We start from the raw sequence: 71,142 nt of genomic DNA, 5'->3' as shown, positions 1-71,142 counted from the left end.
CACCTAAACTCTATCTACCAGCAAGCTCGGCTCATGGGGTGGCTCGTGCGCCCCCAGGGGACCCTCCTTCCACGCTCCACGGCACAGCTGCAACCCACCCACCGCCCACTTCCACAAACAAACTTCAGGTGGTTTTCAAAGCGAAGCGCCATATTTACGGCAGCACCTAAGTATTTCTCAGCCACGAGACATGTGTAAGCCTGTACAACTATCTCTCCCCCTGGGTTCTTATCTTGCATGTGTCACTTAGGAGGATTTTTGTCTCTCAGGCCCCAGCCCCATTTCCCCCACCATCCCTGTGGATTTTATCATGTGGTTTCACATGGCCGTGATTTTTAGGAATGTCACCTGAAGCATTCAGGCAGAACTGGCTATATTAGGAGCTCCATTTCACTGCTGAGAAAACGGAGACCAATAGATTCATGTAATGTGCCCATTCACTTAGCACAATGCCTGCATATTAGTAATTACTAGTTATTAGTAATTACAGTAATAACTAGCACTTATTAGATATCTACAATGAGCCAGGCAGTGGGTTCGGTACTTTGCAAGCCTCAATTCCTTTGTTCTGACACCCCTGGGATACAGTATGATCAGTAACCCCAACTGGACAGTTGAGGACCCAGGCACAGCAGGTGACCCAGCTTACAATTACACGGGGGCAGGACAGAAGGACAGGTGGATGTCATAGCCCTGGCCCGATCTGTTTGTGGTCCGGGGGCCAAGGCTCTTGGGATCCAGGGAAGAGAATTTATAAGGTACCCAAGTCCACAGGCATTAAAATAACCAAGAGGGAACAATGACGTTTGGCCAGGTCCTGCTGAGGGGTTCTGAACGTGCCCGGCAGCTGCAGACAGACAGCAATGGTCAGCGGCACCAGATGTCCCGTGTTTAGTATTTGGACACCAGGTTTGGAGGGAAGAGCTCACTGCCAGATCTGATTATTTCAGAAGAGACCAGAAATCTGGCTTTTTTTAACGTGAGATCTTCTGATTCTTAAAAGTTAGCACACATTTTTAAACACACAAACAGACCTGTGGGCAGGAGATGGCTCATAGGCCGCTTGGAGCCTCTGCCCATTTTCCTGGCTGAGAACCCTTGGTCTCCAGAGAGGAGGGCGTGTGCCAACGGGCTGGAGCAGGTGTCTCCCCCACCAGCATCCCCCCCCGACCCCCACACTCACTGTTTGATGCTGTTAATGGCATAAGCCTTCCCCACGCACTGGTTGTGTCCAGCTCCCCACGGCAGGCTATAACTTTTCAGTCGTTTCCCGTCCTTGTAAAAGTCTTTCTTCTCTGACCCATCAGAGTTCAGGAATCGGTTATATTTAAATACCTGAAACGGGAAGGAGGTCCATTTTCTGACTCCACGGCCAGAGCACGCATGCCCGAAGAAAACCGTGTCAGGATGTCCCTTGAAGTCTTGTTTATAACAGGGAGAAACTGAAAACATTGTAAAGGCCAATCGATAGGGGATTGGTTAAAAAATTATGACAGCCATTTAGAAGGTTGAGCTTGCTCTTCGTGTGCTCACACAGAATTTTTTAGACTGGCTGTTGAGTGAAAAATGCAAGTTTCGGAATAGCATGTGTTGTGTGATCCTCTCCGCACACCTATCTATTCATATGTGTGTGAGTCTGTTGCGTGTGTGTCTGTAAAGGCATAAACCTAAATTAAAGGCTACCCTCCAAACCATTGTTAGGGAAGTCTGTGGAACTGGAGAGGAAAAGGAATAAAGGAAGATTTTTACTTTTAAACATATGTGTCTGTATATTTCTACTTTATAAGGATATATTAGGCAGTTTAAAATATAAAAATTAAAATGATTTTTAGAGGTGGCTGGCTGGCTCTGTCAATATAGCATGCAACTCTTGATCTCGGGATCAGGAGTTCAAGCCCCATGTAGGGTATAGAGATTACTTTAAAAATTTATTTTTAAAAAAGAGGATGCCAATTTCCTTTGGCTACACTGTAGAATGGTAAGGGGGATTGTATCCGAGCACAGGGCTTGGCACAGAGGAGGAGGTGAATGAAAGATGGGTGGAAAGATAGGTGAATGGACCAGTAGATAGAGAGATGGAAGGGTGAGTTGATGGATGGATGGGTGGGTGGGTGGGTGGGTGGATGGATGGGTGGTGGGTGGATAGATGGATGGATGGGTGGTGGGTGGGTGGACAGATGGACGGATCGATGGATGGGGTGGATGGATGGATGGATGGGTGGGTGGATGGATAGGTAGGTGGGTGGAGGGGCCGATGGATGGGTGAGTGGATGGATGGATATACAGCATAGATCCTGGCACAGGGTAAGCACCCAAATCTGTTAGAAATTGTGAAAGTTTGACCCATCTCAAAGTCCAGGGAGAGAGAAAAGTGTTGAGAAGCTGACATTGTAACATTCCAAAAAAAGGAAAATTGCTCAGCTATCGCTTACAAAGCACTCCATGTGTGCCAGGCACTGTGAAGGCCTTTCTTACATATTCTCATTTAATCTTCCTGACAACCCTGTGAGGCAGGTGCTATTATGAGGTCCATCTCCATGGTGAGAAAACAGACACAGAGAGGTGAAGGAATCTGGGCATGGTCACACAGAAAACAAAGAGCGGAAGTGGGCTGCCACTCAGATTTGGCTAGTCCCAAAGCCTGATTTTTTTTCCCCATGGTCCCTAGTATGTAATTTACCTCTGGGTCTGTGTAGATATCCGGGTCTTTCTGGGGACTCAGGAAGGGAAAGAGGAGGAGGCGGTCTCCACGTCGCAGGCTGAATTCCCGCCCGTCTGCCATGGGCAGGGCCAGGTCCACCACAACCTCCCGGGTAATGAAGGGCGCAGCGGTGAGCCTGAGGCTCTCACTCAGCACGCTATCTGCACACGCAGGTACCAGGAAGGGTCAGCAGCTGTCCCCTCACACACTAAAATGCCACCCCCAACCCTCATTTTATAGAGGAAGGTGAGCAGGCTCAGAGAGGGTATGTAACTTGCCTACCATCACACAGTGAGGCCACAAAAGGCCAAGTGATGAGATGTGATTACTATGGTCCTCAGACCTTGGATGTGAGGGTTTGGGTCTGACTCTAGGAGAAGCTGTGAGGGACTATGGGAGCCAGGGAGATATCAGAGGAGACTAGAGGGGAGCAGGGCCATCGATATTGGTTGTTTCCGTCTGCCCAGCTTACATTTCCCATCTGGAAATAGTTCCCTGGTTTTCTTCTGGGGACCACCCCTCTCCCACTCTCAGAGGTTGGGCTGTTGACTTCACTCCCAATTCCATGGGCCGTGTGTGATTGGCCAATCCAAGCATCCTAACCTTTTGAACCTCATAATTGGTTCAAGGTGGACATATAACTCAAAGAAAACCAGTAAGACACATTCCTGGGACTTTGGGTAGGGATGTTGCAGAGAAGCGCACCCTTCCGGGGCTGACAGCATATCAGCCTGGACCCGCTGGTGGCCGTCCTGCAGGCCCAAAACTGGAGCCAACCCAGCAGAGCAGGGCTGAGAGTGCGAGCAGAGTCCTGATGATGTTGTTAAAGCACCTGGGTCCACCTGTGCCTGAAGCTAGATATCCTCTGAACTTTCTAGTTAATGCCCTCAAAAAAAGTCCTTTTTCTGCTTCAGCCAGCTTAAGTGAGGTTTCCTGCCGATGGCAACCACAAATCTACTGAGTCCACGAGTCCTGGGCAGCTGAGACAAGGGCATAGAGATGCCAAGTCTAAGAAGATAGGAGGTCTAGGGAGACCCTAGGTCAGAGGATGCCAAAGGACCCTGGACTTGTGGAAGCCCATGCTGGGAAGGCCTTAGGGTGCCCATGATGACTCAGTCTTCGGGGCTAATTTGAAGGGCCTGCCTCTCTCACCGAGCACAGGCATGGTGTCCAAAACCTTCTGGGGGAGGGTGGTCATCTGTGAAATGGGCTGCTCAGCTCTGGAGAGGAGCTGTTCGAGCTCTCCACGGACAGCCGCCAGGGCCTCAGGATTCTTGAGGAGGAAGAGCAGAAGCCAGAAGGCAGCAGGACCCATATTCCCCTGCAATGAGAAGGAGCCCCTGTTATACCACCAAGAAGGCAGGCCTGGGGCGAGAGCTGATCGGTCTGTGCCACGGACACAGCCCGGGCCAAGGCACAGAGGTTCCCACGCCTGCCAAATACCTAGGCATGACTCATGTTTATCTTCAGCTCAGGCCGTGGCCCAAATGTGCTCTGGGGATTTGGTGTAGCCCGATGCCCATTTCAGGGCTATTCTTGGCATCCCCGACCTTGAGCAAACTCATTGATCTGAGCTCGCACAGGTAATCTTCATAGCAAATGGGCAAAGAAGGGTCAGAAGTAGGAACAAGGTGTATCAGTTAAGATTGTGGTTAACATCTGAGGATAACTGCATCCTTAGCTCCAATTCTCCACCCTTCCCTGTATCCACGCCCCTCACCATGGACTTGGCACTCCCTCCCATCTCAGAGGTGGAGGGTACTTCCCCAGCCCCGTGAATGTCTTAAGAGACCTGTGTGTTTCCACCTGGCTGGCTGGCTTGCTGGTCCCACGAGGAGGACGCAAGACACACGGGGCAGAGCTGGCTGTCCATCTGAGCCTAGTCTAGAGCAGCTGACTCCCAGCAGACCCACAGACACGTGAGGTAAATAAATGCCCCTCACTGTGTGCCACTGCGTTTCTGTGGTTGGCTGGTACACAGCAATAAAAAAACTGATGTGACATCTGGACATCTACTTTCAAATATTTGAGTATTGTGTATGTATGAAACAAAGAAGCCATAATCAATGGGGACTGTGAGAGCTCAGAATTTCTTGAACAAAAATTACATAAAAATCCCCAATAGTTTAGTAATTAGGAAAACGGATAAAATTTCTTGCTCCCAGACTTCAGCCTTAGCTGAACTGTTTTAATATTCAGGTTTTTAGCATGTGGCTAAACTGTGTGTGGGGTTCCCTGAAACGAGCTCCAGGCATGGGTGGAATACCAACTCACCTCGACTGGGGGGGGGGAAGAGTTTTGTCCACCAGCCAATCTTGATAATGTTAACAGTCATTACATATCATATTTCCCCAATAACTCTATTACAGACATAACCGCATTTGCAGACATTTGCACAAGGATACTGATCGCAGGGCTGATGTAACAACAAAAGAATGGAAGCAATCTCAATGTCTATCAATAGATCAATGAGATAAAGGATGATCCATCCTCAGGATGATGATACAGGAAGTCGTTAAAAGGCAGGTGGCTGTGTGGCTGTGTGAGTGCTGACGGGACTGTAGCCAAGATGCAGGGAAGCACGACGTGGAACAGGGGTTCACTATGCTCCCACTTCTGTGTACTTTTCAAGAGGGATCATATGAAGAAGCACAGACCAGCTCTTGAAGGAGCCTCCGGGACAGAAGCTGGGAGGACAGGGGGTGGGTACTGATTTTCACTGCATATGTCTTTTTAAACTGTTTGACTTTTTTTTCATGGATACAGTACTTTTTTTAAAGATTTATTTATTTTTAGATAAAGGGAATGGGGAGGGGCAGAGGCCGAAGTACAGGGAGAATCCTCAAGCAATCTCCCCATTGAGCACAGATCCCGACACGGGGCTCAAGCTCACGACCCTGAGATCATGACCTGAGCCGAAATCAAGAGTCAGACACTTCACCGACTGAGCCACCCAGGTGGCCCTGGATTCAGTATTTTTAAGCAAAACAAAAACAAGTATCTTTATAGTGATCTGCAATGACCAGGAGAAAGGCTCATGACACCATATTAAGTAAAATTAAAACGTGGATTTTAAAAACTGCACGATCTTCATCACAGAAGAAAACATACAGAAAAGGTAGTAAACAAGAGCACCAGAGCATCGATGATGGTGACACAAATTTTGGTTTTTTTCTTTAGCTACTGAGAACTCGGCACTAAGGAGGTGCCACGCTTCCTCGCTCAATCCTCCCTTCAAGCAGGCACCGTTATCACCCTTTTCACTGAAAAGGAAAACTAAGTACTCCCTAGTCTCTGCTCATGGCCCAGCACATAGCAGGGGCTCAATGGCATTTGTCAAATAAACATCTATGTCCCAAGGCAGCCCGGGAGGTGGGCTGGCAGAACTCTGGATTGGACCAGGCAGAGCTGGGTTCAAATCCCAACTCCCCTCTTTCTGTGATTCTGGATAAGTCACTTCTCACTCTCGGTCTCAGAACTGCCCTCTTGAGGGGCACCTGGGTGGTGCAGTTGGTTAAGCAACCAGTTCTTGATTTTGGCTCAGGTCATGCTCAGGGTTGTGAGATCAAGCCCCACGTTGGGCTCTGCGCTCAGTGTGGAGTCTGCTTAAGACTCTCTCCCTCTCCCTCTGTCCCTCCCCCTACTCTCTCTCTCTAAAATAAACAAATAAATCTTAAAAAAAAAAAAGAACCTCCCTCTTGGTAAAATGGGGATAACATGCTCACTCCTGGGGTGTCCACGTGGGCCCCCTGAGACTGAGACTGGATACAAGCGACCTCCACATGTTGGGCACAGAGTAGATGCTCAGCGGTGGTTTCCCCCTCAGCACTCTTCCTCTCCCTCCCGCCCCCCGTTCGAGAACAAGGGGGAACTTGGACACTCTTGAGAGTTCCTCCAGCACCTCAGCTCCAGCAGAGACAAGCAAGGTCACTTGCTGTCCATCACTTAAATAGCCAGGGGAGTGTAGTGATAAATAATTCAGCCTTGCGTTAACTCAGTGCAAGGGCCATTTTATCTCAACCAGACAGTCTGATGGGGGTCACTACTGATTAATTACGAAGTGCGCGGGGAACTTGAGGCTGCTCAGTGATCTCTGCTTTCAGGAAAAAGCTGTGGCAAGTTAGGGAGGTGGCAAAGGCTGCCTTCCACCCAACCACCCAGACGTGTGAGTGTGCACGTGTGTATGTGATCACACCACTACAAGAGATCTTGAATTCACTATCCTGGAAGCTGAGCCTCCCGTAGGACCTTGCCTCAGTTTACCCGGGAGGACATGTCCCATCGAGCCTCATTCCCTGCCCCTGCAGCCAAAGTCCATTCACCCAGGAGCACCTGTTCTCTGCTCTACTTTTTCTGTGAATGGCGGTAGCTGGCCTCCAGGGGGCGCTCAAGGTGTGCGGGATGCAGGTCCCGGGGACTCCTGTGCGCCACTTTGTGGCCACCTCACCACACAGTCAGTAGGAGTGGGGGACACCTGCAGCCCTGCCTGCCCCGCATTCCCTCCCTTGCCTGTGGGTAACAGCACCCTTTTCCTTCGAAGAACTACCTCCACTTCACTCTGATCATCTGGGGCTGACCCACCCCTCGAGACCGCAGGTGTGGCCACGTGACCCAGGCTGGGCCACTCTGAGTGATGCCCTCAGGGGGGACGTGTGACCCTGGCTGGGCCAGTGAGCACCACACTTGGGATCTCTGCGAGAATCCCAGGGAAGGAGAAGCCCTCCTCCGCACGGACTGCCCAACAGCGGGAGCCGCTGGTGGCCTTCACCGCCACCATCTGGGGAAGCCCATCTGGGGCTGGAGCCTACGACGCAGAAGAAAGCAGAGCTGAAGGATGGGAGATGATAGATGATCTTTCTTTTCACTTTTTATGATTAAAAAAAATTTTTTTTAGGGTCAACGTGGTCACCCACTGCCTAAAGGCTCAGAGCTGGGAGGGGAGCCTGGCCTGTTGTGGGGCTGCCAGGCAGGCCTTCATGAACTCCTCTCTCTGCCCACCTGGTCCCCTCAGAGCCAGCCTCTTCCCTGGCCTGGACCTTGGATCTCAGCCCACCAGGTGGCCCTCTACGGCCCTGGATGCTGGAGCCTCCACTGACCCCTGCATTATCACTCCTGACTTCACTCTGACCGGACACTAGCAATCACAGCTACATCATTTGCCACCTTGTGGAATTCTTTCTGCACCTGGCCTCTGAGTGGCCTCCCTCCCGGTTCCCCTCCCAGCCCCCTGGCCACTCCTCCTCAGTCTCCTGGGCAGGCTCCTCCCCATCTTCCCGACCCCCACAGCTGCAGAGGCCCCGGGCTTGGTCCCTTCTCCATCCACCCAAGCCCCCACTGTCTCCAGTCCGGTGGCTGGCAACTCCCAAATGCACATCTCCCCCCCTGGGCCTTAACCCTGAACTCCAGATTCTTCTCTACTCCAGCTGTACCCCCCCACCTCCCACCTAGTTCTCCATTTCAAACTCAGCACGCCCAAAACCAACCCTCTGATTTTCTCCCCCCAGACTTGCCCCTTCCACCATCTTGCACATCTGTTAACATCTTCATCCTTCCTGTTGCTTAGACCAAAACCTGGAGGCGCCTCGTTGAAGCCCTCTCAGCATCCTGTCCAACAGCAAATCCTGTTGGTTAAACCTGGAAATGAGTCCAGAATGCACTCACTCACCCTCTGGGCCTCCGCGCTTACCCTGGGCCAGCACCATCCTCTCTTGCCTGGATCCTGCAGTGGCCTCATCTCTAGTCTCCCTGCCTCCACTTCTCTCACTACAGCCGAATCTCAGCAGTGTAGCCAGAATGATCTCCCTAAAGCAGATGGCAGGCCATGTTGTTCCTCTGCTCAGAGCCCTCAAAGAATTCCTTAGAGTAAAATTCAAAGTTCTCCCCAAAGCCCACAGGGCCCCGCCTGGTCTGGCACCTGCTATCTCTCTCATCAACCTCATCCCCGCGCCTCAGGGCCTTTGCACTTGCTGTGCCCCCTGCTCAGATACCCTCATCCTATGTATCTATATGGCTCCCCCACTCCCTCCCTTCGAGTTTCTGCTCAGATGTCATCTTCTTGGTGAGGTCTTCCTTGGCCACCCTATATAAAGCAGCCCCTCCTCATTCCCCTCTGCTTTTCCCTCCCCTGCTTTACCCTTTCTCTGCAGAACTTGACTGTATTTTAATATGCTTACTTGTTTATCAATTGCTCTCTCCCAGAGTATCAGCTCCATAAGAGCAGGGATCTTTGGTCTGCTCACTGCTCTGTCTCCAGCTTCTAGAATGGTGCCCAGCACACAGTGGGCCCTCACTAAATATCTGTTGAACATGTCTCCTGAGCTCTAGTTATCTCCGAGCACGGTTACAGGCTTTGCATCATTCCTTCCTCTCTTCCTCATCAAAGCGCCTTGAGGAAGGGACTGCCATTTTCGTCTTATAGTTGAGTAAACTGAGGCACCAAGAACTTAAGTGACTGGTTGGCCCGGGAGTGGCAAAGTCAGGATTCAAGTCCAGGCAGGTTGATCATAGGGCCTGCGCCCGAAACCACTGGGCTACTCAGCATCTTGGCGCTGTTCTCAAGACTCGAGCTCTTGAAGTGTCTTCCCACTTGCCTGAATTCTGCAGGCTGCCAACGACTCGGGGTCAGAGGATGTCCTGTCCCCAATTCCTGCTCCGTCCTCCTGGCCCCGCCAAAGGCTGTTCCCCAGACTTTCTGCCACTCAAGCCCCCAAGCCAGCGTCCAGTTCTGCTGACAGAGGTCATTCAGCAAGGGATTCTGGGGGCAGTTTGGAACGCCAAGTCTCTGCCCATCAATATGTTATTAGGCACTAATTGGGTCCCAACTGCTGATTAAACCCAGCCCTTGCCCCTTGTCAGCCTTCGCCTGCAAGGACAGTTACTGGCTCCGAGAGAAAACTAAAAATAAGCTGTAAGGGAATTACCCAGAAACGTCAGTCTATGCACCTGTCCCAGCTGAGGAGCGGCCAAGAGAAGGAGCGGGACTCTGGGGTCCAGGAGAGGACAGGAACCAGGTCTCGAGAGGCAGCATCCTGAGCCCCACTTTCTCTCTCCCCAGTATCTGGTCTATTACCACATCCATTGGCACTGTCTTCTCTGTTTCCAGAATCCATCCACTTCCTCATCACCTCCATGGCCACCACCTGGTCCTACCACCACTGTCTCCTTATTGGTGTCCCTGCTTCTGCCTTTGCTCCTCAGATCCCGTCCCGCCTCTGCTTAGAACGCTCCCAGGGCTCCCACCTCACCCAGAGAAAAATCCCAGGTCCTTACTTCCTGGGACCCACAGGTCCTCCATGATCTCTTCCCTCACTCCCAGCACCACCCCCTCCCCACTCTGCTTCAGCCACACTCAACTCCTTGCTGTTGCTCAAACACTGGGTATGATACAACCTCAGGGCCTTTGCACTTGTGGTTTTCCCCACTTGGAAGGTTCTATTCCCACATCCCTCCCAAGCTCCCAACTTCAGCTCTTTCTTATCAGCCAAACATCTCCTCAGAGAGGCCTCCCCGATCCCCTGTGCTACAGGAGACCCCCAGGATCTCTCTATTCGTGACTCCATTTTACATCCTGCATATCCACATCTAAAATCACCTTATACATGTGTTTCTTTGATTGTCTGCCCCACCCCCACAGCCAGCGAAAACACAAGCAATGAAAGCAGGTCTTTGAGGCCTATGGGAAGTACTCAAAGGAACTTTTATTTTATTTTATTTTTTTAAAGATTTTATTTATTTGACAGAGAGAGAGCGAGAGAGGGAACACAAGCAGGGGGAGTGGGAGAGGGAGAAGCAGGCTTCCCACCGAGCAGGGAGCCCAATGCGGGGCTCGATCCCAGGACCCTGAGATCATGACCTGAGCCGAAGGCAGACGCTTAACGACTGAGCCACCCGGGCGCCCCTCAAAGGAACTTTTAAATAATTCTTCAAAATGACTGTTCTGTATATTCCAAAAATGTCAAGGTCATGAAAAACAATGAAAGGCACAGACACTGTTCCATATTAAAGAAAACTCAAAAGACAGAATGACTAAATGCACCATGTGGTCCTGGATTGGCTGTCAGACCAAGATGAGCCAGTATCTGGTCTATTACCACATCCATTGGCACTGTCTTCTCTGTTTCCAGAATCCCTCCACTTCCTCATCACCTCCATGGCCACCACCTGGTCCTACCACCACTGTCTCCTTATTGGTGTCCCTGCTTCTGCCTTCTGTCCCTTACTGGGACAACTGGCCAAACTGGAATAGAGACTGCCTATTAATTAATGATCCTGTGTCGGGGTTAACTGTCCTGAGTGTGATCATTGTGCTGTGTCATGGAAGGGAAAATTCTTGCTCCAGGAATGTATGCTCAAGTAAATGAGGGGTAAAGAGCCATGATGTCTGCAACTTATTTGCAAATGGTTCAGTAAAATAATCAGGATGGAGGGAGGAGAAGGAGGGGAGAGGCAAAGGGAGAAAGTACATGCGATAAAATGTTCAAAATTGGGAAATCAAGGGGAAGTGTATATAAGTGTCTATTAAGCTATTCACACAGCTTTTCTCTCAGTTTGACATTTTTCCAAAGTAAAAAAACAACTGAATACTGAATGAACGCTCCTGTTCGAGCTAACGGCCTGACAGTCTGGAAAGCCAGGGAACTGACCGCTGGGTCTGTGTTCACCTACCCACGCCCACACTCGTGCGGACAAACACTCCCCAACGCACACACCCACGCACGCGCACTTGTATGCCGACGCCCAGGCGTGCGGGCGTGTGCCCGACAGCACCCATAGGCGCTGACATGTGCAGCCACACCTGCACGCCCCCCCCCCCCACCCCCGCACGGCCACGCCCACCTGTGTGGCCCAGAGCTGCAGCACCATGGCCCGGGCCTGCATGGCCTCCGCCACGCCTGTCTCCTCCAGGTGCAGCAGGTAACTCTCCAGCCAGCGGCTCCGGTGGGCCCGGGTAGCCAGCCGGGCCGGGGACAACAGCTTCCACAGGCGATGTTTGACTTGGCACGCGCGGTCCTTATCCCCTACAGGGCCAGAGCACAGAGGGTGGGGCTTACAGATCTCCCCCCCCAACCCCGCCCCAGACCGGGGCCACCCAGCCGGATGTCCCTTGAGGCCAAGGGTCTGCTGGTGAGTGTCACTCCTTGCAGGGGGGTGGGGGGTGGAGAAAGAGGCTCCAGGGAGGGCCTTTGAATGCTGACCTGTTATTGCCTGTCCCCCCCTGCCGCCAGGGGACAGGCATAAAGGGCCTCTTTGGTTTTATTCGTGTCTGTGTCTCCAGCACCTGGCCCACAGTCAGTGCCCCGTCAGTATGCCCTAAGTGAATGGTGCTTCTTATGCAGCAGGGGAAGGAACACAAAACACAGAGCGGCATTCTCCCTTCCCAGGGTCTGATCCCAAAGCAACGCCCCCCATGTGCCCTGGAGGACCCTACGAGCAGATTCAGCACAGTGGCATTCAGGAGACACCGGGAAATAACCTAACTGCCATCAAGTGGGGACAGATGCGCCTGGGGTCTCATACTCAACTACCTCCGGGGAAGGCAGGGAAGGTAAATGAGGGAGGAGGGCCAGGAAGGGGCCATGGAGAACAGGAGGGGTGGGGTGGCCTCGTCTCAGCACCACAGGCCTGACAGACCAACTTGGCCCAGCATGGCCAGGAGCCTGAGTTTTCAGAAGATGATGAAAATCCAGATGTTCATATGGAATCTCCCCGTTTTTTAAGGTTAGCATCTGAGCAAGAACTGTGCATCACTGCGCAGGCCACAAAAGCATCTCTGAAGGTCAGCTTTGGCCCTCGGATCGCCAGCTGAAATCACCATGAAATAAACATCGGCAGGTCATGCTCGGGAGCACCGCGCTGTGGTGGAAACTGTATACAGATCCAAATGGGCCCATGAGGGCAGACCGTTGAGGGTGTGAAGCCAGGTGCTTATTATTTATACAGTGTGTTAACGCTACAAGATGGTGCTGTCGTTACAAACGTATGTACAAATAAAAGATTTGGTTCTTCCAAAATCACCCCTTGGAAAAGCAGATGTTGCTTTGGATTGTTACAAAGTTCCCAAACACTAGAAACTTTCTCTTTGCCTGTTTGGAACCACAAAGCAGTGTTTCAGGAAGACCCATCCATCCAATGGTTCTAAACTGGGCTACATCTTACAGGGCATTTGAAAAGGTGGAAAATGTAGGCTAGGCTTATATTAAAATACACATATATTTTAAGCATCTTAGTTACATTTTCAAATTATATGCTCCATATGCTCTTCTTCAACCTCTAGACCCTTTGAGGTGATATCCTTCTCAATTTAAAGCAATGAGCCCAACTTTTCATCAACTACATTATCTTCCTGTGTTTCTTAATTCTGGGGGCACTGGAGAATCATCCAGAAGCTTTGAAATGTCTGGATGCCCAGGTCCCACCACAGAACAATCTTGCCAGAATCTCGGGGGGTGGGACCTGGGCAAGTGGAAGGTTTCAGCAGGTGACTGGAGAATATAGGAATTGTTGAAGTGCCCCCGGTTGATGCTCATTCTGGATGCTAATAAGAATTATCTGGTGAAATAGCTAAAGGAAACAGAGAAATTGAACATGGATTTGGAAATGACTGGCATTCTTTGAGGCCTGACAGCACAGCTACAAACCTTGAATATCCCTGTCAACACAGCTCTTAAGGATGACTTTAAAAAGCAATGCAGTAGGGGGGCACCTGGGGGGCTCAGTCGTTAAGCGTCTGCCTTCGGCTCAGGTCATGATCCCAGGGTCCTGGGGTCGAGCCCCGCATCGGGCTCCCTGCTCAGTGGGAAGCCTGCTTCTCCCTCTCCCACTCCCCCTGCTTGTGTTCCCTCTCTCGCTGTGCCTCTCTCTGTCAAATAAATAAATAAAATCTTTAAAAAAATAAAAAATAAATAAAAAGCAATACAGTATGAAAAGACAACCAGCAGAATGAGGGAAAATATTTGCATCACGCATCAGATAAGGGTCTAGTATCCAAAATATATAAAGAACTCCAACGATTCAACAACAACAAAAATCCACCCCATCTCTCAACTCCTCAGTTTTCAGGAGTTATGCAGGAATTGAATGTGTTAACCTATAGAGCAGAGAGAGCAATGCCAGGCATAGACAGGCCTAGTAAACAGTAGCTATATTATTAAATAAAGCTAATGAATGTTAGCAAATTGTTAGTCCCTGGAGAATATATTCACGTACTCTTTCTCTAATTAGGAACTAATAATTTGTGAAATAAGGAACACAGAGTTCGCAGCCAGGGAGACCCAGGTAGAAATCCTAGCTCTGTTCCTTCTTAGAAAGATGATCTTGTGCAAATAATTTGGATCTCCAAGCCTCAGTTTCCCCATCTGTAAAATGGAGGCAACCTAGCTTATGGGATCATGAGTGCTGTGATTCAGAACTGCCAGGCACTTGTTTCAAATCCCAGACCTCCCCTGCTGTGTGGCCTTGGCTGAGGTCCTGTCTACCTCTGGGCCTCAGTGTCCCCATCTGTAAAACGAGGGGCTCAGACTACAGTACCTCTCAAGTTTTTCCTCAGAAGCCCATCTGTTCCCTAGGAACCTGGGGGCACAGTCCAGAGAGGGACATATCTTTAAAGTCTTGTGTTTTCCCTTTGAGATGTATTAGATTTTTGCATTAGACTCTGTGCCTTTAAAATACGAGTACCTTTCCCCCAAAAAAATATTCAAGGAAAAGAGGCCCCTCCCAAATAATCCAGTAAAATGAATGTTCCAGCATATTTAGCTTGGGGCTCTAGTTAACTGCTCCCAATTCCCTCCTGCATGAGAAGCATCAGACTCAGTGACCTAAGGGTCCCCCAAACGGTCAATTTTCTTTTAAAATATGTTTGTATTTTTAACAGTGCAGGGAGGAATAATGCATGCACCTGGTAAAAAAAAAAATAAGAAAAAGAAAGCTAGCTGCTCTAAGAGTTCAAATGGGCATCTTCATCTCATCTCAGCCTCCTGAGAAGCAAAAATCTATACATGTTCCCACATTCTTACAAAACAGGGATGTTAACGAAACTTATTTTGGTGCTCATTTCACAATATATATAAGCCATTATGCTGTGCGCCTCAGACTTGTACAGTGTCATGTGTCAATCATAGCTCAGTAAAATGGGGAAAAAATTAAAATAAAAAACCTCACAATATGCGCACTCTTCTGCACGTTTTTCATAAGAGATTTCATCCTATAACAGTATATCCCATTCTGCTTTAGGTTGCACAGTTTTCCTCTATGTGAATGCATAATTTACTTCATCAGTCCCTACTGGGGAACATTTAGGCTGTTTGCCGCATTTGCTCTTATGAGCAACGGGGCAATGAATATCTTTGTGCATCTCTAGACATGTGCTAGGATAATTCCTTGTAGTGGAAGTTCAGGATCAAAGGAATGGGCCTTTCTGTTTTGATAGGTTCTGCCAAATCACTCTTCCAAAGAGGCCGCACTCTTCACAAGCCCAACAAGGTCTGGGGAGCTTTGTCCCCCAGCCTCGAGCCCCAAGATGAGAAACCTTCCCCGACACTGCCACCTGCTGCCCGCACTGGAAAATGCAGCCTTCCTATACAGGGCCCAGAGCTGCTTCCTGAATGACCCGGGGTCCCTGGTAGTCTCTGTATGGAGGAAAGAGCAATGGAGAAACCACTCTTGCCTGGAGAAGCAACTGGTGCTGGGATGTGCCAGGTGCCTTGTCAGGTGCTTTACACACAGGATTTTGCAATCAGACCAAGTTTTCATTTTGCTGGCTCTGCGACCTCCCAGCTGTGTGTCCCTGACAAATGACTTCACCTCTCTGAGCCTTAGTTTCCCTACTTGCAAAATGGGTATAATAATGCCAACCTTTTAGCCTTGACGGCAGGATTTAATGAGACAAGGAGTTGTTTCTAAAAGGATGTGAAGAGGCAACTCACAGAGAGGAAAAGCAAATGGCTGGTGAAACACGAAAAGCTGTTTCATCACAGTGGTCAGGGAAATGCCCATAAAGCCAGATGCTCTTTTTTTGCCCATCAGATTGGTGAGGTTTTAAAGGCTGATAACTGCTTGTTGACAAGGTTGGGGGAAATGCAAATTAAAACAACAAGTTACCCGCCTCTGCCCATCAGATTGGCAAACAAGTAGAAAGACTGATAACATCTGGTGGGGAATGAGCCGACTCCCTCCCTTCGGGCAGGCCTATTAATTGCTCCATGGTTTTGGAAATGATGTGGCAGCAGGGAACAAGAATTTTAATGTGTATGCCCTTTGACGTGGCAAACCCACTTCCAGGAAACTGTCAGAGAGGAATAAAATCACCAGATGGTAGAGAATATACAAGTACAATGAAACACAATACTAGCCATACGTAAACACACACACACACACACACACACACACACACACACACACGGAAACAATTATAAATATCCATTGGAGGGGGATGGCTGCCTAAATACTGGCAAGCAAGAGCTGCAAAGATGTCTCAATTCTTCTGCATGTTGATTTTATATCCTTCTACTTTGTTAGTCTTTTTTGTTTGAGTTAGTTTTACCATAGATTTCCTGGGGTTTTCCCAGCATAGCGTCAGATCTTCTGCAAACAGGGAGAGTTTTACATCTTCTTTACCCATTCTTATAACCAGTAGTTGATTTCTCTTATCTAATTGCATTGGCTTACACCACTAGAAGATGTTTGTATTGACAGGGAAGAATACACAGGTATAGTGATAGGTTAAAAATAAAATCGAATTGCAGACAACAGATATAATCCCTTTCTAAAATACACAGTGACACTCTAGATATGTATATTTGTCTCTATCTGTAAAATACACTATTCCTATAAAACAGTGTGAAGGGATATATACCAGCATGTTAACATTGGTTTCCACAGGAAGCTGGGCTTGGAAAAGTATTATTACTCTTACTGTCTACATCTTTGAATTAACCACAAGAATGTTTCTTTCTTTTCTTTTCTTTTTTTTTTTTTTAAGATTTTATTTATTTGAGAGAGACAGAGGGAGCATGAGCGGGGTAGGGGGAGAGGGACAAGCAGACTCCCCACTGAGCCCAACATGGAGCTCCATCCCAGGACCTGAGCTGAAGTCAGAGGCTTAACTGACTGAGTCACCCAGGTGCCCCAAGAATGTTTCTTTCTTAATTTAAACAATCTAATGTGTTAAAGTTTGGTTTTTAAAAATTACATAAAGGAAATGGGGTGATGAGCTGTTGAGAGCACTGAATGAGACCATGCTTAACCTGGCATCTGGCTCCTAGAAAGTGCTCAACACAAAAGTATTTTTTCTTATTACCTCAGCCATTCCTAACAGCCACCCTGTAGGAAGACCCTATTGTTCTCCCCATTTTACAGATGAGATTGTTGAGGCACAGGGACAATATATAGGATCCAGTAAACCATCTCGGGCCATCTGAGCTGAGAGTCTGTCTCAATCACTCCCCTCAACTGCCCCCCAGAGAAAGGACCTGGGGCAAAAAGAAGTTAAGTAACTTGCCCAAAGTCATCAGTGCAGAAGCCCGACAGTAGGGATCTGAATCCAGGTTTTGCTGCAAGTGTCTGAGTCCAAGACGCACATTATTTCTCAACCTTCCTGTAGCACTTGTCATACATGCAGTTTCCTGGCCTCCCTGGAGACTTGGATTCAGCTGGACCGGGATGGAGCCTGGGGACTTGTATCATTAATGAGGGCCCCAGGGGATTCTTCTCACTAGGTAGTTTGAGACACAGTGGCCAGAAGACAGTGCAGCCCAGTGGTTCCCATGGCCCCATGTACTGAATCCTGCCAGAACCTCTTTACCAATACTGAGTCCCCTCTGGTGCCACAAAAATAAATGGGGTGGATTTTCACAAACCCAAGTGGAAATACTCATGGGGTTCCATGAACATGCTAAGTGGCAGAACAATTCCTTCAATGTGCAAGATCAATGTCCTAAGAGTGGAGGGCTGATAACTAAGAGAAATGAAGGCATGTGTGCCACAAAAGACACAGACAAGAACAGCCTAATTCACAACAGCCCCAAACTGGGAAAGACCCAGACATCCATCAACCAGGGGATGGACAAACAAATCGTGGTACATCACTCTTAACAAAATGCTATGCTACAACGAAAACAGACTACTGATACATACGGCAACCAGGCCGAAGTTGACAGACAAGAAGTTGAGTGACAGAAGCCAGACACAGAAGGGCACACACTGTCTGATTCCATTTATGGGAAGTTCAAGAAAGGTAAAACTAATCCGAGGTGAAAGGAGCCCCTCCGGTGGCTCCCTCTGTGGGGTGGATATTGAGTGGGAAAGGACATGAAGCATTTAGATTTACCTCTCAGCTGTGCATTTAGGACCTGTGTGCTCTCCTCTATGAAAATTATGCCTCAGGGAAAAAAAGTATTAAAAACCTTTAAAAATAGAATAAATAAACCACACAATGAGGTCTCCAGGCCTTACTGCAGATGTGCTGTATCTACCAGGAACCCCAGCTCTGGCTCGAGCCCTGCCCCCTACCACTGTGTTCTTGCATATGCCCAGTGATAGAGATCTCACTGCTTCCCAGGGTGAGAGACTGTCCTTCCTCCTAGGTTGTCTGTGATCCTTCAGCTGGAGTGTGGGCTCCCCCTGAGTCCCTCTGTCTGCCACACCACCCACCATGGCCCCCCACGGTGCTTACCCACTGACAGGGAGCCACGTGCCAGTTTGGGGAGCAGCAGGTCGAGCTGGCGGAAGGTGTGGAAGACATCGGCTGAGTGGGCGCGGTCCTGGGCCTGGCTCTTCTGGGTACGTGGCAGAGCCTCGACTCCGTACAGAGTCAGGTAGCCAGCTCTGCGGGTGGCAAACAGTGGGTCAGGGGGTCTTCCTTGGACACACGTGGCGAAACCCTCCCACAGTGGCCTTACAAGCTTTTCTTCATGCATGCAGCTAATGAGCACCTGCTTTTCCTACTTTATGCCAGACTGTTCCGGGCCAGGGAGTCAGCAATGGAGAAAACAAAGCCCTCAAGCCCTCAGGGTGTGGCCCCTCTCGTGTGGGACACAGACAGCAGGTGATAGAGGAACCGGAACAAGTGACCTATCAGCCGGTGCTCAGAATATGGGGAGGGGCTCAGAGTACGAAGAGTCGGGGGGGGAGGGGGTGTTGCGTGGGTTCAGGGCAACATCCTGAGCCAGGAAGGAGACGCAGGCAGGGTTGAAGAGCAGCGAGGAGGCTGATGAGGTGGGAACAGAGTGACTGAGGGGGCAGCAGGGCAAGACGGAGGCACCAGTCAGGAAAAGAGGCTACTGCCCCTGGAGGGGGAGTCAGGGCAGGCTCCCTGGAGGAGGCAGGGTCTGAGGTGAGCAGGGAGAAGGGGAGAGAGAAGAGGTGCGGGCCAAGGGCACAACCTGGGCCAAGGCTCAGAGCCGAGGGGGCAAAAGCATGGTCCGGTCAGAGAGCTGCCAGGTGTTGCTGGTCCAGGCACTGGAGCTGGAATATGAGGGGACGGAGCACAGCCGGGGGGTTGGCAAGGCCAGGGACGCAGGGCAGGGGCCTGGGTGGCCATGGGGAGAAGCTTGGGCTGCACCTGAAGGGCGCTGGGGGTCTGAGCGTGGGACGGGGCATGGCGGGGTGTGGACAAAGGATGAGACACAAGAGGAAGCATGAGCCCTTGTGCACACGCACACACACACATACGCTGCCCACAGGGATGCTCTTAAAGAAAATGTTTACACCACCAGCCACTTGTAACTGCTCCAAAAGCCCAGCCCCACTGGCCTCAGTCCTGGGAGAAAAACCACAGGTTTTCACTTTTTCCACGTGGTGGGAGGGGCTGGACCTCTGCAGAGATGCCACGGGAGCCCTGACCTGTCCCCCATCAGCTTCTCCTCGTCCCTGGATCTCCCAGGAGAGGGACTTTCCCGAGGAAAGGGCGGAAGCCGGAATGAGGGAGGGTGGGGGCCGAGAGAAGCCTGTCTAGTCCCAATCTGTCCCTCATCTGTGCAGTGCAGGCTCCTGCAGATCTTCAATCAATGTTCGATGGAGGGATAGGCAGAAGGACTGGAGAGTGTGTGGATAGATGGGTGCGTGGGTGGATGGATGGATGGAGGGAGGGAGGGACAGAGAGAGGGAGGGTGGGTGGATGGATGATTAGAATCTGATCCTGAGAACACGGATCTTGGGAGAAACTATAGGCTCATCATGATTTCGAGCTCCGTCACCCAGGCTACTACTATGCCCCCTTTCCCTCATCCGGCCTGGCTTCCGTGCCCCGCAGAGATGGAGAGTTCACGACCGGCCCATCCCACTGCATAGGCAGCAACTCCTCCCTCCTAACAGTGGACCCTCCCAGGGTCAGACCTGTGCCTCTGCATCGTCCTTGCCCCCTGCCCCTCCAGTCACGTGAGGCCCCGGGGCCCTGTTCTCCATACCAGTGCCCCCAGTTTCCTTACAGCAGAGTTGTAAAGGTGCAACTCACAAACTGGATTCAGTCCACCAACGTGTTTGGTTTGGTGAAGAGAGTTTTCCTATGAACAAACTGCACGACTGGGAAAACCACACAAAATCTGGATGCCCCCTCATCTCATCTTGAAAAAGGAATCTCCCCCCGCCCCCCCCAGCCTGCAGTCCCACCTGGTAACCCTGGGCAGCCAGGGAGTCACAGCTGTCCCCCTTATCCAGGAACGATCTGGGTCGGCCAGCCCTGTGGTCGCTGGTCCCATTTACACCAGTGTTTTCCGTAAGGCAGAGAACCATTTCCCTGAGTGTGTGTGTATACATATATATATATATATATATTTCTGTGAAAAATAAGCAATGAAAAATAAACCATATAAAACCCAAGAAGGCCATGAGGTTTTCCACTGTGGAAGTGAGGGTCCCTCCCGTGGCACCTGCACGTCAAAGTGACACGGGACAGGGCGGAAGACAGAATAAATCATGGTGCGTAAACACACATGACCTGTAGGTGGTGCTAGGAGCCAGGAAGAAAAATAAAGCTGGCATGGAGCTGGGTAAAGAGAGGGGGCCATCCTATTAACTGGGGTGTCAGGAGAGCCTCTCTGAGGTGGTTATCACTTGACAGGTGAATGAAGTGAGGCAAGACCCATGCAGACATGCAGGGAACAGCATTCTCAGGCAAGGGAACAGAAAGTGCAAAGACCTTGGGGCAGGAGTGTGCTGGGCTGGGGCCGATGAGGCAGGATCCTGTAGCCAGGGTTAGAACTTTGATGGGACGGTGAGTGAGGCAGGAGTGCCACAGGATGGGTTGGAAGGAGTAAGTGGTGGCATCTCATGGTTTGGGGGGACACAAGCCTGCACCTCCTGTCATCCAACTCACTCATTCCCTTCCTATCTCAGGGGCTGCAGACAGCACTAAAAAGGCCACGTCCACCAGGCCAGGAAACAGAAGCTCCAGCCCAGGCCTCAGATCCTGAAGACACAGGGATCCATTTACACGTGACCCTCCCCAACCCCACATACACACATGGCTATTACCAAGGCTGTAAACGGACTCGGCTGCCACCACATCGTCCCCACTTCCCCCCAATGCCACAGCCTCCTCCCTGACTTCTTTTTCTCACACAAGGATATAGGGTGACAGGAGCCAGGAGACGTGGGAGACGCCCTGCTGTGAATTTGCTGTGTGGTTTTAGCTGCTCCTCTCTGGACCTCAGTCTCCCCGATCCCACAATGACGGAGTGGAGTGGACCAGCATCACCCAGATGAATTACAGCCCTGATGGTGTTTGCACCACTCCAGGGTGACAGGAGAAAAATGCGGACCGCTTACACAGCAAGGGTATGCTTGAAAGCGTAGGCTCTGCAGGGCCGCCCGAGTGGCTCAGTCGGCTGGGTGACTGACTCTTGATTTCAGCTTGTCATGATCTCGGGGTTGTGGGATCGAGCCTCATGTCGGGCTCCGTGCTGAGCATGGAGTTGGCTTGGGATTCTTTCTCTCCCTCTGACCTTCCCCCCGCTCGCTTACTCTCCCTGCCTCACAAATCGATCAATAAATTTTTTTTGAAGATTTTATTTATTTATTTATTTATTTGACAGAGAGAGACACAGCGAGAGAGGGAACACAAGCAGGGGGAGTGGGAGAGGGAGAAGCAGGCTTCCTGCTGAGCAGGCAGCCCGATGTGGGGCTCGATCCCAGGACCCTGGGATCATGACCTGAGCTGAAGACAGACGCTTAACGACAGAGCCACCCAGGTGCTCCTAAATAAAATCTTTAAAAAAAAAAAGCGTAGGCTCTACAGGCAGCCCCGCCATGACCCCAAATGATGCGACTCTGGGCAAATGCCTTAGGCTCTCCGGGCCTCAGTTTCTTCATCTGTCAAATGGGGTTTGTAAAGTTCCAGCCTCGTGGAGCTGTTGCGAGGGTGAGAAGTGTCAACGCACATTGAGCCTACATGTGAGCACATACGTAGGTGTCATAAACGTACCTGTGTGCCCATTTGTGTCAGCGAATGCCTGTCTTTTATTCTGAAACTCTGTCTCTGGTTTTTGTGAAGCAGTTGAAATGGCCTTCGGTTTCTGAAATGCTGGTCAGTTAACGGCACCACCAGAAGTCCGCGGGCTGTCCTTCCTGCTCTTTCCCGTCCCACTGTGCCCACGCTGCCCGCCCCTGCCCCATCAAATCCTCAGCAGGTCCTGCCAACTCCGCCCCCACAGCTACCCCTTTGTCACCACCTCCCAGTCACCTCCGGGTCCAGGCTCCTGTTCTCTCACCCGGGCAAAGCCAACAGCCTCCTAACGAGTCCCCCGCCAAGGTTAGTCTCTGTCTGCAGCCAAAGAGAGCTTTAAACCCCAAGCCCAATCATGTCACGTCCCTGCCTAAACCCGCAGTGTCACTCATCTCACTTAGTATAAATTCCAAAGCCTTTCCCGGCCTTGAGGCGCTGTGAGACCCGGTTTCCAAAAGCCAAGTGCTCTGACCTCATCTTAACCCCACCGCCTCGGCTCGCTGGGCTCAGCCGCACTGGTCCTCTGGCCAAGCGTCCTCCTTCCTCTGCCACTCTGCCCCTGCAGGCTCCTATGCCTACAGTCTCGGCCTGGGGGGCATTTGTAGCCAGCCCCCAAGTCTGAGGCCAGACCCTCGGGGAAGCCCTCCTTTTCAGTCTGGTTAGAAGAGCCCCGTAGGCGCTATTGCCCTGTCTGCTGATCTCCGCTGCCATATTCGCCACTCTTGGACATATCCACCTTTATTTATTGGTTTATGATCTGTCTCTCTGACTCGTGTTAGCTCTGTGAGTTTCGGGTCATTGTCTTTCCCCAGCTGTGTTCCCGGTGCTTGGAATTGTGTCTGCCGCTGCCAAAGGAAGGGACATTGGGTGGCGCGGTTTGTAATCTAAGTTTACAAGATCTGATAAAAAGTTCAAGTCCTGGGTTGGTCTCCCAAACATTGTGTTTTCCTGGTCTGTGAAGTCCAAGGCTTGGAAGCCACAGGACAAGATGGTCTCTAAAACTTCGTTCCGCTATCCCATCTCTGGACACCTGGCAAGGCCCCCCTCCCTGACACGTGCCTCCTTTACAACTCGTAGCCTGAGCCAGGCGAACACGCGGGGTCCCAGATACAACAGGTCATCTTGTAGTCTTGGCTTTGTGTGTCCCAAACTGTTTCCCCACCCACAAAGTCTTCATGGTTCCCGTGGCCACTGTTAGTGGCTGACCCAGGTCTGGAGAGCTGGGCGCCACTCCCGAGACGGGGAGCCACCCTGGCTCACCTGAGCAGGCAGCTGTAGGAGAAATCGAGGAGACCCATCTCACGCCAGCCGCCGGCCTCTTCTGTGGTGTCGCCCAGCAGGACGGTGAGGAGGTTGGTATACATGGCGTCCGTGAGTGCTTGGAGGTCCCTGTGGAGGGTCCTAGGGCAGGGAACAAAGTAAGGGTACGGCCTCCAAAGGGAAACATATGCACACAGGCGCCCCCCCATCCCTAAACCTCCCAGGGCTCCGGTTCCTCGTTGCCAATGGGGGCCTGTGGACAATTGGCCTAAACACGATAACATTATTATCATTACTATCATCATCAATGACAATGGCAGTTGCTCTTTATTGTGCCAAGCACCATGATCTCATTTCATCTTTTGACAACTCTAGGGATCACAGTTACTATCATGCCACCCATTTTACAGACAGAGAAACTCAGGGACAGAGAAGAACGTGACCTTCCCGAGGTCACACAGCCAGTAAGCGATGCAGCTGGGATTGAAACCCTGGTCCGCCCAACCCCAGAGTCTGAACCATGACAGTCTGTCCCTCCTCAGGACACACAAGCTCGGATAAGGAACCCACACACTTCTGGAAGAGAGAGAACTAGCAAGCCAACTCTTTCTCCTTGAGACCCAAAGTTAGGGACATCTGTTTGGATAAAGCATCGCCCGACCACGGACTGCTAAGACGTGACCCTGAGTGAAGGCGACATGAGGAATGAGGTCATCTGGGCTGGTGACCTGGTGTCACTGTGTGTGCCTAGGAGCCTGGCAGTGTGTGTGGCTGAAGCAGAAGCCCCTCCATACTGAGCCTCCACAATACAGGGTCGACGCTGAACCACGACTGAGCATGTGACTGGAAGCCCACAAAGGTGGGGTCCTGTATCTGAGGTGAAGGCCGCTTTGGAACACGTGCAGGGATCTAGACAAGGAAAGGCCCTGCGGCAGCAAGCACACGGTGTCCCCGCGCCACAGCGGAACCAACGTCCAACAGCGACACCTCGCGGCAGCACCGAGAACAGTGCTAGCCTGCCGACCCAGCTCTCTGTCTCCACCTGCTGTTTGGAAACAGAATGGACCCCTGTAGAGGAAGAAAACCACCGGGTTCTAGGATAACTCAAGAGGAGAAAGCCTCCAGAAGGGTTCCACGAACTCCCAGGAAATATAAGCTTTTGGATGTTCAAGTTGAAACGTTGTTGCGGAAACAACAGACATGACCCACGTGAGATAATGGGTAAGTAAAAGGGCTTATCGCAGGGCCTGGCACATTGCAAGCGCTCAATAAATGGGAGCTAGTGTAGCGATTGACCCTGATCCAGCGGTTCCCCAGACCCCACTCCAAGCACTAGTCCTCGATGGAGACAGTAGCTCTTAACAGATGTGGGAGCCATGCCCAGAAGACCACATATTGGCTGATAGGAAATTCCCAGGAACTCTTAGGGCAAACAGTGGAGGAAATTCCCAGGAACTCTTAGGGCAGACACTGGAGGAAAGTGGAGTCCTCCCTGGGTAGGGGGGCAGAATGCAGTGACCTGGGGATTTTTATTGCTAATGGGACCTGATGGTCCCCCTAGAATGCCAGGACCCAGGACACTCGGGCTCAGATATCCTCCTAGAAGCCACTCCACAAAGCCAAGGTCAGACTGGGTGTTGCCTCTCATTGATGTTCACCTCATACTCTGGCCTTTCCTCAACTTTAGCAGCCCTGCAAAACCCAGTCTTCTAGATGCTTTTCCTAACCCCAGGAAGTTACCCTTCCTGGACACAGACCACTAAGAATTACCATCAGACTGCGTGAACTCTAGGAGCAGGCCCAGAGTCTTATTTCTTCAGTACGTCAGCTGGAGGAAACCAGGCTGTGGAGTTTGCAGACCTGGGTTCAAATCTCAGGGGTGCCATCTACTAATGGTGGACCGTGGGTAAGTCACTTCACTTCCCTGAGTCTGTTTCCTCAACTGTAAAATAGGGATAAAAGTACCTACACGTCTTGAGGCAATGGCACAGATAGCAAAGTATTTCTATCAAATACCCGGCATATAGTAGGTGTCTTCAAATAGTGATTGGCATCATTCTGCACCCCCTGCATCTAGACGGTGACTAGTGTATAAGTAGGTCCCCTGATATTTACAGACGTAATGATTGCAGAATAAATGTGCTCACATATCCTCTTGCTGATATAATTCCTCCTTATGTTTCAGCACCTGCCTCAATTCCTTGCTGTGTGACCTAGGGCAAGTCACTGCTCTTCTCTGGGTCCCGGTGTCCTCAGCCATAAAGCAGAGCTGTGAGTAGCTTACCCTCCAGCATCGATGGGAAAACTAATGAGATCACAGAATACAGACTCAAAAATATTAACCACCCCACCCACTTCCCTTCCTTTTACACATGAGGAAACAGAGGCTCAGGGAGGGCAAGGAACTTGCCCAAAGTCACACAGCTAGGAAGTGGTAGGGCTGGGATTGGAATCCAGGTCTGGCTGACCCAAGCCTTCGGTCTCCTCCTACTGAAATCAGACCTGCCTCCAAAAAGGAATAAAGATGAGAGGAACCTTTCTTCAGCCCAATTCTTTTGGGCTGTTTTTTGTTTTGTTTTTGTCTTCTCAAAACAAAATGCCTTTACTGGACCCTGTTGTGGAGACGAGCTCAGGCCACACGGCACCTGGGCGACACAGGCAGAAGCCCGTCAGCCCCTCCCCGGCCACCCTCAGGCACTGTCTCCAGCCACTCACGGTTTCATCTTGGCCTTTTCATCACCGGGGCTGTAATGTGGGAGCTGCACATCGAAAATCCTCTCCATGAGGAAGACAGCATACGTATGGAAGTCCAGCTTGGTGCGAGGCTCCCACACCACCGCATCATAGGAGTGCGGGTCCAGGAGCACGGTGACATACCTGCCCCCCACCAGCACCTGCGGGAAGTCAGCAGGGACGGGGTGAGGAGAGCTGCTACAAAGGACCGCAGCTCTCAGGGGTCGGGGGCCCACCCTGTGCCAGACACTTAACAGACAATGTTCTCTCAACCACCTCACTTTTAAGCACCTCCCATTGTTATCCTGGTTACTGCCTTCTCTCCAGCACCCAGGAGAGAGTCTGCCCACAGAAGGCAGCAGGTGGATGTTGTGTGCATCACGGCTGGGTGGATGGATGGACAGATGGACGCTGTTGGGTTAATGCTAGTGGCTGTACCAGCAATACCTGCTTCTGAGGGAGCCTGAGCTCTGAATATAACCTGCTGCCCAAGAAGGAAGGAAGCAGCCGTGGAGAGCCATAAGCCTGCAATTAGCAAAGGAATTTTCCCTCAAATGTCTGTTGGGGGGGGGGTCACACAATCCTAACCACCCACTGCCTTAGCCCCAAAGTGTGATCTGGGAGTCACATTAATCAAACTCTCATAAAATACAGGCTATTAGGTCACGATCTCAGGGTCGTGAGATCGAGCCCCTCATCGGGCTCCATGCTGATTCCCTCTCTCCCTCTCCTTCTGCCCCATCCCTACCTTCTAAAATAAATACATCTTTAAAATACAGGCCAATATCCAAGAAAAAAATGCTACTGAACAGACTGTTGGATGGGTGGGTAAACAGAAGGAAATCATCAGCGAATGTAGGTTGGATGGAAAGATGAATGGACGAGGAGCTCAAGGTTAGTTGGAAACTAAAAGTATGGATGAATGTTGGGTACGTGATGGCAGGATGCTCAGTGGGTAAGGGTAAAGGGATTGAAGGATGAATGTTGCATGGGTGGAACTTGAAAGGATACATGGAAGGCGGGTGGTTGTGGTGGTTGTTTGGAAGTTGAAGGGATGGATGGATGGAGATATACATGGATGCATACAGAGTGGACAGATATTGGATACTGAATGGATAGGTAACCAGGTGTTAGGTGCATAGCGGCAGAAGGATGGAAAGATGGGTAGATAAATGGAAGTTGGTAGAAACTGAACATATGGGAGTCCAGTCAGTTAAAAGCCCGACTCTTGATCTCAGCTCAGGTCTAGATCTCACAGTCGTGAGTTCAAGCCCCGCACTGGTCTCCACACTGGGTATGGAGCCTAGTTTAAAAAAAAGATATTGAATATATGGGTAAAAACTGGATAGATGTTAGATACATGAATGGAAGGATGCTGGATAAATGTGAGTAGACAAAGGGCTGGATGATGGATAAATGGATGGATGGACAGATGCTGGATAGATATATGGAATGATGGATGAGTGCACAGAGGTTTGATGGAAATGGAATGTATGAATGTGTGTTCAGCGGATATTAGGATGGAAGGATGCTGCTTCCATACTGAGTAGACAGGCAGAAGGATAAATGTCGGATGGACAGATGTCGGGTAGGTGGAAGTTGAATGGATCGATAGCGGTTGGCTGGATGGACATACAGGAACTGGACAGACAGTGAATGACTGGATGTTGGGAAGATGCTAAAGGGATAATGAAGGGATGGATGTTAGTTAAGTGCTGGCTGTACAGTTGGGTGGAAAAATGGATAGAAAGTTGGCTGGACCACTGGATGGGTGGGTTAGTGTATAACTAAAAGAAGGATATAGAAGGAATCTGTGAACACCAGGTATGACCGGCCCAGCTGCTCATCCCCTTCCCTCCCTAGAGGCACAGGATGCACTTACAGTAAAGATGTCACCATGCTTCTTCTTCATCCTCGTGAGGAAGCTGGCAGCATCTTTTCCAAACTCCAAGGCATGGCCCAACCAGGGGATACCGCCCAGGTCCAGGGGAGGCTCGCCAGGTCGCCTACAGAAGCCACAGTACTCATCACCATTTGATTAAGCAGGGAAGAAGACAAAAAGTATAGGGCATAGGGTGTAATTTTTAAGTAGGGAGGACAGAGCAGACTTCCCTGAGATATTTGAGAAAGACCTGAAGGTGGTGAGGGAAGGAGCCACATAGATATCTGGAAGAAGAGCCTTCCAGGCAGAAGGAACAGTGCAAAGGCCCTGAGGCTGCATCAGGCCTGGTGTGTTCCTAGAACAATAAGGAGGCCAGTGTGGCTGGACTGGGGGGAGCAAGGAGAAACAGCAGAAGCTGAGGCCAGACTGGTAATGGATGCCAGACCATGCAAGGCCTTGGAGGCAGCTGTGAGGACGTTAGCCTCTCCCCTGAGTAAGGTGGGAGCCAGGGGAGTTTCGAGTAGCACAGGGACATGATTTGACTTAGGTTTTTTTGTGTTTTTTTTTTTTTTTACAGGATCCTTTTGGCTGCTAAGTAGAAGATGGATTACAGGGGGCCAAGAGCAGAAGCCGGGTGACATGTTAGGGAGTCCCATCGTTTCCTTGTGGGTGGGGAGAGCTTTCTAGAACTCAGTAGTACAAGGACACGGAGTTCTCTGCCTGAGCCAGCCTGGACAGGGTCAGGGTCACGCCCACAGGGGAAGGGTAAGACTGGGAGAGCACGGTGGAGAGGCAGATGACAGTGGGAGGGCTGGCCTCATCACTGAGCCCTGGCTGCCCTTGCCCCACAGTCCTCTGGGGGAGGGGCTGTTAGCTAGGGAGAGCTACCCCACCAACACGAAATGGGCCTCACAAAAGCGCAAGGCTGGTGCTCATGGTGGACCCCGTGGAGGTCCTTCAACCCAGCCTAGGACCAGTGTTTTCATCTTAGAATGATCAGAACCACAGGGATGCAGAGAGCTCCCGGTCTGCGGAATGAGCGAGTGAGTCATCACAGCTCTGCCCTGTGGAGTCACTCACTCTCTCAGCGAATATTAACTAGGAAGCAGGCACTGCTCCGTGTGCTGGAGATACAGCAGTGAACAGGGGAGGCGAGGTGCCTGACTTCACGGGGCTTCCGTGCTCATAAGGGGAGGCAGACAAAACCCCCAAAAAAGCAAAATCATTTCGGGGAGTGGGAAGTGCGATAAAGAAGATAAAGGAGCTACAACTCAACAGTGAAAAGACAAATAACCCAGGGGCCCCCGGGTGGCTCAGTTAAGCATCCCACTCTTGATTTTGGCTCACGTCGTGACCTCAGGGTCATGAGACTGAACCCCACATCAGGCTCCACGCTGGGTGTGGAGCCTGCTTGGGATTCTCTCTCTCCCTCTCCCTCTGCCTCTCCCCCTGCTCACTCTCACTCTCTCTTAAAAAAAAAAAAAAAGAAAACCCAATTTTAAAATGCACAAAGGATTTGAATGAACAGTCCCCTAAAGAAGAGGTACGGATGGCCAGCAAGCATATGAAAAGATGCCCAACATCATGAGGCACTGGGGAAATGCAAATCAAAACCACAGGGTGGTACCACTTCACACCAAGATGGCTAGCATCTAAAAAAAAAAACCTAGGAAAGTAACCATTGGCAAGGATGTGGAGAAACAGAAATCCTCCTGTATTTCTGGTGGGAAAGTAAAATGGTGCAGCTGTTTTGGAAACTAGCCTGGCAGTTCCTTGAAAGGTTAAACAGAGTTACTTCACGACCCAGCAATGCAGCCCAAAGAGCTGAAAACATAAGTTCATGTACAAACCTGTACACTATCGTTCATTGTGGCATCCTTCATAGTGGTCAAAAGATGGAGCCAACCAAGTGTCCATTGACTGACGAATGGACAGACCAAATACGGTATGCCCGAGCCACGGACCGTTCTTCAGCCACAAAGAGGAATGAAGTAATGATTCATGCTACAGTGTGGATAGCCTCAGAACCATCATGCTAAGTAAAAGGAGCCAGACACTGAAGGTCACATATTGTGTGATCTATTTCTATGGAATGTCCAGAAAAGGCACTTCCATAGAGATGGAAAGTAGATTAGTGGTTGCCAGGGGCTGAGGGGAGGGGAAAATGCAGAGTGAGTGCTAACAGGGATGGAATTTCTTTGGGGGATGACGGAAAATATCCTGAAGTTAGGCGGTGGTAATGGTGGCACAAACCTGTGACTATTCTAAAACCCACTGAGCTGGATACTTTAAAAGGGGGAATGTTAGAGTATGCAAACTATAGGTCGGTAAAGAAAAAAGAAGGGTGACAGGACAGAGTGAGGGGGGCTGGTTTAGAGAAGGAGTCCGTGAAGGCCTCCCCATGGAGGAGCCACATGAGCAAAGACCAGCAGGATAAGAAGGGAGTGCAATGGAAGCGGGGGGGGGGGCGGGGGGGAGAAGATGATTTCAGGCAGTGGGAACAGCAAGTGCAAAGGCCCTGGGGCAGGAGCATGCCTTCAAGGCTTTCAAGACAGCAGGAGCCAGCACAGCTGGAGTGGAGAGTGTGGGGGTGAGAGGCAAGACATGACCTGTGGCCAGGGTCAGGCTTCCACGCGGGGTGCCAGGGGGAGCCCCTGGAGGGTTGGAAGTGGGAGCTGGGAAGTGATGTAGTTATGCTTTTGAAAAGCCCCAGCAGAGACCACTGTGATCATCCAGGGGAGCAACAATGGAAGTGGACGCTAGCATCCGACCCCCCCACTTCCAGGACAGGGGGCTTTTTCCCCCTAAGACACCTTTGGCGGTATGGGCAGGACTAGAGCTTCTTTTCCTTGCTCTTTGTCCAGGTTGCTGCCAGAACTCCCCAATGAGCCAGGTGTTATTTCTGGCAGCTTTCATCATTCCCCAGAAAAGTCCCAAGGAGGCTCAGACAAAGGCAGGAAGCTGGGAGCCCAGGCGTCTGACTCCTGATGTGGTCGCACTGGCTCTTGGAGGCTGGGCCCTGAACCCAGCTCCAGCCCAGGCCACATTCCAGGGTGACTCAGCCATCAGCCAGCAGGAATGAAGGAGACTCTATTTTGGGGGCTGCGGTCTCGAGCCTCACCCGCTGACACTCTCACTGTTTTGAGGCACTGCCAGGTCCTGGGGGGGAGGAGGGGAGGGCTGGAGCCTCTCATCCCCAGCTCCTGCCCATACAGCCTGCCCTTCCTGTTTCAGATTCCAGGACACCTTTTCTGATCCGCCCCCCCCACCCCGGAGTTTTAATTCCCATCACATGGGTTCCTCCCCAAACTGCCCACTCCTCACTCACAGACTCCATCGCCAACTTCACCACCTGTCCCGTCTCTCTCCCACTCAATGCTCTGCAAATCGGGGGAGGGAGTTAAGGATGGGTATCACCCACCCCCTTGTGTCCTGAAATAGCACACCTACACGGGATGGAAGTTCCATGAATATAGGCACCTATTGTTGACCCCGACACTTACGACAGTGCCTGGCACGAGTAGGTGTTTAAGAAATACACGTCAGACGAATGAATCATGTATACAGTTGGTGCTCAAGGAGCAGCACCTGCCCCCCAGAGTTGCTGAGGGGGTTAAGGGACTCTGGATTGCCCAGGACAGAGGCTGCATCATCCAGCTGTGCAGTCCTGGTGGACTGCCTCTCTATCCAGTAGTTTCACCTCAATTCAGAGCCTTGGGTTCTGGGAGGATTTCATGGGGGGACAACAGGGGGGCTTGTTTCAGCAACCTGAGCTTCCATTTAAAGTGCCAGACCCATCCTTTCCCAGGGCTCACCCACAAACTGTCTGCCATTAACACTCTGTCTTCCCACCCCCTGCCCCTCGCCTCCCACTGCGTAGAGAAATCATGTGGCCATTTTGCTCTGGTTTTTGTTTTCCTGTTTTTGTAACCGACACCAAAGGTTCAGAGAATTCTCAACATAATGAAGAACAGTCAGAGCAAGGACAGTAGATAGAACACAGGCACATCAGGGAGGCAACAAGGAGCGGTGGGGACTGTGGCCAGGCTGAGAGAGGGCTCTTCTACTGAGTCCCCCGCAGGTGCTGCTCCCACTGTCCCATTTTTCACGAGAAGCCGGAAATGTGGAGTTTTATGTGTGGAACCCCCCCCCCAATTTTCTCCTCTTGCTCCGTGTGGCACACAGCAGCCCTTCATTTGTGTTGAATCCAGCCGTGGACCACCATTTGGCAGTGCATGTTGGAATGAAATAGATCTAATTGTGCCTGGAAATTTTGTATCCCTCAAAGGCTCAGGTCAGCCCCTGAGCCACCAGGAACCTTCACCTGGTGCCACAGTGGCCCCTGGTGCTCCGGAACAGGGGCCTGCCACCTGGAGACCTCTTCCAAATGCTCCTAGAGTGGCAGACACACAAGCCCAAAAGAGGAAGAGAGATGTCCTCTACCCACATCTCGGGAGACCAGATTCATGAGCCATCTCGGCATACACATGCAGAAACCAAGGCCCGAAAGGAAAGCAGGAAGAATGTTTCTGACACCCACATGCAGGTCATGAGCCCCAGCGGCCACAGAAATCAGACTCCTAATTCCCAACCCAAGGCCTCCTGATTCTGGCTCACAACCTCTCCCAGAAGACAGTCACAGTTACCAAGCTGGGTTTAAAAATCCTTGCTGTAACTGCAGAAATCTGGACTGGAGACTAGATGATATTAAGAAATTTTAGGACGCCTGAGTGGCTCAGTCGTTAAGCGTCTGCCTTCGGCTTGGGTCATGATCCCAGGGATCGTGCCCTGCATCAGGCTCCCTGCTCAGCAGGAAGCCTGCTTCTCCCCCTCCCACTCCCCCTGCTTGTGTTCCCTCTCTCGCTGTCTCTGTCAAACAAATAAATAAAATCTTAAAAAAAAAAAAAAGAATTTTATATTCTCAGGCAGAATAATAGAATCGTGGTTGTTTTTGACATGCATTCTTGAAATATTTCCTGCAGAGATATTGTAACATCTGTAATTTTTTGTAAAAATGCTGTCAAATCAAAAGGGGATCCATACATGGGGGTTCTTACACTATTCTTATTTTTCTGCATAGTTGAAATTTTTCATAATTACAAATTTTAACAAAAAAAAGCTAGAGGTAAAGACAGCTGCCAATTGACTGAAGTAGTTTTTTCTTTTTGCTTTTTACTGAGAAAAGCATGAATTTTGGAACCGGCTAGATGTGGAATATAATTTCTGGTGTGGCCCTGAGGAGGTCACCTAGCCCTTGTAGGTCTCAGCTGTAAAACGGAGTGATGAACAGCACCTCAAGGGTCAGTGAGCAGAAGGGAAGGTGCGGGGCCTTCCTTGTTTGACTCAGACTGGCTCACTGTCTACACAGCATCAGCAGCCTCCACCTCTTTTCAAACACTTGATTATTTGTCCTTCCTTAGGAACTTTCTGGTTACAGCCACATCTTACTACCTTAACATCATGTGGTTCTAAGACTTTTGAGTGTTCAGATTACAAATAAACCGTGTGGGAAGCAAGGAAGTTCGTTTTTCCTGGGAATTAAAAATTCTTACAGCCCAGATCTGTAATCCAGGCAGACCCTGGACAAGTTGCTTAGCCTCTGTGAGCCTCAGTTTCCTCCGCCGTAAAAGGGAAGGAACAAGAGTTCCCCCTGCTGAGTTGGGAGGAGAAAATGAGATTGGCGCCCAAACTGGGGTCCCCATGGGATCTCCCCAGGGCCCACCCAGCTGCCCCTGAGCTGTCAGTGACCCCTATACCCGCACTTCTCCCCAGTACCCACTTGCTGACCCTCCTAAGCCACCAGGTATAAAAATCAAAAACTCACCCTCAAAGATAAATTCACTCTCCGGGTTCTAGCAAGAATTTGCCATATGTTTAACTGGCATTTTTTTCTAACCCCGCAATTCCACTCTCTCCTATTCCCATCATCATCCCCATTCTAAAGAATGGGAAACTAAGGCAGAGAGAGGTTGCTCAGGTTGTTCTTATTCCTAGAAGCTGAGAATTTCCATATGCTGAGCAGCCAGGGACCCTGCCTCCCAGAATCCATGTAGTTCATGGCTGCCCAATCTACCCCGGAGTAAAGCACAGAGCAGCAGGTCTCATAGGAAGACCATAGCACTTTGTCCGAAACGGCAAAACCGCTGGAGACAACCTAAGAGTCCATCAATTGGGACAGGAATAAAAAGGAAAAAAAGAAACCTTCCATTTATTCATTCTACAGAATACTACACAGACGATCAAAAGAATGAATCAGATCCCCATATAGCAACATGGACGGTAATCAAAACTAAAATCTGGAGTGAAAAAAGCAAATGTACAATCTGAAAACATCTCCAGACTGAGTTTCCAAAAAGCCTGACCACATCCGAAGAATAATTCATTTCTCATAGAAAAACTTATGTGTGCCTTTTTCTTTTTCTTTTTTTTTTTCAGGCAAATGAATGCATACATAGTTTTAAATCTAACCTGAAAAGGTGTCCAGAGGTTGAAGAAAAATATCATGAGCTTATTGTTTGGAAATTTAACATATATTGTTTAAAAATAAAAAGTTCCCAGAAATGTCCTGGAATTTTTAGACACTCTCCTTTCATACCCTGTATTATCTACAGCCTCATGGAGGAGGTGTGATAACTAAAGGCAGTGTGGTACCCTGAATTGGATCCTGGAGGACATGATGGAAAAACTGATGAAGTTCAAATTAAATCTGGAGTTTGGTTGATCTTAACAGACCAGCGTTGGTTTTTAGTTTTGACGAACCTACCACGCTAGTGTAAAGTGTTAACAACGGCAGAAACTGGATGAGGGGTATTTGGGAACTCTCTGTACAACCTCTGCAACTTTCCGGTAAATATAAAACCAGTCTAAAATAAAAAGTGTACTTTTAAAAAAAAATCTGGCAGGTTCCCCGCCAGGCTTGCTCTCAGGCAGCCCTATGAGGGAGCCTTGATCAACAAAAGAAGTTTGGAATTGCAGGAAGGGAAGGGAAGGGCTTCAGTCTTATCTATAACAGCACAAATATTTAAGTCAAACGTACTCAGCTATTCCATGTGCGATTCAAATTAATATTTTAAATATTTTATAAAAAGAAAGACCTACTGCCATGTCCCTGATTTGAGATATATGAGATTTACATCTCCTAAATAGTAGAGCAGGACAACCTTTGGGACGAGGAAGCTGAGAAGTTTGGCCCCGGTTCTAACCTGCCAGGCTGTGGGATCTCAGGGGAGGGGAGACCCCGTTCTGGATCCGAGCCTACCGAGCTCCCTCGTCCTGGAAGGGGGATCCCATGGAAAGTGGTTCCAGGGCGGATAAGAGAGCATCCTTCAGGGCCTCTGCCTTCCCCAGCCTCAACTCGCGCATCTATGCAATGGGGCGAAGAGCGAGGTTACCCCCCCACCCCCCCACCCCGCCCAGGAGCCGACAGAGGCTGGGGATTGGCTCGAGTAGTGCTGGAACCAGGCAGAGGCTGAAGAGCAGGAGGGGGCTTCTCGCACCCGCAGCCGCTCCCGAGCCTGTCCACGCACCCACTCCCCACCCGGAGACCCCGGGCTCTCTCCCCAGAAAGCCCTTCGCAAGTGCCGGCCGAGCGCTGTGCACCGAGAGCCATCGGCCGGGTCCCCCACCCCGTCGCCCCACTTCCCGCGTCTCGTCCCCACTTGGAGCCTCCCGCGGCGGCGGTCCAGCCGGGTGCACTCCCCAAGGTGGGGCGGCGGAATTGGCCCCGAACCCCTTCGCCCCGACGGGCGCCGCCGGGGCCGGCGCGGCTCGGGACCCCCGCAGGCGGCCCTTTGTGCGGGCGGCGGGGCGGGCGGGGGCACTCACCGCGTGCGCCGGCGGCTCAGCAGCAGCAGCAGCAGCAGCGCGCCCAGGAGCCCGAGGAGCAGGGCCCAGGACATGGCCGGGCCGCGCGCGGACGAGGCTGCGGCGGCGGGCTGGCTCCGGGGCGCCCAGGTGCCTCTCGGCCCGGCGACCCTCGCTCCCCGCTGGCCGGCCGCTCTGGGGCGGGGGCGGGGGCGGGCCCGCAGACAGCTCCGGGGTCCCGGGGAGGGGCGGGGCGCCCTCAGGGAGCCCCTCCCCCAGCTCGGCGGCGCGGCCCCCTCCCGGGGCCAGGAAAGGGGGTGGAAAATGCAGGCTGGAGCGGAGGGGTGGACGAGGTGGGACGGGAGGGGTGATGCTGGGAAGGGGAGGGGGTGCTGAGCGGGAGGGGCTATTTGGAGGAGGGAAGGAGGGGAGGGGGAAGAGGAGGAGGAGACGGACTATGGGGAAACCCAGGGGTGATGGGGATAGGGAAGGGGGTACGCGGATGGGAGGGTGATGTGGGGACACGGTGGGTGGGGGGATGTGGTGAGAGGGGTGGGGGAGGCCCACATTCTACCTACAGTCTCCTCATCGCCCCCCCCCGCCCCGCCCCGCCCCGGACCTGGAGTTCTCTATCCTGTTTGGGCTAGGTGGGGTTGGCTGGATTACACAGCACCGTGTATTCCCTTCAATAACTACAGTGAATGGGGCTGCCAGAGCAGCTCCGCGTTTAGCTGAGTCACCAAGTCCTCCACTGCTGTTAGAGACTGAGTGCAAAGCACCCAGACCCGTACTCGAACACGGTAGGGACTCAGAATGTGGTGGCCATCGCCACGATTACCTGATGCCTAGGGTGGGTACCAGCCTCCAGGTCTTGTGACTCTGTAAGAGACCACCCCTGGGTGCTCGGAGGAACCCAAGCTCGCCACTGACTCCTCCACCCATTTACACCCTCTCTGAGGCCAGTTCCTTCTCTGGGAACAGACAGGTCAAAGTCGTTGTGAGAAATTAATGAGAGCTCGTCAGTGAAAAGAGGTTGCAAACTACTGTGCTTGGCACAGGTGAGTGCTGTGAGTCAGTGGGTGGACGTCTGATTCTAATCTGGTGTCTGTTTCTTACTGCTTGTGTGCCTTTTTTTTTTTTTTAAGATTTATTTATTTATTCGAGGGTAGGGGGTGGGCAGAGGGAGAGGGAGAATCCCAGGCAGACTCCCTGTTGAATGTGATCTCTTGACGCGGGGTTTGATCTCACTACCGAGGAGATCATGACTGATGAGTTCATGGCCTGAGATGAAACCAAGAGCCAGAGGTTTAATGGAGTCTTAGGCTTATCGGACTGAGCCCCCCCAGGCACTCCTGCTGGGTGCCTTTAGGCAGGTCTCCTTTCTGTCTTCGGTAGCCCCCCCGTGGAGGAGTTGTTAGTCCTCCCTGGTCTCCTTCCTGGCTTCGGCCCCCTCCCTCCAAAAACGGATCCTGGTAGATCCAAGTCAGATCCTGTAACTGAATCCTGCTCAGAATTCTCCGTGGCTCCACCTCACTCAGGGCACAGCTCCAAGTCCTGACAAGGTCCTGTAAGGACGAGCATGATCTGCCCCCTCCCACTTTTACCTCCCTAACCTCATGGCCCCCCACTCTCTGCCTCCCCAACTCTGCTGTGGCCACACTCATCTCTTGTCCTTCCCCAAATGAGCCAAACTCGCTTCTACCTCAGGGCCTTTGCACTTGATATTCCCTCTTGTCTAGAACGATCTCTCAGAGACTTGCATAGCTGGCTCTTTCCATCACATCCCTCATCCCTCTGTCTCTGTTCAACCGTCACCTCCTCCAAGAAGCCCTCCCTGAGCACCTGGTCTAAAGTGGTCACGCCATCATTCTCTATTGCTTTAACCTGTTTGGGTTTTTTTCTTGACAGTACTTAACATTCCTGCTGTGATGTTAAAGATTCATTTATTTGCCTGTTTAATGTTCGCTGTCAGGGCAGCTGGATGACCCTCATGTGTCCTTCTGAATCCATGTGTCCCTGGATTCAGAACACCAAGAGGCAAAAGGAGTTTCCTGAACCTCTTGTTTATTTATCCAGCTTATCGGCCTACAAAGCCAACAATCCCAAAAAGGCCACAGAACAGGCCTGTAGGGTTTTCTCCAAATTTGGGGAGCATGAGGGAGCGGCCTTCTGGCAGTGGGGTTCACAGCCCAGCTTGGCCAATGCTAAGCTGTGTGACTCTGAGCAGTCTGTTCCATCTCCCTGAGCCACGGTGCCTCGTCAGTGGGGTTGAGTAAATGACCTAATCCGAGGGACATGCCTTGGATGCCGGAAACACAGAGGAGTGTTAGTGAAAGTGAACTGCTGTCAGCACTATTCCAGTTCAGCCTCTCACCATATATGTGATCAGGGCTAGGTCTCAGTTTTGTCATCTGAAAAATGGGAAGAATAGTTCCTTCCTCACAGGTTTGTTGTGAGGACTGGATTAAATGATGAGAGAATGAAATCACCCAGCATGGGGCCTGGTATACAGTAGGTGCTCAATAAATGTTAGCTCTTCCACCGCACATCCCAGGCTTGAGTGTAAACCAGCAGCTCCTCAATCCAAATCACTCCCAAACAGCATGTCTCTCCTCCTGCTGAATCTAGGGACAACCCCGCCCCACAAGGAAGGAGACCAGTTGCTCCCACATCAAGAAGAGATGTGTTGGGGCCTCTACCCTTGTTAATGGAACCTGATTTTGTTCAGGAATGGGGCACATGTTTAGGAAGTTGGCCCCGCCTTCTTCCCATTGGTCTGAGCCAACCAGGGATATCCCTCTTTGCTAGGGATTGGTCTGGGAGAGGCCACGTGGGTGCCTTTTGGACCTCTGCTGGGGGCTTCTGGGAGATTTTTTTCCCTCCCTATTTGCCTCCTCTTCTCTGGGGGCCGTTGTGTGAGGACGTGATGGTGGGGTGTCATGAGGGGAGGCCAGGAAAATTGCAGAGCCCCAAACCCGAGCTAAGGAATAACCATCCCAGGAAACCCCTGTCTTCAGGCTTTTGTTTAAGAATTAATCAAATGTCTGTGTTGCCGAAGACACCATGAGTCAGAGTTTCTCTTACGTGGAGCCAAAAATATTTCTAGCTAAGACAACTAAGTCATGGCTACAGTGAGGACCCCGTGAGGTGAATGCATCCAAAGTGCCTCTCACAGTACCCGCCCACATGAACTTTCAAAAGTGTCACTTCATCTTATTCTCACTTGTATTACAGATCAGGCTTGCTAACTTGGTTAAGCTATACTAGGGTATCCTTTTCATAGGGGGCGTAACTCTCCAGCTATGGCGTCTTGCAGAACAGCCAGGCTCCGGCAAGAAGCAGAGATTCCAAACTCCCCTGACCCATGAGGCCTGACAGGGCCCTGCTGAGGGCTGGTATGTCCTCAAGACTGAAGATGAGGGAAAACTTCCTCAAGGGCCACCCCTCCAGCCTGTGGCAGAAGAGCTGGGACAAACAAGGCTTGAGAGCTAAGTTCAAATCCCATCATGGCCACTCGCTTGCTGCAGGACCCTAAGCAAATCACTTCATCTTGCTGAGCCTCAACTACTTCATCTGTATATTGGGCACATTGCTGGTAGTGGTGATGGCAGGGAGTTACCCAGCACGGTTCCAACCCTGGCATCCAAACCTTCATCTGGGAAGTGAAGCCCACATGTCAGGTGGAGTCTCAGGAAATTCCTTCTTCCCTCCAGCTCTCCCAGGGGCTGTCACCCAGTGACAAGCATCTACACATTCCCCTGTAGGAGTCTTGTTTCATCCAGATGTCCACTGTCTAGTAGAGACAAGACATCTGGGCAACTCTCTGATCCCGCCCGACCTCTGCTCTCTTAGCTGGCTGCAATAGGGTCATGAGGACAATGTCAAGACCCAAGTCCAGAAAATGGGGGACTCTGCTGGGAAAGGATGGCTTTCCTCCCACACCCCTGCTTTTTTCCAGGGACCAGATCCTGTTCATAGCTGCATCCCAAAGACCACAAACACATTACGTTTGGAAAGGAAAATATTTGGTGTGTTGCCTTTTTTTTTTTAAGATTGATTTATTTATTTGAGAGAGAGAGCATGAGAGGGGGGAGGGTCAGAGGGAGAAGCAGACTCCCTGCTGAGCAGCGAGCCTGATGCGGGACTCGATCCTGGGACTCGATCCTGGGACTCCAGGATCATGACCTGAGCCAAAGGCAGTCGCTTAACCAACTGAGCCACCCAGGCGCCCCAGTGTGTTGCCTTCTTCAAAGCTAAAATCTAGCCTCATCAGAGAAGGCCAGTTTTAAATATTTTTGTAATTATGGCTCTAACTTTAGTTGGTAATTTAGGCCATTCAAAATACTTTTTCATATTAACTTGTCTAATCCCCCACAAGACCCTGTAAATACCGTTCATATTCCCAGTTTGCAAATGGTGAAACCAAGGCCCCGAGAGACTCAGTAATTTACCCAAGGTCACACAGCCCTTCTTTTGCGAGGCTATAGCATGGGGATTTGATGCCTTCTTAGGACAGGCTAATTTCCCCATGTGGTGTGAACACACGCTGGGCTTTGCTACCTCCACAACTTCATTCATGCGGTTTACCTGCCTGGAAGCCCTCTCTCCTTCTTTTAGTTTATCCAAATCTGTTATGGGAAGGGGTGATAGTCCAGGTCCTCTGAGACAGCCAATATGGAATGAAATATCCAAGAAAATGCTGGGGTGGGGGAGGGGTGGTGAGGAGGAGCTAGAGGAGGCCGGGAGGGAGGGAGGAAGGAAGATTCGGTGGTTGTAGACTGCAGTGCCATTCTAAGAAAGTTCCATAAGGCTGACAAAAAGTCCTTGTGCTTCCAGAGGAGCCCTGTGTCTCCTGGGAATAGGCCTACCTCCCTGCATCCCTCAGTGATGACCTGGGAGCAGCCCCTGGGAAGTGCAGTCTGGGCTCAACTGTTAGGATGAATCCACGGTCCATCCGTCAATTAGGCTCCACACAGGAGACCTGACAGGTGCATTTCATGGCTGCTGAGGTAAGGAAGTACATCTGCCATCTAAAACAAGAACGAAAATAATAATAATAATAATAAGCTGACTATATACGCTTCTATAGGCATGAGTCATATCGGTACAAGAATACATTCGTCCATTTATAGACACTGGGCCAGGTTGAGAGGCCGGGGGGCAGGGGTAAAGAGAGACCCAAGCTGCAAAGTTTCTACTGTTTTCATGCTGCTAAAGAGAGGGTGGCAAAGTCAAGTCTGTAAACAAGTCTGGTAAATGAATGAGGTGTGCTTGTCGTATCAGAGAGGTGATAGGGAGGGGTGGAGACGGGAAACTGGAGAGCCCTGCCCCATCCAAAAGGAGGATGGCTCTGCTCAGTTAAGCCAACTATGGCCATGTAGAACTATGTGCCCAGTGTGGCCAGGTCTTCTGATTCAAGAGAAGCCAGAAATAATAGCTCACATTATTTTAAACCACCACGGAGGCCAACAAAACACATCTGCCACCTGATTTTGGCCCTGGAGTTTAACTGTGCCAAAGGCCAATGGCTAAGCCCTTTGGGGTATGCAAAATAGATCTGGAGAATCAAAGAAGGATAGTGGAATTTTAGAGGAGAGCGAGGATGTGAAGGCCAGGCTGACATGAGGGCAGGTTGGGGGCCTCTGCAGAAAATCTGCCAAGTGATATTCCCTGTGGAACTAGGAGTGGCCACACACCACTGCAATTGGAGGTATGTAATACTGAGTATTTATTCATTTGCTGTGTTGGGCTAAGGAATAGCAACACACACATTCACACATACACACACACACACACACACACATATGCACACACTCACGTGTCACCCCTAGTTGCCCGGAAATGTTCAGGAATAATCTACTACACATATAAGGTGACCCGACTCATCCTGGTTTGTCCAGACTTTCCCAGTTTTCGTTCTGAAAGCACCACATCCCACGAAATCACTCAGTCCTGGACAACCAAGAAGGTGGGTCACACCATCAACACACATGTGCGGTGTGTAAGTGGGTGAGACCGGCAGAGATTGGTTCAGAGCTGTGGCAGCCATCTTGGACCCTGAAGAGAGTCATGGCAAAGCCCCACAGCTAGGTTACCACCCTGGAACTGTCCTGTGGTAGATTAGACCATGGTGTCCAGTTCTTACATTTTCCCTCTATTGGAATTAGACATTCACAGCCTTTACCACATGCCTGCAGTGCCTCCCACTGTGGGCAGAGAATATCTCCCTGACCAGTGATGCTGGACTCGGGCGTGTGACATGGTCTTACCAGTGGGAGGTAGAGAAGTGATGGCGTGCCAGTTCTGAGCACAGATTTCAAGAGGAATTGTATATTTCCATTGACCTTCGTGGTTTCTGCCATTAGTCACGACACACAGAGAAACCTGAACTCAACCTGACGCCTGAAGCAGAGATTTCTCAGCAGACCTATGAGTAAGAAAAAAATGAAGATTTGTTATTCTAAATCATGGACATTCTGAGGTTTTTGTTACCAGCAAAAACTGACCAATGCATACCTTATCTCTGAACTTTTCTGTGCCATTTTGGCTAGATGTCATTTATATCAGTTACGTACAGAAGAGGCTGCTTTTTATGCTTGAAATCTTGGTTCTCTCATCTGTACAAGGGGATAATGACAGGGCCTCCTTCCCGGGGTGGATGGAAGGATTCAAGAAGATCGTGTGTCTAGCACATACAGTAAGCACTTAATAAAAGGGACATAGTGTAATTCTTTCGGCACACACTTGCCGAGTATTTCTTTGCCAGCACTGTGTAAGCCTCTTTATCGAGAATTTTAGAGGAAGTAGGAAAGAAGGCAAACCTTCCGTATTTGGTCATTTTCGTACAGGAGTAGAAAAAACATGTCCGGAATGGAGGCAGAGGAGGGCTGGAGGAAATGACCTGTTTTCTGACATCTAGGCCTTGCTGCTGATTGTCTCTATGATGGGGGCACATCCCTGGGTTAGGAGATTGGAAGTTCTCTAATGAACAAGGTTTTCAGCTGCCGTGAAGCTATCCTCCACCATCCTCCCCCAGGAGAACCAGGATCATGCAGGGAATGTAGTCGGCAAAGAGCCCAGAGGCTGGGGGCCGCTATCCGGACCAAGCAGGCTGAGCTGGGCAGCCTTCTGTGCAGCTTTCTCAGGCTCCTTCCCAGGCTGGGATATGTTCAAGAGGGGTCTCGTCCTGCTCTCCGCGCTATCTTCCAGAGGGGAAGGGTGCTGGAGGAGAGGGGCTACAGCAAGCCTCCCCTCCTTTGATTTTCCCCTGGACGGGGGTACAGGCGGCCCCATGGCTCCCAACCAGCTGCCTTGGCACTTCGGAGTGGAAAAACTGATACCACCAGAACTCAATCTCCTCCGCTCTGCGCTGTCCCGCCTGAGCATGAGTCTGATGCGGAGGACAAAGAGAGAACAGACCCATGTGGATCCAATCTGCAGACAGACTCCACAGGCTGCCACCCTGCCACCCTGCGGCACCCTGAGAGCCTTCCAGAACCTCTGCTTTCTCATGGAGAAACATGGGGACAGAAATCATTGCTGTTTGGTTATGTCTCAGAGTAGCTGAAGAGGACCCAGCGAGAAAATGGGGGTGGGAAAAGTGGCCGCATACGGCAACATTTTCCCCTTCTCCTTCTTGAACTTATACCAAAGCATCAAGGAGACTTAAAAAAAAAAAAAAAAAAAGCCTCACAAACTCCATTTTTAGCAAAACCAGGAGAAGGATATAATCCATAAACTTCATAGTGTATGTGAAGTTTTCCAAAAGCAGCTTTAAAATAGGGCAGAAGCCACGCACAATGTAGTGAGTGGGCTCAGGGGTGCAAATCTCAGAAAGCAAGAGCAAAAATACTTTGTGGGGATGAGCACTTGTCCCGAGGTAGAAAGCTATCCTCCTTACTTATAAAAATGAGTGTAGGACCCAGGGTGAGTCGTGTTGTCAGCAGAAGCCCTCTTGGATCTGGTCTGGTTCAGAAAAACAGAGTAGAGCAGAGAATTGCAGAGAGAAGACATTTACAGGAAGTAGTCTGTCTCTCTGGTGGTAGAGGGAACCGTTCAGTTAGGAAGCCCGGCAACTGTCCTTCTGACCCCACACCCACGGGAACAATCAGCAAATAGGGAACCCAGGAAAAGCAAGCCCTTCCAATATTAAAAAATAAATGCAGAAGCATCGATACAAAGATATTGTAATAAACCCTGCAGAAAAGAGCATAAACTCTACCAACAGATGGAAAAGGTTAACACAGAGAGGATGAAAATTGCATCCAAATAATTTTGGCATGAATAAAAACTGACTGAGCAGGGGCCTGGGTGGCTCAGTCGGTTAAGTGGCTGCCGTCAACTCAGGTCATGATCCCAGGGTCCTGGGATGGAGCCCCGCATGGGGCTCCCTGCTCAGCGGGGAGCCTGCTTCTCCCTCTCCCTCTGCCGCTCCCCCCACTTATATGCTCCCTCCCCTCTCTCTTAAAAAAAAAAGTAAATGATAAAAATTCTTTTTTTAAAAAAGATTTTATTTATTTGACAGAGAGAGCACAAGCAGAGGGAGAGAGAGGGAGAAGCAGGTTCCCTGCTGAGCAAGGAGCCCAATGTGGGACTTGATTCCAGGACCCTGGGATCACGACCTGGGCTGAAGGCAGCTGCTTAACCGACAGCCACCCAGGCATCCCAGTAAATGATTAAAATTCTTGACTAAAATCAGGGAATGGAGGGAAAAGGAGGAAGGAAGGAGAAAATGCAATTTTATAAAAGGGAACTAATAGATGCTGTCTAAAGAAATAAGAGACTATGGATATCATATGTTATATGCACAAAGGAGCCACAGGAAAAGACTCCAAACTTCACTAAATATTGGAAGAAGTGCCTGTAAAAAAAAACAAAACAAATTTTGAAGAAGCAGACTTCACAGTGGAAGACTTTTAACTCCCTCCCCACAAAACTCCCAAAATGACAGAATTAAGGGGCAGCCGCTGGCTCTGTCAGTGGAGCATGTGACTCTGGATCTCCAGGATGTGAATTCAAACCCCATGCTGGGCATAGAGATTACTTAAAAAATGAGATAAATAAAATAAAATGTTTTACGAAAAGGAATTACAGAAGAAAACAAACTGAAGGAAAGCAAAAGTTATTAATATGGATACAGCAGGAATCAATCTTTATCACGTTAAAGAGTAAATATCTATTTCTGTTTTAATGAGTAGCCATGTAAAACAGAGCGGAGAAAAGAAGACTAATAAATAAATCCCCAAAGCTGGTTCTTTTGATGATGGCAGAGAGGGGGCATCAACAGTGAAACAGATAAACCACGAGTTAACACAATCCAGAAAAAACGGAGACAATGCAAGTGAGTATAATAAGAAAGCATAAGGAGAAAATTAAAAGGATCGCAAGGTTCTACTTTGTTCACCTCTCTGTAATGAAAATTGAAAATCTGGATGAAAAGAAGAATTCTCCAGCAAAATATAATTTACCATATTTGGCTTCAGAACAGAAGATAAAACAAGCTGATTCTCATAGAAAGGCTGCTCTCAGGAACACACAGACCACATGAAGATCTCGTTAAAATTGAGATTCTGGTTCTGGGGTTTTGCCCGAGACCCTCAATTCTGTAAAGCATCTCCCAGATGCTGTTGCTATGTCTGGATGAGGGTAAAGGTCGTGGGAGAAATAGAGAAGGCTGTCGAAGTTCTGCACCCCCATCAACAAAAAAACCTAACTTAGGTAGCCTCACAGGGAAATCCTCTGAAACTTTTAAAGAGTAAACCATTCTAAGGTGTTTAATTTGTTTCAGAGCATAGGCAAAGAAAAAAACTTTGAAACTATTTTTACAAAGCAAGTGTGAGGTTGACATTGAAGCTTTGGCTGGCACAAAGAAAGTAACAACTTTCACTTGTAACTGCCCATGCAAAAATTCTCAATAACATGTTAGCAAACAGAACTGGAAGCACAATAAAAGAATAACACACACGTGACACCTGGCTGGCTCAGTCAGTAGAACATGCACTCTTGATCTCAAGGTTGTGAGTTCAAGCCCCACGTGGGGCACAGAGATTACTTAAAAAATAAAATCTAGGGGGGAAAAAGAATAACACATCATAAAAAGTGGGTTTTATTCTAAGAATGCAAAGCTAGTTCAATATTGGGAAATCTGTTAATGTAATTTTTTTAAAGATTTATTTATTTAAGAGGGAAAGAGAGAGAGCGCTCATGGGCAGGGGAGGGGCAGAGGAAAAGGGAGAGAGAAAATTCTCAAGCAGAGAGGGACACGGGGCTGGATCCCAGGACCCTAAGTTCATGACCTGAGCCAAAATCAAGAGTCGGCCACTTAACCAACTGAACCACCCAAGCGCCCCTGTTAATGTAATTTATGATATTAATAGATCTGAGGAGAATAGCCATGATTTTTTTTAAGATTTTATTTATTCATTTGACAGAGAGAGAGCGAGCTAGAGCAGGAACACAAGCAGGGGGGTGGGAGAGGGAGAAGCAGGCTTCCCGAGGAGTAGGAAGCCCGATGTGGGGCTCGATCCCAGGACCTCGGGATCATGACCTGAGCCGAAGGCAGACACCCAATGACTGAACCACCCAGGCGCCCCAGAATAGCCATGATTCTTTTTAGGCACTAAAAAGGTATTTGAGAAAGTTCAACATCCATTCTTGATGAAAACACACACACACATGCATTCAATAAATAAGAATCCATAGATACTCAGTAAAGTAGAAAGAGGTATTTGCCTCTTTAACATGATAAAATATATCTAAGTACATCATGCTTTTGGAGAAAACCTAGGGGCGTGTCCACTAAAGGACCAAGACAAAAATGTCCATTTTCACTGCTATAATTTAACATAGAACTGGATATTTAAGATAGCCCCGGTCAGTGCCAAATTAGATGGCAAAGAAAGGGGTTATAGAGACATAAAAACTGAACAGAAGAAGATAAAATTGCCAATATTGTGCATATGAAATGATCCTGTCTGTAGGAAACCCGGGATAATGCAGTAAGATGTCCATTATGCATGCATCAATCAATAGCTTCCCTATATTCAAACGTTCATCAAGTGGAAGATCTATTGAAAGAAAATTTCCCACTTACAGTAACAAAACCAAGATTGAATACCTAGGAGTAAATGTAACAAAAGATATGCAAGGCCTACACGAAGGAAACTTGAAGTCACTACTGAAGGGCACACAAAAAAACCTTGAACAAATGTATTAATTACACATTTCAAATACTTGAACAAAGGTACACCATGATTTTGGATGGCAAGTTTCGTCATTAAGGCAGTATCTGTTTTCCTTAAATTAATTTATAAGTTCAATGTTATCACAGTAAAATACCAACAGCTTTTTAACCAGATGAGCTAATTTAAAATTAATCATACAAAAAAATTAAACAAGCAAAAATATCCAAGAGATCTCTGGAAGAGAAGGGCAATGCGGGGAGAAGAGCTCTATCTGATATTAGACCATATTATAAAGTCTTAATAAATTAAAACATTGTGGTACTGGTGCATATTAACAGATTAATGGAACAAAAACAAAAATAGATCAAAATCCACTCAGGAATTTAGTACATGACAAAGTTAATGTGGCCGGTTGTGTTTTCTAAAAATAGCCACGATGGTATTTCTGGTCCCACAAACTCTTCCAGACCTTGCCCCTCCCTTGAACCTGGGCAGGCGTCCGTGACCACCTTAATAAAGTAGAGTGCAAGTGATTCTCTTTAGCTTAGGAGGCTAGGTCATAAAGACAATGCAGCCTCTGCCTGGCTTTCTCCCTCACTATGGAGATGCTTTGCCCTTAGATCCAAGCCACCAGGTTGTGAGGAAGCCCGGGGCACCTGGAGAGGCCTGTGTGGAGACGTATCAAGGTCCCCAAATCTCAATCCCAGCTGAACTCTTAGCCAACAACCAGCACCAACTTGCCAGCCATGTTAGTGAGGCATCTTGAAAGTGGATCCTCTAGCCCTTGGTGGACCCAGCCCAGCTGATGTTAGATAGAACACAGTCTTCCCTACTGACCCCTACTCAAATTGAAGATCCATTAATGAAATGATTTTTTCAGCCACTTTGGAGGTAATTTTTCTGCAGCCATAGGTAACCGGAACAGTTAACATCTCAAATCAGTGGTGAGTTAGGAAGCCTTCAGGTGGCTGTTCAGTCATGCCTGTGGTCCACAGCTCCAAATTCTGATGCCCAGGCCATTGCATAGCCCAGATGTCTATGGTTCTGCTTCCACAGAGGTGCTATAAGTTAAAAGCTTGCACTCCAGAGCCAGGCTGAGTGGACTCAAAGCCTGGCACCTCCACTTAAAAGCTGTGTGGCCCCAGGCAAATTCTTAACCTCTCTGTGATTCAGTTCCCCATGTATCAAATGGGCATGGTCATAGAACCTACATCACAGGGTGGTTGGGAGGATGAAAGAGTTAGTATCTAGAAGTATTGGAAACATTAGATAAATACAACCTGATAAGCATACTTATCACAGCCTTCCAACCTTCCTCCATTAATAATAAAAAAAAAAAACCACAGAAGAGGAATAAAGGACGATCTATAGCTGTGTCCTTCACTTTGGTGAATGAAGATGTCTCCTTCCTTGGCAATCAGAAGGATTTCTGAGCTGGTGGGATATTGCAGCCATGTGTTTTATTCTCCTGAAGAGAAACTGTCTGAGCATGAGACCAATGCATAGGGAAGCACAGCCAAGAGAAGGGGGAAAACTGATTTCTTTAGGCATAATCTGAACCTCTGGATCCAGCCATGCCTGAAGCTAGGACGCTCCTGACTACAGGAACCATTAAATTCTCTTTTTTTGCTTACGCTGGTTTGGGTTGGGTTTCTGTCACTTGCAATCACAAAAAGTTCTCCATTCTGAGGCCTGAATACAATAGCACATGAAAGTATCTGTTCCATATTTGGTGCTCAAGACAGGGGGTTGTAAGTAGCCCAAGGTCACACAGCAAGAAAGGGGTAAAACCAGGAATCTCATTCTGATTCCTAGGCCCAAGTGAGTAAGATCTACATGCCAGTGCCTCGACAATTCCTCATGTTTTAGTGGCACTTTACAGTTTACTCCAGTGCATATGATGTGGCCGTCACACCAACTGTAGAAACAACAGCCGTCACCCTGGCATCAGGCAGAGTTCCTGGGTGCCAAGCAGCAGAGGCCAACCCTGGCTAATTTAAGCAAAAAAGGAGAAAGGAGGGTTATGGAAGCAGAAGTTGACCAGCTGGGACTTGGAAAGGACAGTAACAGGTCAGCTCCAGGGACACAGGAGGCGGGAGCCAGGGTTGTGGGGAATAGGAGCCAAAGGGCCAGGTCGTCCGGGCACCAACTGTCCCCATCTTAGCATTAATTTCCCCTTAGCGACTCTTCTTCCAAGAGAGAATCTGATTGGCTGAGTTTGGGTCATGTGCCCACCCAAAGCCGACCTTGATGGACAGCCAAACAAGGTGGGAAGAGTAGATCCCCCAAGGAGAACCAAACACTGGGGTGGGAAGGTGAGATGTTGGGCAGGAAGGCCACCAAGCCCTGGGATGGTGGGGTCTGGGCTCTGACCAGAGACCCTTTGCTTTCGTTTCCCTGCGGGTCTCCAGGCTGTCAGGGGAACAAGGGGGCCTTGTGCTCCTGGCAGGAATGAATGGCTGGCTCCTGGGGATGTGCCTGACCCAGACGAGACATCCTGGGCACAGGAAACCACCTTAGACTGAGCTGTATTCAGAGGGCTAGGCCTCCTCCGCTTTCTCCTCCTGCAGTGAACAGACCCCCCTTCAGATCCAGCCTTGCCCCTCAGCTCCAGCCCTATGTTTTTTAGGAGAAGCCAGGGAAGTTGCAGGGGCGGGGGGCGGGGGGAGGCTTATTTTTGCAAGATGCAAAATACTTCATGGATCAAACAAAATCTGTGCACATTGGAGGCAGCCTAAGGATGGCCCACATGTAAGCCCTGGAATGCTCCTTTGTGCTCACAAAGATTAAGGCCCCACTATGAGGGCTTACACTGTTAGGGTTGCACTAGGTTGCAAATTTCCTTCCTTTGAAATTGGATATGCAAAGAAAACTAGCCTTTTATACCCTCCTTAGAGGTCATCTAGTGCAGTGATTAGGAGTGAGGGATGTTATGGAGCCAGAGGACCCGGGTCCAAATCCTGGCTCTGCCACTTACTGTGTGACCTCAGGCGAGTCACTTAACCTCTCTGGGCCTCAGCTTCCTCTGGAGGACACGTGTAACCAGAGCCTGGCATAGAGTAAGTACCACAAAAAGTTCTGCTTGGATCCCTAGCCTGATCTTGTCATGAGCCTTCATGTGATAAGAAATACAAAATCTTAAGCCAGGAAAATAATTTAAACTGTGTGTTCAGGTAAGACCGGTTTCACTTGGGTGCTTCAGGGACAAGTGTGGTTGTTTAGTTTTCTTTCCTCCCCTGCTTCTCTCCACAATGGCATCTGCCTGCACCCTGCCTTAGTCACAGGGAAACAGAGCTCCAAGAAGAAAAGTTGAGGTTCCTGAGTGCTATTTAGTGAGGAGCCCCTCTGCACTAAGCAGGCCAGGTGCATGAGGTCCTCAAATCCTCATAACACCACCTCCCACCCCCACCCCGACCCCCAGAAGGAGGACTCAAGGCTCCTTTAACCAGTGTTGGGAGCTTGCAAGTAATGGAGGTGGCATGAGACCCCAGAATGTTGGACTCCGAAGCCTGGCTTTCCTCTGCTCCCATCAACTGTGTTCCCATTCCAAGTGATGGAACAAGAGTCAGAAGCTCCTGTGCCCCTAGTGGCCCATGTCACTTGATCCCTAAAGGGAAAACTCTCTACCTTACTGACAAAGTGTTCGGTATGAGAACCATTTGTCTATGTATGATAGTCGACAATGCTTTTGGTGGTAGGGGTTAGAAACTCAACTCATACTGGCTTAAGCAAAATAATAGTAATAATAATGATAATAACAATAATAATAATAATAATTTCTTGGCCCAAGCAGGGAAAGTCCAGCGGTAGAATCCTGCCTTCAGGGATCTGGGGAAAAACAGCTTCAGGTACAGCAGGATCCAAGAGCTCCAAGGACATTGTCAGAATTCATTCCTCTCCATCTCTCAGCTCGGCTTTTCTCTGTGCTGGCTTCCCCCTCAGGCCCCTCCCTGTCTTATGTCAAGGTGGCTGCAGGCAGGATGTTGGGCTGCTAGGGAATCCTAGCTGGCAGCCCGGCATCCTGCCAGCTCAGAAACCCTAGTAGAAGGAGAGTCTTTCTGTCAGCAGTCTTAGCGAAAGTCTGGGGCTAACTCAGCCTGGCGTTATTAGTCAGATGCAAATCCCTGTAGCCAGATGAGATGCTCAGGCTGGCCAGGCCTCCCTCTCCGGCCCACTTCCTGAGCTGGAGGTGGGGACTGGGGGAGTTTCACTGCCTTGATGCCCCAGTTAGTGGCCTCCCTGGACAAGCCCTTTGCAATGTGACTTAACTCCACACGCTCTGAATCTGGGCTGACCATGAGACTAGCTCTGGCCAGTGGAACAGAAAGAAGGTGCTTCTAGAACGTTGAACGCTGGAAGGCTGCCAAGGTTTAAACATTGGTTGGGCCATTTATTAGCTGTATTTGTTTCCTATGGTTGCTGTAAGAAATTACCACAAACTTGGTGGCTCATGACAACAGAAGCTGACTCTGGCTCAGTTCTGGAGGGCAGATGGTCAACATCAGCTTCACTGGGTGGAAACCAAGGTGCTCCCTGCCGAGACTCTAGAGGAGATCATCCCTCGCCCCTTCCGGCCTCTGACGGCTGCTGACACCCCCTTGCCTGTTGACACGTTACCACAGTCCCTGCCTCTGCCTCCCCATCACCTTCTCCTCCGCTGTGTGTCTGTCTACTCTCCCCCCGATGATGACACGTGGGGTGGCACCGAGAGCCCAGCTGGATAATCCAGGTTCATCTCATCCCCAAATCCTTAATTTAGTCACCTCTGCAAAGACTTTCCCATATTCGGTAACGTTCATGGGTGCCAGGGATTATGACCTGATTTGGTGGAGGGCCACCATTTAGCCCACTACACTAGCTGTGTGACCACGGGCAAGTGTCTCAGTTTCCTTACTGTCAAATGACAGCCACTACCTCACTGGGCTATGATGAGGGTTAAATCAAGTCATCACATAAAGCACTTGAAAGGGTGACCAGCACACGATAGAGCTTTGTATGTGTTAGCTACTAATCCACTTGAGAGTCTTTGGCCATGGCTAAAATTCCTGCAAGGACAGTTCCCTGTCCTGTTTACCACTGTCTTCCCAGCACCTGCCACAGAGATTTGCACATGGTAGATACTCAGAAAATATTTAATGCATGCATGCCGCTGGCTGGCTGTATGGCTTTAGGGAAGTTGGTTTCCCTCTGTGGGTCTCAGATTGCTCCTTCCACCATGAAGCGCTGCTGGCGGGGAAAGTACATTTCTCTGTCGGAAGGGTGAGTCCCTGTTAGGGGCGGAGGGCTCCAGGATCAGGGGCTGGCCACAGCTGCTTTTTCTCTGAGTCACCAGATTTCTCAACTTAAGGCTAAATGTCTAAGCATTATGAGCAAGTAGGTTGAAGATAAGGTGGGGAAACACTGCTTCGGCCAAAGCGGCTTCAGCCAAGGCTCTGGGGCTGGACTTCCCAGTAACACGACTTCCTGCTTAGCACTGCCAGGGAGTCAGGCTGCCCACCCACAACCAAGTGGGGCAGCCCAGATGCCCACCTTTGGTGGTTAGAACATGCTCTGGCTGACTGTTCCCACAGCCAATATCTAGTCAAATCCTCGTGACTTAAGTGGAGAAGCAGAGGTCCCCCAAAAGTGAAGGCATGTCCGAAGTTATACTGTGTAACTGCTTCTGGATGAGGCTAAGCCCCAGAAGTCCTCACTCCCAGCCCAGCACCTGCAGGAAGCACCCAGGCAAGGGGAGAGGGAAGGTGGCAGGCAGGGCTGCAACATGTGCAGATGCCCAGGGGCGAGAGGCATGACACAAACTCAAAAATTCAGCTGAATGAGAAAAAGAGGGCCCAGGCTTTTAGACTCAGTTCTGAGGCAACACGGAATCATTGATGGTTTTAGGAAAAGGAATAATAGAATCTGAGAGAGAGTCTTTTCCCAAGTGTGGTACATAGACCGTCAGCACGAGAATCACCGAGGGAGGGGGGTGGAGAGGAGATTGTCACAGCGCAGACCCCCGGGTCCACACTAGGGGGGGTTCTCTATTTCAACAGACCAGCCCCCTCCCTGCAGTGACTCTGGAGCTCCCCCTCGGTGCTTTAGTGAGTACAGAGATGCTGGGTACCATTCCAGTGAAAAGAGCAAGACTCAGCCAAACTTGGTTTCAAATCCCAGCTCTCATTTACTTATTGTGTGACCCTGGCCCGGTTACTACACTGAGCCTCAGTCTGCCCTCCTTTAAAATGGAGACAATCCTCGTATTGGCCTCCCAGTTGTTCTAAGAATTAAGGAACATAATGCACATAAAGCGCTCAGTGATTAGATCGAGAACATTTTTAGCGCTCAGAACACGCTGGTTATTAGGGACTCACAGTGGTGGGGGTGTGGAGGAGGTGACAGACTCAGGGCAGGCGTGGAGGCCCACAGTCCAGTGAGGAGGCAGCTGTGGGAGTCCGGGGGAGAGGCCTGTGGCTGCGATGTGGAAATGCGGGTGGACAGGTGCCCTCTGCACTGTGAAAGGTGCCCCCAGGCATGGTGCTAAGAGATGGTCTGAGGCTGGAGAGAGAAGGATGAAGTCAACAGAGAGGATAATAACATTAACTACATTCACAGCCATGCATTGGACATTTAGCATGCGCTGGACCCTGTATCAGCAGCTTGGTGAACTTGATCCTCATAGCGACCCGACGATGTGGGGATCACCTTATCCAAGGGTTTCTCAACCTCAACACTATCGACATTTGTACTGGATAATTCTTTGTTGTGTGCGGCTGTGCCGTGCACTGCAGGGTAGTTAGCAACATCCCTGACCTCGGCCCACTAGAGGCCAATAGCTACCCCCGCCCCCCAGCCCCCACCACCCTGCCAAGCTGTGACAACCAAAAATGTCTCCAGACTTTGCCCAGTGTTTCCCAGCAGGCAACATCACCCCCAGTTAAGAAGCACTGGCTTTATCTTCATTTTATTTTATTTTTTTAAAAGATTTTATATATTTACTTGAGGGAGAGTGAGCTCAAGAGAGAGCGCAGGGGGAGAGGAAGAAGCAGACTCCCCGCTGAGCAAGGAGCCCAACGTGGGGCTTGATCCGAGGACCCTGAGATCATGACCTGAGCCGAAAGCAAACGCTTAACAGGCTGAGCCACCCATCGCCCCCTTTATCCTCATTTTACAAGTAAGAAATGAGAGGCTCAAAAAAACCAAAGTACCTTACTCACCGTCACCCGGCTAGGAAGCGGCAGATTTCAAACTCAGGTCTGGCTCAGAGCCCCAAATGTTAACTTCAGCTGTGAACGAGGTCAGATCTTTCTATGGCAGGCCCAGATTGTCTGTATGAGGAGCTGGGGGCCAGCGGTTGAGCTGCCTTGACCTAGATTGCAGGTTCATTAGTGTGGCTTTGGGAGGGGTGATGGACGTTGTTGGGGAGCCAGACTCAAATGCCCCCCCCCACCCGCTTCCTCCAGGGGCCTCCGGTTGCCTTGGATGGTGGGGCTGAGGGAGATGCATGTGGAGGGCAGGCAGGCAAGGGCAAGATGCGGCTGTGGGGTCAGCTGTGCTGGAACCCCGCCGCCAGGAGCCTCCCCAAAACACTCTCCAAGATCTTCAGGCTAAATATTTATGCTGTGAACTCTGTTTTCCCTCCTGTGTGGACAGATGGAGGCTCACAGATGGGTCCAGGCGATGTGGGGAGACAGAATGCAGAGACACGGGAAAGGTCGAGACTGGGGGCCAGAGGTCAGAGGTCAGGAGAGAGTCGTTGGAGGCTGGGAATAAACATCTGTCCCCTCAGCTTGACATCTAGAGCCTTCCAGGGCCGGGCGCAGTGCCAACACAGTCACCTCCCTCAGGGAGGAGTGGAATTTGAATGTGTTTTTGTTTTCTTAAGAGATGTGGACTAAAATGATATGTTTCTTTTGCCTAGTCTTGATCTTTTTAAGCATGGGAGCCAGAGGTGAGGGGACAATTAAGTCAAAAAGTCTTGCCCAGAGAAGAAACCACTCTTCTAGACCCAAAAATACTTTGTTTATACAGATGGCCGCTAGAAAAGGCCTGACTTTGAGCCCTTAAAGAAAGTGGACTTACGATGAGGGGCCTCTGGGCGAGCCGAGCATCAGAGCGAGGCCCTGGCAGCCATGTGGCTTCACCCCCTCCGCTCAGCCTCTCCACGAGCTCCTTGCCTTCTCAGGCAGGGTATCTTCTCCGGCGGTGATTGCTCCACGTTTAGCCTGAGGGAATGTCTGAGCCACAAGGGTCTTAGGGATAATCTTGTTCATCTCCCTTCAGAGTTCCCAGGGCTTTTGTGGCAAGAGCTAAAATCCCTGCTCAGTCTGGCTGAAGCAATAATAATCATAATAAATTAATAGTTTGTGTAAATGAACACCCCCAAATATTTATTGAAGCAACGTTTGTGGTAATCAAAAATTGCAAGCAATCCACATGCCAATATGGAGGAACATGGCCAGGAAAACTGTTGCTGCCTCCCACCCTGGAATGTCGTGTTGGTGTGAAAAAGGTTGGGGAGGTTTGCCTGTGCTAGCCTGAAGAATCTTCAGCACTTATGACTAAGAAAAGCAAGCTCAGAATGATATATATGATACGATACCATTCCTTTAAAACACCCCCAAAAGATCTTTGTATTTTCTTTTTTTTTTTTTTTAAGATTTTATTTATTTATTTGACAGAGAGAGACACAGCAAGAGAGGGAACACAAGCAGGGGGAGTGGGAGAGGGAGAAGCAGGCTTCTTGCCGAACAGGGAAACTGATGAGGGACTCGATCCAGGGACACTGGGATCATGACCTCAGCTGAAGGCAGAGGCTACGCTTAACAACTGAGCCACCCAGGCGCCCCAGATCTTTGTACTTCCAACAAGCATATCTTTGTGTGGCTGCATAGACTAAGGCAGGGTCTCTCAACCTCAGCACTGTTGACGTTTGGGGCAGGATCAATCTCTGCTGTGGGCACTGTTCTGTGCTGGGGTACCTGGGTGGATCAGTCGGTGAAGCATCTGACTCTTGATTTCAGCTCAGGTCATGATCTCAGGGTTGTGAGGTTGAGCCCCACGTCGGGATCTGCACTCAGTGGGGAGTCTGCATGAGATTCTCGCTCTCCCTCTCCCTCTGCCCCTCCCCATGCTCTCTCTCACTCAAATAAATAAATCTTAAAAAAAAAAAAAAAAAGAGGGCGCCTGGGTGGCTCAGTCGGTTAAGCGACTGCCTTCGGCTCAGGTCATGATCCTGGAGTCCCGGGATCGAGTCCCGCATCGGGCTCCCTGCTCGGCGGGGAGCCTGCTTCTACCTCTGACCCTCTTCCCTCTCGTGCTCTCTATCTCTCATTCTCTCTCTCTCAAATAAATAAATAAAAATCTTTTTAAAAAATTTAAAAAAAATTAAAAAAGAAAGAAAACAATCTTATCTCTTGATAAGGTACCCGAACAAGTACCTGGCACATAGTAGGTATTTAATAAATGCTCATCGAACATGAGTGAATGAATGAATGAACAAACAAGGAAGAGTCATCACAAGTATGACGACTGCCTATCAGATGCTCAGTAAACCTTTCTCCATTAAACTCTGGGTTCTTTCTGTTGTCTTGTCTTTCTCTCCATCTGTGTACTCTCTATATTGTTTAGCATTTTTCTTTAGATCAGTTTCTTTATTTAAGGAAACTTATATAAAGGAAACTTTTTTGTGTTTTTCTTTTTTAAAAAGATTTATTTATTAATTTGAGAGACAGAGAGCAGGTGAGCAGGGGGAGGGGAAGAGAGGGAGAATCTCCAGCAGATCCTCCGCTGAGCGTGGAGCCTGATGTGGGGCTCAATCCCATGACCCTGAGATCATGGCCTGAGCCGAAATCAAGAGTCAGACGCTTAACTGACTGCGCCGCCCAAGCGCCGCTGTGTAGAGGAATCTTGACAATAACACCATGTAGAGAGAATCACCATATACTTTCCTTTTTTTTTTTTAATGTTATTATGTTATGTTAGCCACCATACAGTACATCATTAGTTTCTGATGTGGTGATCCACGATTCGTTGTCTTCGTATAACACCCAGTGCTCCATGCAGTACGTGCCCTCCTTAATACCCATCACCGGGCTGACCCATCCCCCCACCCCCCTCCCCTCTAACACCCTCAGTTTATTTCTCAGGGTCCATAGTCTCTCATGGTTCATCTCTCCCTCCGATCTCCCCCCCCTTCATTTTTCCCTTCCTTCTCCTAACGTCCTCCATGTTATTCCTTATGTTCCACAAATAAGTGAAACCATATGATAATTGGCTTTCTCTGCTTGACTTATTTCACTTAGCATCATCTCCTCCAGTCCCATCCATGTTGATGTAAAAGTTGGGTATTCATCCTTTCTGATGGCTGAGTAATATTCCACTGTATATATGGACCACATCTTCTTTATCCGTTCATCTGTTGAAGGGCATCTCGGCTCTTTCCACAGTTTGGCTATTGTGGACATTGCTGCTGTGAACAGTGGGGTGCATATGGCCCTTCTTTTCACTACATCTGTGTCTTTGGGGTAAATACCCAGGAGTGCAATTGCTGGGTCATAGGGTAGCTCTATTTTTAAATTTTTGAGGAAGCTCCACACTGTTTTCCAAAGTGGCTGTACCAACTTGCATTCCCACCAACAGTGTAAGAGGGTTCCCCTTTCTCCCCAGCCTCTCCAACGTTTGTTGTTTCTTTCCCTGTCCATTTTTGCCATTCTAACTGGTGTAAGGTGGTATCTCAATGTGGTTTTGATTTGAATTTCCCTGATGGCTAATGATGATGAACATTTTTTCATGTGTCTGTTAGCCATTTGTATGTCTTCTTCAGAGAAGTGTCTTTTCATATCTTCTGCCCACTTTTTGACTTGATTATTTGTTTTCTGGGTGTTGAGATTGAGAAGTTCTTTATAGATCTTGGATACCAGCCCTTTATCTGTAGTGTTATTTGCAAATATCTTCTCCCATTCCGTGGGTTGCCTCTTTGTTTTGTTGACTGTTTCCTTTGCTGTGCAGAAGCTTTTTATCTTGATGAAGTCCCAAAAGTTCATTTTTGCTTTTGTTTCACTAGCTTTTGGAGATGTATCTTGAAAGAAGTTGCTGTGGGTGATATCAAAGAGGTTACTGCCTATGTTCTCCTCTAGGATTTTGATGGATTCCTGTCTCACATTGAGGCCTTTCATCCACTTTGACTTTATCTTTGTGAATGGTCTTAGAGAATGGTCGAGTTTCATTCTTCTGAATGTGGCTGTCCAATTTTCCCAGCACCATTTATTGAAGAGACTGTCTTTTTTCCATTGCATGTTTTTTTCCTGCTTTGTCAAAGATTATTTGACCATAGAGTTGAGGGTCCATATCTGGGTTCTCAGTTCTGTTCCATTGGTCTAGATGTCTGTTTTTGTGCCAGTACCATGCTGTCTTGGTGATCACAGCTTTGTAATATAGCTTGAAATCGGGCAACGTGATGGCCCCAGCTTTGTTTTTCTTTTTCAACATTTCCTTGGCGATTCGGGGTCTTTTCTGATTCCATACAAATTTTAGGATTGTTTGTTCCAGCACTTGAAAAATGTCATTGGAATTTTGATCGGGATGGCATTGAAGGTATAGATTGCTCTGGGTAGCATAGACATTTTAACAATGTTTATTCTTCTGATCCACGAGCATGGAATATTTTTCCATCTTTTTGTGTCTTCTTCAATTTCTTTCATGAGTGTTCTGTGGTTCCTAGAGTATAGATCCTTTACCTCTTTGGTTAGGTTTATTCCGAGGTATCTTATGGTTTTTGGTGCTATTGTAAATGGAATTGTTTCTCTAATTTCTCTTTCTACAGTTGCGTTGTTAGTGTATAAGAAAGCAGCTGATTTCTGTGCATTGATTTTGTATCCTGCCACATTACTGAATTGCTGTATGAATTCTAGTAATTTGGGGGTGGAGTCTTTTGGGTTTTCCACATAAAGTATCATGTCGTCTGGGGTGCCTGGGTGGCTCAGTCAGTTAAGCGTCTGCCTTCGGTTCAGGTCATGATCCTAAGGTCCTGGGATCGAGCCCCGCATCGGGCTCCCTGCTCTGCAGGGAATCTGCTTCTCCCTCTCCCTCTGCCTGATGCTCTGCCTACTTGTGCTCTCCCTCTCTCTCTGTCAAATAAATAAGTAAAATCTTAAAAAAAAAAAGTATCATGTCGTCTGCGAAAAGAGAGAGTTTGACTTCTTCTTTGCCAATTTGAATACCTTTTATTTCTTTTTGTTGTCTGATTGCTGTTGCTAGGACTTCTAGTACTATGTTGAACAATAGTGGCGAGAGTGGGCATCCTTGATGTGTTCCTGATCTTAAGGGAAAGGCTCTCAGCTTTTCCCCATTGAGGATGATATTCGCTGTGGATTTTTCATAGATGGATTTTATGAGCTTGAGGAATGTTCCCTCTATCCCTATACTCTGAAGTTTTAATCAGGAAAGGATGTTGTATTTTGTCAAATGCTTTTTCTGCATCGAGAGGACCATATGGTTCTTCTCCCTCCTCTTATTAATGTGTTCTATCACATTGATTGATTTGCGAATGTTGAACCACCCTTGCATCCTGGGGATAAATCTCACTTGGTCGTGGTGGATGATCCTTTTATTTATTTATTTTTAAAGATTTTATTTATTTATTTGACAGAGAGACACAGGGAGAGAGGGAACAGAAGCAGGGGGAGTAGGAGAGGGAGAAGCAGGCTTCCCACCGAGCAGGGAGTCCGATGCAGGGCTCGATCCCAGGACCCTGGGATCATGACCTGACCCAAAGGCAGATGCTTAACGACTGAGCCACCCAGGCACCCCTGGATGATCCTTTTAATGTATTGCTGGATCCTATTAGGTAGGATTTTGTTGAAGATTTTGGAATCCATATTCATCAGGGATATCGGTCTGTAATTCTCCTTTTTGTTGGGGTCTTTGCCTGGTGATTAAGGTAATGCTGGCCTCATAGAATGAGTTCGGAAGTTTTCCTTCTGTTTCTATTTTTTGAAACAGCTTCAGTAGAATAGATATTATTTCTTCTTTGAATGTTTGGTAGAATTCCCCAGGGAATCCATCAGGCCCTGGACTCTTGTTTTTTGGGAGGTTTTTGATCACTGCTTCAATCTCGTTACTGGTTATTGGCCTATCCAGGTTGTCAATTTCTTCCTGTTTCAGTCTTGGCAGTTTATAGGTCTCCAGGAAGGCCTCCATTTCATCCACATTATTCAGTTTATTGGCATATAGTTGTTGATAATAATTTCTTTTTTTTTAAGATTTTATTTATTTATTTGACAGAGAGAGAGAGAGCGAGAGCAGGAACACAAGCAGGGAGAGTGGGAGAGGGAGAAGCAGGCTTCCTGCAGAGCAGGGAGCCCGATGCGGGGCTCGATCCCAGGACCCTGGGATCATCACCTGAGCCGAAGGCAGACGCTTAATGACTGAGCCACCCAGGTGCCCCGATAATAATTTCTAATAATTGTTTCTATTTCCTTGGTGTTAGTCGTGATCTCTCCCCTTTCATTCATAATTTTATTAATTTGGGTCCTTTCTCTTTTCTTTTGGATAAGTCTGGCCAGTGGTCTATCGATCTTATTAATTCTTTCAAAGAACCAACTTCTGGTTTCGTGGATCTGATCTAATGTGTTTCCGGTTTCTAATTCATTGATCTCTGCTTTAATTTTGATTATTTATCTTCTAATGCGCGGCTTAGGTATCATCTGTTGCTTTTTCTCTAGTTCTTTAAGGTGTAGAGTTAGTTGGGCGCCTGGGTGGCTCAGTTGGTTAAGCGACTGCCTTCGGCTCAGGTCATGATCCTGGAGTCCCAGGATCAAGTCCCGCATCGGGCTCCCTGCTCAGCGGGGAGTCTGCTTCTCCCTCTGACCCTCTCCCCTCTCATGCTCTATCTCATTCTCTCTCTCAAATAAATAAATAAAATCTTAAAAAAAAAAAAAAGGTGTAGAGTTAGTTGGTGAATTCGGGATTTTTCTATTTTTTTGAGTGAGGCTTGGATGGCTATGTATTTCCCCCTTAGGACCGCTTTTGCAGTATCCCATAGGTTTTGGACCGATGTGTTTTTGTTCTCATTGATTTCCATGAATTGTTTAAGTACTTCTTTGATTTCCTGGTTGACCCAAACATTCTTGAGCAGAGTCGTCTTTAGCTTCCAAGTGTTTGAATTTCAGCCAAATTTTTTCTTGTGATTGAGTTCCAGTTTTAAAGCACTGTGGTCTGAGAATATGCAGGGAATAATCTCAATCTTTTGGTATTGGTTGAGACCTGATTTGTGACCCAGTATGTGGTCTATTCTGGAGAAAGTTCCATGTGCGCTCAAGAAGAATGAGTATTCTGTTGTTTTAGAGTGGAATGTTCTGTAAATATCTATGAGGTCCATCTGATCCAGTGTATCATTCAAAGCTCTTGTTTCCTTGTTGATTTTCTGCTTAGATGATCTGTCCATTGCTGAGAGTGGAGTATTGAGGTCTCCTACAATTAACGTACTGTTATCAATATGACTCTTTATTTTGGTTAACAGTTGGCTTATGTAGATGGCTGCTCCCATGTTGGGGGCATAGATATTTACAATTGTTAGATCTTCTTGTTGGATAGACCCTTTAAGAATGATATAGTGTCCTTCTGTGTCTCTAATTACAGACTTTAGTTTAAAATCTAATTTGTCAAAAAAAATAATAAAAAAAATAAAATCTAATTTGTCTGATATAAGAATTGCTACCCCAGCTTTCTTTTGAGGTCCACTGGCATGGAAGATGGATCTCCATCCCTTCACTTTCAGTCTGGATGTATTTTTAGGTTCAAAATGAGTCTCTTGTAGGCAGCATATGGATAGGTCCTGTCTTTTTATCCAGTCTGCAACCCTGTGCCATTTTATGGGAGCATTTAGGTCATTCACGTTGAGAGTGATTATTGAAAGATATGAATTAATTGTCATCATGTTGCCTGTGAAGGCGTTGTTTTTATAGATTGTCCCTGTAAATTTCTGTTGTATATCACTCTTGGGGTCTTTCTCCTTTTATAGAACCCCCCCTTAATATTTCTTGCAGGGCTGGCTTAGTGGTCACATATTCTTTCAGTTTCTGCCGGTTGTGGAAGCTCTGCATCTCCCCATCCACTCTAAATGAAAGCCTTGCCGGATAAATTATTCTTGGCTGCATGTTCTTCTCACTTAGTACCCTGAATATGTCTTGCCAGGCCTTTCTGGCTTGCCAGGTCTCTGTGGATAGGTCTGACATTATTCTGATGTTCCTCCCTCTGTACGTAAGGAATCTCTTCCCCTTAACTGCCCTTAAGATGGTTACCTTGGTTCTAAGATTTGCAAGTTTTACTATTACATGCTGGGGTGTTGGCCTGTTTTCCTTGATCTTGGGAGGGGTCCTCTCTGCCTCTAGGACGCGAATTTTTTTTTCATTCCCCAGATTAAGGAAGTTGTCAGCTACGATTTGCTCAAATACATCTTCTAGTCCTCTCTCTCTCTACACTCCCTCTGGGATTCCAATTATTCTGACATTGGAACGCTTCATGGTGTCCCTTATTTCTCTGATTCTATTTTCATGGATTCTGAGCTGTTTTTCCCTGGCCTCCTCTTTTCCCTTTTTATCTATTATATTGTCTTCCACGTCGCTTATTCGTTCTTCTGCCTCAGTTACCTTAGCTGTTAGATTATCTAGATTGGATTGGATCTCATTGATAGCATTTTTAAGTTCTGCCAATTCAGCTTTCATTTCTGCCCTTAGAGACTCTATGTTGCCCTTAATTGATTTCTCCATTCTAGCCATTGTCTTCACAATTGCTAGCCTGAATTCCATCTCCGACATCTTGGTTATATCTGCATCCATTTGTAAATCTGCAGCATAAGTCATGATCTCTGAGTCTTTTCTATTTTGGGGGCTCCTCCTCCTAGTCATTCTGTTGATGGGTGTTTGAGGGAATGTAGAGAGTCCAAATTATTGACCAGAACCCATGCAAGATGCACCTGTTTTCTAGGGACCTTAGGGTTTCTGGCCTCTTGTTCTCCCAGCCTATCTTCTGGTGGAGGGGCCTGCCGCGCTTTTACTCAGGCAACCCTGTTTGGGCGGAGTTGCCCTGCCCCCCTGTGGTGGGGGTTGGGCTCCGCGGGAATCAGTTTTTGGGGCTTTTGTTCTCTGGCGGCTTTCCGCCTCTCTTCCGCGAGTCAGAGCAGAAGAGACCATTTCCAACCCTCTGCCTCAGAGCAGAGAGACCGCAGTCTGTTCTTCAGTGAGCTCTCCAGGCCACACTATCTCCGTTTCTGTCGGTGCTGCTATAAACTTCAGCACCCCCAGTCCTGCCTCCAGGTCGGGGCACTTCTCTGCCCTTTGTGCTTCTAAAACCGCCAGCCGCCCCCAGATCGCACACGCTACCCCGCCGCTCCGGGTTTCTGCCCCGGGGGCTGCCCTAAAGTCCTTTCCCCTCCGCCACCGGTCTGCGAGTCTGTGCCCCGTCCCCAGCGCGCGAGGCTGTCACTCACCGGCGGTGTAGGATCCCCACGGCCAGGCTCCCTCCCGCTGCCGTTTATCCTCCGGTATCTGCCCGCCGATCACGGCTCCCCCCTTCGTACCTTGAAACCAACCGCCTGCGATATTCTGTTTGTAGAGATCCAGATCTTCTTACACCTCAGGCTGGGTTCGTGGGTGCTCAGAGTGGTGTGGTAGATATCCAGCTCAATTCCGGGGACCAGTTGAAATAGGGTCCCCTACTCCTCCGCCATCTTTCCTCGACTCCTATATACTTTCTATAAATAGCAGGAAAACTACACAAATAAGTTCCATGGAGACACAATAACATTATCTGATGTGGGACACTGCTACCGCAGGTGTTAAGCCTGGGGCTGCTCTGTTTTGTTAGAAAGGAGATTGGCCAACATCAGAGAAGCGTTGGAGACACGGTGGCTCCAATCTGCCAAGTCCTCCCGGCCACAGTCAGCAGGATTAAAGGAGAACTGAAATCAGACTAACGCTCTCACCATCACGTAGAGTCAAGTCCATAGTTGGCCTAAAGTCAGCCCAGGGACCACTGTGGTGCCCCCCAAACATCAGGACATGCTGTGTTATCGTGCATCAGCTGGCAGGTGGTAAAGCCAGGGTTCGAACCACTCGAGTCACACCCCAAGTTCTTTCCCTAATCTATAGAAAACATGGCCTCTGCTCTAAAGTGGGCTATTTCATTTCTGACCCCTGAGTCAGGCAGGTCCCCGCTCCCCTGGTGTAGGACTAAAAAGGGCTGCCAAGAATAACTGCGAGGTGGTAAGAACATAGGATCTGGAGGTGTCCAGCCTTGCTGTGAACCTGGTTCTTTCCCTACCGGCTGTGGGACCAAGAGCCAGGCCACTTCCACTTCACAAGCCTCAGCTTTCCCACCTTAAGTGGAAGCATGATCACTCTCCCCCCTACTCACCAGGATCCAGCCATGCTAAATTTCCTTCCACTCCTTGAATACTCAAACTTGGCCCTGCCTCTGGGCCTTGGCACTTGCAGTTCCTATTGCCTAGAATGCCTTCCCCTCTGTAAGCCTCAGTTTTCCCACCCTACATGGAAGCATTATCAGTACACGCCTTCTAGGCTTCTTGGGAGCAGGATGATCAGTTCTAGACTCATGCCCAGTTCATCAGCAAAACAGGGGCACAGATGGGGCTGCCGCAATCGTGTGTTGTAGATGCGATTAACATCTACAGTCATGGAATATATGTAGGGGAGATTATCCCAGAGCATCTGGGTGGGCCTGATCTAATCAGCTGAAAGGCCTTAAGAACAGAATGGGGTTTCCTTAAGAAAGAAGAAATCCCACCTGTGAACAGGAGTATCTGTATCTGCTCCTGCCTGAATCTCTAGCCTGCCCTTCCTAATGGCCTGCACAGATTTGGACTTGCCTAACCAGACTCCCACCACATACATCAAGTCCTTACGATAGATCTCCCTCCCCCACCACCTCTCTCCTGGATCTGCTTCTTCGGCAGAACCTTGACTGATTCAGGAAGGGTAGATGAGGTAACAGTGAGAAGGTCTAGCACAGAGTGAACGCTCACGAAATACTAGCGCCAGTATGGTTGCTCAGCCTGGCCCTCTTCCCTCATCTAAAAGAGCGGATCTCCTTGAGGCCATTCTGAGACCAGTGGATGTGGCTGAGAAGACACTGTCCTCGGAGTCAGAGGACATGCGCTCAGGCTTGGTGCCTCCCCTATCCCTTCTTGGCAGTGACCTCCTCTGAGCCTCAACATCCTCCACCTGTAGAATGACAACAAGCCTACCTCCCACAGGCTTGCTGTGGTTCGATGCCACCCTGACCATATACCACCCGGGACGCCAGAGATACTTGAGTAAGCCTCATGGGCCTCCACACGTATTCATGTGCTCCATGTGTCACAGGCACAACCGCGTTGTGCTAGGCATTGTGGGGCATTATAACCCACATGGAATCCAGGGCATCACATGGCCCGTCTCCGAACAGAGACACACGCAGGTGTCTCTGAGCAAAGACACACCCTCTCCCTAGAGATACTTACACTTGAGGAGGCCAGCAGGGAGAGAGGTGGAGCTGGCCTGGGTGACTCGGAGGTTTGGATCATGGCCGAGTAATTTTCCTTCAAGATCAATGTTCTCAGGATTAAGTTCTAACCCCCCACCCAGGCAGCCAACCAGCCAGCTGCCCATTCATCAGACATTCATCGAGGGCCTACTGCGTGCCCGCAAGGTGCAGATGAGGGACAGAAGAGGGACCAGACAGGCCTCTCTTGGCCCCAGCTGTCGCTCATTTCTCCTTCCACCCTCTCCTTCCGGGGAAAATCCTTCTCCTGGGCCACCCACAGACTAGGACATTCAGAGGCTGGGAGGAGCTCAAGGGGAGTCTCTGCAGCGATCCGGGCCCCTCCCACCGTGTGGAAAAAGTGAAAACCTGCGGTTTCCCTCCAGGGACTGAGGCCAGGCCGCCTGTGGCTGGGACTGGACCCCTGGAGCATTCACAAACGGCTGGTGGTGAACATATTTCCCCTGAGAGCTTTCCAGTAGGAGCGGGGAGAAGTGGCGGGGGGGAGGGTAGACGGGAGTTAGGCAGGAGCACTTGTGTCACCAGATTGGGGGTGGGGGAGATAGAGGCTGACAGACACACAGACGGAGATGGAGAGACAGAGATGGTCAGAGAGGGAAAGACAGACTCATAAGGACAGATGGACGTAGAAACAGAGGTGGGGGGGGTACCGAGGAGGGGAGACAAAGGAGAGGTGAGCCTCCGTGGATTGTGAGGTGGGTGCACCGGATTCTGTCCTTCCTGGTCTCAGGCCTCCTAGGACCCCACGGCCCTCGGGACAAACCCCACCGCTCCTCACCCCAGCTTGTGCCTTGGCCCCTCCAGACTCCCTCCTGCTCCAGCAGCTCACTGATCAGGCCCCTGTCTTTGCCCAGGCCGTGTTCTCTGCCTGGACCCCTCCGCCCCTCCCCTCCCCGCTGCTCCTCTTCCTCCCCCAGGAAGCCCACCGTCAATCCCTCTCCAGGTGCAGGTCCGCCCACCACACCACTGGTTCCCACAGCCCCTGGGCTTTCCTCCCCCATCCCCACCGGACAGCAGCTCCAGAGGACGGGCTCCGTGTCCATCCTGCTATGCCTCAGGGCCAGGCACACCGTGGAGGTGTTGGGCCTGTGGTCAGTATTCAACAAATTTTGGCCAGTTGTCAATTGGTCAGTCTGCTGTGGCTCTGTGACCCTGGTGAACCAGGTCCCCTGGCTGAACCCTCCTCCCGCCATCTGTAAATGGGCATTATAAGGCTTAGCTCTTAGGTCCTACACCTGTTAACACTTGCGGACTAGCTTTTGTTTTTTTTTCTTTTTTTAAGATTTTATTTATTTGAGAGAGAGAAAGCACAAGCCAGAGGGTGAGGCAGAGGCAGAGGGAGAAGCAGGCTCGATGTGGGACTCGATCCCAGGACCCTGGGATCATGACCTGAGCCGAAGGCAGACGCTTAATTGGCTGAGCCACCCCAGTGGCCCCATGGGACTAGCTTTTGGATGAATGAATGAACTCAGAGCCGGCGGGGCCATGGGAGTCCAGGGCCGGGAACTCAATCGCCCCTGACATTGCAGGATAAGAGTCAGAAATGGCCGAGTGGGCTGGGTGGGGACTGTGGTCGCCACTACTCAGCTCCAATCACCAGCTGCCAGACCTCCCGATTTCTCAAGAGCAACCTTACAAATACAGCTTTACGAGAAGTTTCCCGACTTTTAAGTGGTGGCAACTACTGTAAAACATTTAAACACATCTGTGAGCAGGATGTAACTGCAGGCTGTGGGTTTGAGACTCTTGATAATCCAACCACTGTGGCACAGATGTGGAGATTGAGGCCCAGGGAGGGGGCTCAGAGTACAGGAACTGGAGGGAAAATAGCTATTTTTCTTCCCAGGCCTCAGCCCAGCTGCCCGAGCTCAGGACACAGGCCGGCCTGCTCGGCCACAATCCCAAGGAAGGCAGCATAGCCTTGTGCACCAAGGCCTGGCAGTTCCGGGACGAGAGGGAGGTTATAATATCTCTGCCCACCCCACCTAGACCAGGCTCTATCAGGCACTGAGATCCAGAGAATAAGGCTAAGCAACAAGCTGGCCTAAGAAGCAAGAGGTGGGGTGGGTGGGGGGCAGGCACATTCCTTCCTCACTTCAGTACGCCTGCACAGAGCTGGGAAAGGGACAGATCTTGGTTCAATTTGTCCTCGGAGAAGCATGCTCTGCTTCTGAGACTGGGACCCCCGGCCCAGCACCACCTTTACAGATCTTGTTGAGGGGCTCCTATATGCCAGGCCCCTCTCACCCGAGCTCATTTGACCCCCACAGCCTCCCTGACCTCCCTCTCTCCATCTCCCCCACCTCTGCCCCAGTCACAGTGGCTGTCCAGATACACCCCCACCTCAGGGCCTTTGCATTTGCTGTTCTGTTCGCCTGGTACACTTCCCGCCATTATCCATACGGCACATGTCCTCACCTCCTTCAGGCCTCTGTTAAATGCGACCTTCTCAGTGAGGCCTTCCCAGCCTGTTCAGCCTGCTTGAAATCACAAACCAAGCCAATATCCCCATCCCCCATCTGGCTTTATTTTCCCCATAGCACTTCTCACCACCTCACCTATTATATGTTACACTTGTTTATTTGTACATTAGTTTCTTGTTGTGCTGTAACAAATCCCCACAACTTGGTAGCTTTTACAGCAATGCAAGCTTACCTCATGGTTGTGGAGATCAGAAGCTCAAGCTGGCTCTCATTGGGTGAAACTCCAGGGGAAGGGCTGAGTTTCTTCTGGAGATTCAAAGACAGAATCTGTTTCTTTTCCTTGTCAGATGCTACAGGCCACCTGCCTTCCTTGGCTCCATCCTCCATCCTCGAGACCAGCAGTGGTGAGTCTGGTCTCTCTTGTGCTTCGTCCCTCTGGCTCTGACCCTCCCTGGCTGCCTCCCTCTTTCACTTAGAAGGACCCTGTGATTCCACTGGGCCCACTGGATAGTCCAGGATCATCTCTCCAGCTCAAGGTCCATTGATTAGCCTCCTTGATTCCCTCTTGCCATGTAACCTAGCGTGTTCGAAGGTTCTAGGGATTAGGATGTGGATATTGTGGGGTGGGGGTTCACATTATTCTGCCTATCACACACACACACACACACACACACACAATCAGCTCCAGGAATGCACAGATTATTGTCCATCAGGTCTACTACTAAGCCCAGTGCCTGGTGCTGAGTGGGTGCTCAATAAACATTTGGCTGGATGGGTGGATGGATTATACTGTGGTGGCCAAAGGAAAGGGAGGCACGAGGTGATTCGGACACCCCCAAATCACCCCTATCTGACGCACATGGAGACCTTGACTCAGAAAGACCCAACGTGCCAAAGGCTGGGGAGCTATGACTTAGCCCCTGGCCTCGCTACACCAGCCAGAGCGCGCCCACGCCATCAGGCCAAGCCCATAAAGAGAGGGTGGACGTGGGTGGTCTCACTCCCTTATCGCTTAGCTCTGCCCATTCCAGGAAGGAACTGGGCTTCTTGTCCTCTGACAGGCCATGGGCTGTGTGTGAGAGCCCCAGGGAGAAGGCCTGAGGCCTGGACAGCTCAGAGAGGGGAGAGTCCTGGCCTTGAGCCCACCCTCCAAGGGCCCCCACAACCCTCAAGCACTCTCCCGCCAAGGCCGTACCAGGCTACGCATGTAGGCAGCTGCCAGGGCCCAACCTGCCCAAGTGGGGGCCACGGCAGCAGGTCGGGTGGGGTGGGGGCCGCAGCACCCAGCATTAGTCATGTAGCAGCTGGGGCACTCTCCCTCCCAGCCCTGCATGTCTTTCCAACTTCAGAGGAGACAGGCTCAGGCCCAGGTTTGCTCATGACTGAAAAATGTTCTGCCCCAAAGGACGTGAACAAATGGCCTGCTGAAAAGGCAGCAGAAATACATGGCTTTTCAGCATGGTGAGAGATGCTCAGCCGCATACGGCAACATGCAGACATTGTGGAAACAGAATGCTGAGGCAGAGAAGTAAGAAACAGAAGGAGAACCTGGCTGTAAATTAAAAACTCTCATGCATAAAATACTATTACTTGTGGGGCGCCTGGCTGGCTCAGTCGGTTAAGGGTCCGACTCTTAGTTTCGGCTCGGGTCATGATCTCAGGGTCGTGAGATCGAGCCCCAAGTTGGGCTCTGTGCTCAGCGTGGAGTCTGCTTGAGATTCTGTCTCTCCCTCTGCACCTCCTCCTGCTTGTGCTCTCTCTCTCTCAAATAAATTTTTAAAAAAATACTACTACTTGTTTTACAAAAAACACATATACACCTAGGGACATATGTCATAGGCCTGGGCATCAAGGATGAAGAGAAAAATTAAATTAAATTAAATTAAATTAAAAACAGTGGAGCACAGACCAATGACGGCAGGTTTGACGCAACAGCCAAAAGGTGCTCTGCTTCACTCTCAATTTAAAAACCGAAGTTTATGGGGCACCTGGGTGGCTCAGTCATTTGAATGTCTACCTTCGATTCAGGTCATGCATGATCCCAGGGTCCTGGGATCGAGCCCCGTGTTGGGTTCCCTGCTCCGCAGGGAGTCTCCTTCTCCCGCTCCCACTCCCCCTGCTTGTGCTCTCTCTCTCTCTGTCAAATAATGAAATCTTTAAAAAATAAAAATAAAAACTGAAGTTTAGACTGAGATACCTGCTTTCACCTATAGAGCAACAAAAAATCCAAAAGTTCATAACACACAGTGCCGCCAAGCTTCTAGGGAAAAAGGCACCCTCACACATTGTTGTTGGGACAATAAATTGGTACAACCTCTCCAAAATGCAATTTTATCCTATGGATCTAAAGGTGAAACGTACAAATCTGTCGTAAGATCTGATTGCAGAGATTTTTCGCACAGATCTACTCACATGCATGCGTGATGGCATTAAGGAGAAAGACAATGACTCTACCATTGCGTGGAAACAGTAAAAAGCCAGAAATAACCTAATGGTCCCACAGCAAGGGAATGACTAAGTGGAACTTGGGCCAGCCCCACGGTGGAATACTACGCAGCTGTGAAAAGGGACGATGGCAGCACACACGTGCTAAATGAAGAAGATCAGCAAGACATGTCAAGTGAGAGCAAGCAAGATGTGAGACGCTGAGTGTGCCCTGCTTCTGTTTGTGTAACTAAAGAGCATCTGCAGTCACGTGTATTGGCACTCGCACACCTTCTCTGCGAGAGGCCGCAGGACACCGGGTACAGGGTTGCTGTGGAAAGGGGGACCTGCAGAGCCGGGGGCCAGGGCGGGGGGAAGACTCTATCCTCACTGCATACCTTTTTGTGCCATCTGAATTTTTTTACCACTTACATGTCTTGCCAAGGTTTTGAGCAGAATTTTAAAAAAGAGAAAAGCAAACTCATTTCTCCCCCAAATTTCATGAAATGCAAATAACAGGAAACCAATTTTCTCTCACCCCTCCCCTGAGACCACTTCTATCAACAGCTTTCCAGATTTCATAAGTGATCTGAAATGCTGGCATGCGGCATCTGTGCTGTTTGAACTTGAAGGACAGGCTGCATGACCTAAAATTGAGCATAAAACCTTTCTCTGGTTAAGTCAGAAGGAGCAGGAAGGTTGTTGTACGGAAGGTGAGCGGAGACGGTGGCCTGGACAAAGAAGGGGCGGGTTTTGGG

The 71,142-nt window shown here is 49.6% G+C and overlaps 1 protein-coding gene and 1 long non-coding RNA gene across 2 annotated transcripts in view; both read right to left on the bottom strand.

Moving 5' to 3' along the window:
• Positions 1-36,152, bottom strand: part of PTGIS (prostaglandin I2 synthase) — a 38,000-nt gene extending 1,848 nt beyond the window's left edge. Inside the window, exons 1-9 of the mRNA XM_025853341.2 lie at positions 35,836-36,152; positions 28,012-28,135; positions 26,112-26,290; positions 23,397-23,537; positions 18,369-18,520; positions 11,537-11,718; positions 3,854-4,022; positions 2,681-2,862; positions 1,184-1,335 (exon numbers count right to left, since the gene is read on the bottom strand). Coding sequence (XP_025709126.1) covers positions 1,184-1,335; positions 2,681-2,862; positions 3,854-4,022; positions 11,537-11,718; positions 18,369-18,520; positions 23,397-23,537; positions 26,112-26,290; positions 28,012-28,135; positions 35,836-35,909 — 1,355 coding nt within the window. The 5' untranslated portion in view covers positions 35,910-36,152. The remainder of the gene's footprint in view (positions 1-1,183; positions 1,336-2,680; positions 2,863-3,853; positions 4,023-11,536; positions 11,719-18,368; positions 18,521-23,396; positions 23,538-26,111; positions 26,291-28,011; positions 28,136-35,835) is intronic.
• A 3,741-nt stretch (positions 36,153-39,893) lies between these two features.
• On the bottom strand, positions 39,894-63,708 carry LOC141371009 (uncharacterized). The gene is made up of 3 exons (XR_012375598.1): positions 63,556-63,708; positions 42,084-42,241; positions 39,894-40,844 (listed from the first exon to the last, which is right to left on the bottom strand). It is a non-coding gene; the product is annotated as an uncharacterized lncRNA (long non-coding RNA).
• Between the last annotated feature and the right edge of the window lie 7,434 nt (positions 63,709-71,142).

This window comes from Callorhinus ursinus, unplaced genomic scaffold, assembly GCF_003265705.2.
Source record: "Callorhinus ursinus isolate GAN/ISIS: 27379988/994484 unplaced genomic scaffold, GSC_fseal_2.0 scaffold53, whole genome shotgun sequence".
Taxonomy (NCBI): Eukaryota; Metazoa; Chordata; class Mammalia; order Carnivora; family Otariidae; genus Callorhinus; species Callorhinus ursinus.
Note: the sequence above shows the minus strand (reverse complement) of the source record. Positions and strands in the feature narration are given on the sequence as shown.